Source organism: Papaver somniferum, chromosome 3 (assembly GCF_003573695.1).
Source record: "Papaver somniferum cultivar HN1 chromosome 3, ASM357369v1, whole genome shotgun sequence".
Lineage (NCBI taxonomy): Eukaryota > Viridiplantae > Streptophyta > Magnoliopsida > Ranunculales > Papaveraceae > Papaver > Papaver somniferum.
Window position 1 is genome coordinate 13,449,163 of NC_039360.1, and position 72,089 is coordinate 13,521,251.

The following is a 72,089-nucleotide window of genomic DNA, read 5'->3' on the forward strand; positions in this document are numbered from 1 at the left end:
ATTGGATCCTTTTTTACCGAAACAAGTATTGTGCACACTAAAGATTATAAACCCAAATAAGATCTTCAATATCTTATTTTTCTTCAAATCTTCTTAAATCTTCAATAAAAACCTGCACACAATCACTTGAATCTCTTGTGATCAATCACGCACAGAACGGAGTCTGTTAACAATGGATTATCACAAGATCGTCTTTAGAACTAACAACAGTCTAAAGATCCATATCGAAACTCTGAACTAGTTTGAGTGAATCTCATATCAGAAGAGAAGATTCTCAAGCATAAACAAACTAGGTGCAAACAGATTTCAACCACCGTTAGTCAATTAAATCAATCTAAAACAAAAGATAAACCGCAATTATCTAGTTTCCCACCAACGGTACACGCTAGAGCTTCTAAATCCCAAAGAACACTTTAAACTGAGCGGCCGTAAGAGATTTCGCCTAATTAGGTTACTCTCCTCTCCGAACAGGCGGCTACACCAGTAACAACAACAAAAGAGGAAGTCTGTTGTTACGAAGGATTGGTTTGCTAGAAAGGAAAACTTCAAGTATTTATAGACAAGGAAGTTTGGACACCAACGAATTTCCAAAATCGAAAATATTCTCAAGATACTCATTAGAGCACAAATTCGGTTTCCATAATTCCTGGAAATGCTCTGTCCAAAAATAATGATCGAAATCTCTCGGAAAATCTAATTAGTGAATGCACATTACTAATTCTTATATTTCCCTACAAAATGAAATTAATAACCTTAATTAAAATATACTTAACTTACTTATGTTTCGATCCTGGGATTCTCTTCCCTTAGCTATTGATGCAGCGGATATTAGAGAAACTAGAGAAAAGAGAAGTGTTGTTCAGACTTCAAATATTCCTAGGAATATCGACTATGAACGTTGATTAATATCTAGACTTCGGTTTAGATAAAAATCGATTAAACTTGAACAAAGTTTGATAAAGAAGATATATATTCCATAAAAAAAGTTGCCCTAAACAATTTATGATGGACTCTTTTATAGACTTGGGGAAAAACCCTAACTTGCTAGTCAAGAAAGGATGAAAAAAAACCCCTAAACCGACTCAGACCCTAATTTGCTATTTTTGGCAAATTTTGGTCGACCTAAAATAATGAAAGTACTCATAAAATAAAACAATTCTCCTCAAACGGCGGCCCAAACAGACTCCTAACGAAAGAGTTATTAACAAAATAAAAACTTTCCTAAAATAGCAAAAACGTATGTTTGATGCCCTAAACGATGGAATTTGGCTAAATTCTGAAGACCAAGGCAATCGAAGATTCCTTGTCCTGTTCTTTGGCTTGTTTCCCATCCAAATGGACCCCTAAGGATCTAAATTACGACACTTGGATTTTTAGCCTCCAAATAGGCTATAGCCTGCTCATCTGCATCAGCTATTAAGGAATAACTTTGAATAATTAAAGAAATAAACATTCATAGCACGTGTTTGAAGTATGTCGACATCCTTACTTTGTAAGTTCTATTTCACACTTACAACCTTGAAACCGATTTTCCACACTTCCAAACAAGTTTAGAATTGGTTCATCTGACTTTCAAGAACTATGTGATTGATCAAACAAAAATTCAATCACAATCATGGGTTTAACGGTTCTACCAAAATAAGTTTCGGTTTTACCTTCCATGTGAGTACTGTGCATAGTCACACTAGCTCTCGAAAATTTGATAGACTAGGTACTAGGATCGGTTCCCCACATATATATGGTATCTAACTTATATATGTTGCACATGTCCATAGGATCGGTTCCCCTTTGCTTAAAAACGTGTTGCACATGTCCATAGGATCGGTTCCCCTTTCTGCTATAAACCTTGTTGCACCCCATACAAGGATCGGTTCCCCTTTGTGATGTACTGCACCTCTTACTAGGATCGGTTCCCCTTTCCCATATTTGGTCAGACATAAAATCACAAACCCAATCATAACATCTCAGGTGATTACTTAAGATCGGTTTCACTAATAAAAGTCATACCAATACATAAGTCGGGCCTTTGTGAATTGTTCTACCAAGAACCTAAACAAGTTGTGAGAGGTTATACTCAATCACACATATTGGTTGTTCATAAGATGTGCAATGAATAACAAAACCAATAACACCTGCAATTTCCTTTTCGGTTCACAAACAAGTTTATGAACTTACTTCCTTAGAACACATGTAAAACATTGTTCCCTAGGATGAAATCCTCACCTCATACCCATACATAATCACAATAACATTCAAATGATTATGGTGATGTCTTATCTACAAAGTTTAATGGTTAAGCAATAAACCTCGTATTGTATTCCTTAATACTATGTCTATCTAGAGTTAAAATATGCTTCGCAGTTTTGTTTTCAATATGCACGACTTGAAAGATACGTTAGGGAATGAAACAGTTCAAGTCAAATGTAATTAGCCTCAAGTGGAAGGATGATTATTATCGTTGTAGCTCCTTGCTTCTTCACATCTTCTAGAATTCACAATATTTGTAATGTCTCATATCCTAATACTTTCAAGCTAACCTATACGAAGTTGACTCTAGTACATAATCAAGTGACTCTTCACATCAGTTTTGATTCACTAAAATATGACAACCAAACTTGACATACCAATGCTTGGTGGGTTCAACCGAGTCATGCTCTAAAAATCTCCCCCTTTGTCAATTTTAGTGACAAAACTCTTACATCATATGGATAAACAAATTACAAGAATTCATTACACATACGCTTGATTCCCAAATTCAACAGCACAGTAAACTGCTTACATTCAATCCTTAAAAATGCCGTTGTTGACATTATAATAACAAAGCTAATACTACCCCTAAGAAAGATATGTAGATATTCAATCCGCACGTCTTTGTTATACCAATTTATATGACATGTTACTCCCCCTTAGTCTGTGCTTTCACTCTTTCGTTAGATAAACGTTGAAGCACCAATGTTCTTTTCCTTAGCGATACCAATCAAATATAAAATCAATGCCAGTATCACTTGTTTACTCCATATATTTCTCCCCCTTTTTGTCACAAAATGACAAAAAAACAAAAAAATAAAGGACAACACGAAAAGAATCTTACATATCTCAAAATAGACTTGCAACCAGTAGATTAGGCACGAGGGTTCCACACATCATGTTCTGATAACCAATATCAAAACCGAAAGTACAAGTAGTTTTATTTTGATATGTTATCAAGGAAACAATTTTCCGAAACAATTTTTCCAACTTAGTTTAGCAAAACAAAAACAACTAAGCACCTTAGTCCCTTTGCTAAACCGATTGTAAAACAATCGCTTAATTCGATAAGACCAAAATAAAGATAACTCTATTTTTCTCATCAGGTTCTAATTATCCATAAACTTAGACCTTTCAATTTTAAACAAGACAAGTACTAGGTTAGTTAACTAGCATTTTTTGTTAAGGCATTCGATTAGACTTGAATAACCGAAACCTCATTTCGATAAGTCTAACTAAGATCAGAATTAACTTAGTTTCTCTTATCCGGAATCGAATTGGACTAAAAAACTCATCCCGTACTCCTTTTATTTTGTTAAGCCAAAAATAATGCATACAAACCAACATAAATCAACTTGCATAATTATTCACCTCAACCGGAAGCAATTGAAGCAACATAGACATTAAAAGCACCGCAATTTCACCGAAATTTTGTAAGCCTAAACAATTGATACCACACAATAAATAAAGATAACAATAGTTTTTCTTAACTAAAACCAATTGAATCACACACATCCACACACATATCATGGAATAAACATCAATTGAACCGAAATTTTGTTAAGCAAAAGCAATAAATATATATAATATAAACTCAGGCTTTTCTTAAACAGGAAAACAATTAACTAACAAGACTGTTACCTCAAATTTCGCATCCACTTCTCCAATATGTTTGCATCTTCGTCCAGGGAGAATTGATATCGAAATATCATCATGTTTTCATCCTTATGCAAAACAAAAGAATAACAACAACCAACCTTTACCATAGAAAGGTTGAAAATCGATTTTAACAATTGCAAGAAAAAGTTGAAAACCGTCGAAACACATATGCTTTTATGCTAATCCAAAACCGATTCAACATATTGTGACTTTTTCACATATTGTTTCTACCAGAACCCCTCATGATTCTTTGATAAAACCTACCAACATGGGCTAGAACTTAATCCTGCTAAATCAAAAAGTCACCCAAACCACAAGGGTTCACAACATATGAGATCAAAAATTAAGGTCATGAAAATCGAAATCAAACATCCCATAAACTGAATATTCAAAGTAAGAATATAAACATTCATTCATATGAATTTGCTTCTAGGAATCGGTCAAACCACAAAAGCAAGAGCTACACATATATGATCAGTAGATATCAACATCATCAACTCAAAATTACCGTTTCTATCAAAAGCTCAAAAATAGATAGAGAAGGTAAGAGTATAGAAGAAAATAAATCTCCCTAAAGATGTTAATTAGTCATATAATAATCGAGAGATCATGTGCTCAGTTTTTCATGTGCTTCCTCACCTTTAAAGATTGAGCATCTAGGTGAGCATGCACATTATAACACAACTAGGTTGTGTTAAGTTGAGCCTTGTCTTGTTCGTCACACTAAGACAGACTCATCATTCTTGACCTCTTGCTTGGTGTGTTTTCTCTTGTTCCATCTCTTGTTTTTCTTATATGACTTGTGATGAAGAGTGTCATTATCACAACGTCCACTAGTACAAGAGAATTCAAACATGGTGTCTTTCTTTAGTCTTTCAAGAAAACTCTTGTAATTATTGTCTCCACCAATTAACAGCTGAGAGTCATTCTTGTGACTAACTTTTGGTCCCTTCTTGGCCATGGAGGACTTAGGGACCCATTTAGAGTTGGGTTTCGCAGGAGCAGCTTTCTCCTTCATACCATTAGGAACATTGTCCTTTTTAATATTTTGTGAAACACCCTCTCTCCAATTTGGAACATCAGATCTTTTTTTTGCATTTAAAAAGTCATCTCTCTTTCTATAATTGGGTCTTTTATGAAATGACCTTGTCGAGTGATATGTAAAATTTGAACTATCATTATAATAATTCTTTTGCCTAAACTTAGGACAACAACGATCTGAGTTCTTATGAGGAGAAAACTTAGCCAATTCGTTTGATACAATAGAAAGTGCATCTTGAATCTTACGAACTTTGCGTCCCCATTGCAAGTGTCCTTTATTACCACAATAATAACAATGCTTAGTATAATTATACGAAGTATGAGTTTTAATGTACCTTTTTGTGGATCCTCTTGCATTGGAGCTCGACGAGTTTTCTTCTTCTTCTTGTTCAACGTTGTTGCTTTCTTGACATTGGAAAAAAAATGCCTTCTTTGATTACTGTTGGTTGAACATTATTCTTAGGCTTGACAGTTTTCTTCTTTACAAGAAATACTAGCATTTTTTCCAACATTGGAAGCATCTGGTTTAGAAGGATTTTTAGCTTTAACAAATTTTACCTCTTTGTTAATATTTGAAGCATTTATTTATTCCCTTATATCCTAATCCTCGTGTATCACGATGATTTCGACTTGCTTCTAACATTGAGGTTAAATTGTTTGAGCTAACATTGAACTTTTTAAGGTCCAAATTTTCTTCTTCTAACGTCTTGATTTTAACAAGAGCACTAGCTAGATCAGCCTCAAGACGTATTTCTCGTGAGATATATTCTCATTCTTTCTCTTCAAAGTTCTTTTGTTGAGAGTTAATCCTTGCATTAGATTCAACAAGTTTTTCTTCAAGACCCTGTATTTGTTGAGAAGTATCTTCCCTAAACTTCTTGTGATTTTGATACATCCTTTCATATTCAATTTTACTTGCTTTAAAATCATCCTGATTTTTCTCAAATACCTTTTTGTAAATAAGAAATTGTTGTGAGTATTCTTCTTTCAGCAAGTTATGCTCTTCATTGAGATTTTCAAACTTTAAAGTTAAATCTCGATCTCTTTCAAGTGTTGAAAGAAGATCATTAGAACAAATAAGAAATTGTTTGCTCAATTCCTTTAGTTCAGATGTTTTTACACTTGATCTTTCATCAGAAATCTCCAGTATAGAACTCAAGGATATCTTGTTATCAAAAATATATTTTTCGGAGTCTAAATCATTGATTGCGAATACAGGGCTTAACTTAATCTCCTCTAGAGAACCTTCAGACTTATTCTCAGAAGAGCAAGTAGAACTTGATGAAGAAGCTCCTTTTAAGCATTTCTTAAAATCAAAACTTTCAACGTCTTGCAATACGTTAACTGAGTCTTTCTTTAGTTTTCGCTCTCGCTTAACTTTACCTTGACCCATGTCTTATAGGTTGGATCGCATAAACATAGATTGTTAGATCTTTTCGTGTTTGCCTGCTCTGATACCAATTGAAAAGGCGAGGGTACCCAAATATACCTCAAGCTAAAACTTTTCCTACATATAAGTCCTTTCTCCGAAAGTGATTGTCTATGGACTGAGTCGAGACAATACAACTAATCGGTTCACACTTCGTGTGATCGTCTATGGATACGAGATCGAGACAATACAATAACGAAGTATGCTTACTTGATACAAAGGTTCGTACTAAACCAAACACAATATGATTGCTTATCAAGTAAATAAGAATTAACGTCTGTGTAATTTAATTTAATTATAATAAAACAATTATAATGCTGAAATATAAAGTAAATGACACAACAAGATTTTGTTAACGAGGAAACTGCAAATGCAGAAAAACCCCGGGACCTTGTCCAGAATTGAATACTCTCAGGATTAACCCGCTACACAAAATTACACCTAACTTCGTATAGTTGATACCGGGCAACTAAACCTATAGTTCACCTAGTTCCGTCTGTATTCCCACGCCTCCAACTTATAAATAAGTCACGTACTTGGAAAAATTCCTTTGGTTCGTATTCCAAATAGTAAAGGAACAACAAATCTGTTTGGTATCAACTCTCTTCATCCAAGTGATATGAGTCGGACAAAGGCTCTTCCGTTTATCTTAACATAAACTCCTTCGTCAGGTCCTTAGATCTATCTTATGTTCAATTACCGAAGTAATCGTTTAAGATTAAGCCAACAACACTCTTAATCCAAAGAATTGTGTTGATGCAGATCTACTCAATTAATCAATCCAATCTACCACAAGGATAAACCGATTATTAATTGGATCCTCCTTTACCGAAACAAGTATTGTGCACACCAAAGATTATAAACCCAAGTCAGATCTTCAATATCTTCTTTGTCTTCAAATCATCTTAAATCTTCAATAAAAACCTGCACACAGTCACTTGAATCTCTTGTGATCAATCACGCACAGAACGGAGTCTGTTAACAATGGATTATCACAAGATCGTCTTTAGAACTAACAACAGTCTAAAGATCTCTGTCGAAACTATGAACTAGTTCGAGTGAATCTTATATCAGAAGAGAAGATTCGCAAGCATAAACAAACTAGGTGCAATCAGATTTCAACCACCGTTAGTCAATCAAATTAATCGAAAACAAAAGATAAACCGCAATTATCTAGTTTCCCACCAACGTTATATGCTAGAGATTCTCAATCCCAAAGAATACTTGAAACTCAGCGGCCGTAAGAGATTTCGCCTAATTAGGTTACTCTCCTCTCCGAATAAGTGGCTACACCAGTAACAACAATAAAAGAGGAAGTATGTTGTTACGAAGGATTAGTTTGCTAGAAAGGCAAACTTCAAGTATTTATAGACAAGGAAGTTTGGACACCAAGGAATTTCCAAAATCGAAAATATTCTCAAGATATTCATTAAAGCACAAATTCGGTTTTCATAATTCCTGGAAATGCTCTGTCCAAAAATAATGATCGAAATCTCTCGAAAAATCTAATTAGTAAATGCACATTACTAATTTTTATATTTCCCTACAAAATGAAATTAATAACCATAATTAAAAGATTCTTAACTTACTTATGTTTCGATCCTGAGATTCTCTTCCCTTATCTATTAAGGAATAACTTTGAACAATTAAATAAATAAACATTCATAACACGTGCTCAAAGTATGTCGACATCCTTACTTTGTAAGTTCTCTTTCACACTTACAACCTTGAAACCGATGTTCCACACATCCAAACAAGTTTAGAATTGGTTCATCTGACTTTCAAGAACTATGTGATTGATCAAACAAAAATTCAATCACAATCATGGATTTAACGGTTCTACCAAAACAAGTTTCGGTTCCACCTTCCATGTGAGTACTGTGCATAGTCACACTAGCTTTCCAAAATTCGGTTGACTAGGTACTAGGATCATTCCCCACATATATATGCTATCTAACTTATATGTATTGCACATGTCCATAGGATCGGTTCCCCTTTCTGCTATAAACCTTGCTGCACCCCATACAAGGATCGGTTCCCCTTTGTGATGTACTGCACCTCTTACTAGGATCGGTTCCCCTTTATCATATTTGGTCAGACATAAAATCACAAACTCGATCATACCATCTCAGGTGATTAATTAAGATCGGTTTCACTAATAAAAGTCATACCAATACATAAGTCAGGCCTTTGTGAATATTTCTACCAAGAAAACAAACAAGTTGTGAGCGGTTATACTCAATCACACATATTGTTTGTTCATAAGATATGCAAAGAATAACAAAATCAATAACACCTGGCAATTTCCTTTTCGGTTCACAAACAAGTTTATGAACTTACTTCCTTAGAACACATGTAAAACATTGTTCTCTAGAATGAAATCATCACCTCATACCCATACATAATCACAATAGCATTCAAATGATTATGGTGATGTCTTATCTATAAAGTTTAATGGTTAAGCAATAAACCTCGTATTGTATTCCTTAATACTATGTCTATCTATAGTTAAAATATTCTTCGCAGTTTTGTTTTCAATATGCTCTACTTGAAAGATACGTTAGGGAATGAAACAGTTCAAGTCAAATATCACTAACCTCAAGTGGAAGGATGATTGTTGTCGTTGTAGCTCCTTGCTTCTTCACATCTTCAAGACTTCACAATACTTGTAATGTCTCATATCGTAATACTTTCAAGCTAACCTATACAAAGTTGACTCTAGTACATAATCAAGCGACTCTTAACATGAGTTTTGATTCACTAAAATATGACAACCAAACTTGACATACCAACGTTTGGTGGTTAAACCGAGCCATGCTCTAACATGATCCACTTGAGAGTTAATGTGTGAGACATTAACTCCACCTTGAGCGCCAATTCAACCTTGAGCATTGCCATGTCGATCTAGAACCCTTTTCCACCTGAGTTAATGGGTGAGACACTAACTCCACCTTGAGATCCAGTTCAACTATGGCGCTTTCCTGCTCCACCTTGGGTCTGAATCCACTTGCGCCTTAAATTGGGTGACATCCACAACCACTTCTACGTTCGGACAGTCGCCCCAACCATGGGTTCTAATACCAATTGTTAGGATCTTCACGGACCATCAGACACTACTCATGGGCCAACCACATAACCTCGAACCCCACTTGACCACATTGGGATAAGAGGTGTGGGGTTTTTAACTAAAAGGCCTCGGTGATATGTATGGAGATTCCCAAGCTTATTAACCTCCACATGTATTCCTCTTTATTCCATGAGGGACTATCTGTAGCTATACACATTTGGTTTATCGTGCCACATACTCCAACAACCGAGCGGAACCAAAAAATTAAACTATGTAACCTGTAATAAAATTACAACACGTGAACTCATTCGTCTCAAGAATAATTTTGTAGATATTAACAGTCTTCGGATTATTGTTGCCTTTTTTCCCTTTATGAATAGTCTAAAAAGAGTAAATCTCAGAATTGACTCAATAATACATATCGTATTGTGTGTTCTTACTATTTCAACGACATAATGAAAAGATAATTTAATTTTAAAGTATTAATTCATTTCCGATGGAAACCATTTACTCATATACGATGTTGTAAGAGTTCATCGAATGGAATATAGGTAATGACTTGTCCTTTCGTAACATTGTGGCCTTTTCAACATAGTTGGATCCAAAGTTGGTAAAAAACATTGTATTTATGCGTGCTCGAGCGAAAGTAATATAGGGATGGGTTACCTTCCATAAAACTGTTGATTAATGACTGCATTTGTGTTATTTGAAAATCCCACACTGTCGTTCAACCATAGTGACTAAGTGGGGACAGTATTGACGGAGGATTAGGTCCTTACAAATGGTATTAGAGTCGACCACGGGTTACCTGTCAAGGGTGAAAGAGTATGCTGGATGGATTGTGTTGGGAAAGGGTCTCATGAGTGAGGAAAAAATGCCAGAGTCTAGGATTGAACATATTCCGGAGCCGAGGACGGCTCCAAATTAAGTTGATGGTATCATAGTACTCCGACTCGGCAGGTAGGATTCGTCAAATGGAATACATGTAATGGTTTGTTCTTTCCTAATACTGAGACCTTTTCAGCATAATTGGCTTCATAGTTGGCGAAAAATCTTTATAGTTAAGCATGCTTGGTATTGAGTAATCCTTAGATGGGTGACCCCCTGAGAAGCTGCTGCTGGATGACCGCAGCGGTGACCATTGAAAACCCCATACTCTCATATGACCGCAGTGGATAAGTGAGGAAATTATCGGTAGAGGGTCAGGCCATTACATTCAACGACATTACACTTCCAAATGTGAGTTTACTCGTTACATAAAAATAATAAAACCATGATTAGTTAGTAAGTCAGACCGTTATGTACTTAACCTAATAAAAATACGCTCTATTAACAATAAACTTTGTTATTCATCATCATTGAATAAAAATAACGTTAACAATTTATCAAGAAACACGTGAGACGGTGCGAAATTACTCACTGGGTTCCAATACTTGCCACCTTCACTATGGTCCACTTACATAATTGTTAGCCAATCTAACTAAGTTTGGTACTGCTTTTTTACTTTCAAAAAAAAAATACTTTGAAAACATATTTATATCAATATTTTTTCATCCTAGTGTTTGGTAAAGATTTCATAAAGTTTTTTTTTATGCAACACACTTATAAAATTTATCAATTTAAAAAGTGGGGGAGAGGAGCTTTTAAAAGCTTCAAAAGCAAATGCCACAGTTCACCCAAATTTCATATTTTATTTTCCAATTATATCCCATCTTTTTTGTAACTGACAAAAATTATCCTTGAATCTATACATCACCAATTTTTATTCGTTATATTTTATTCATTGAAGATAATTATCTTATATTTTCAAACTACATTTTGATGTAAGTTTTTCACAGTTATGCAACCCGATATTTTGATCTTTCGGGTCGCATAACTTTCATTTGTCAACAATAAATATTAAGCAATTATTGATTTTTGAAAAGTGGTTAATAAAAATATTACTTTTTAGTAATAATACTAATTAGTAAATTTAATATTACATATATATGTACTTTAATAGTTGACAATAAAATAGAATAAACAATTTTCACAGATATTTCTGCTTTTGTCATTTTCTCACTAACTATTGCAGAACCTGATATTTTCCCAGACACAATTTGTTCGCTTTTGTAGTTGCAGGAAATCCTACAACACACCCCTTGTACTATCATGACTATAATTTATACATCTAAACTTATTTGATATGAAAATAAAGATAAAGATAATGAAAATAGAAAATAAGACACAAGATTTACCTGGTTCGATCAATTTGATCCACATCCACGGGGTTAGGTTTCACTATGATCATTGAATTACATATGAATTACATTGAGACTCCATGAATGAGTATTTGGAGCTCTCTCTCTCTCTCTGGTTTTTGGGGAAGAATGAGAAGATAATAATAATACCAGTTACTTTTGTCTCTCCTACCTTTCTCTTTATATAGGATACTACCTAGTGGATGACAGCTCATATACAGTTAAGATTTCCCCTAATTTTGGATCTGGCTTGCGATGATATCGCAAGCTTACAAATGTTAATTTCGCAGATCTTCTAATCTTCGCAAAGTTATTAAATTTTTCTTATGTTTAAGCTAATATCACCTATTGTGTCGTTTCTCAAAGTGCTCTACGACATTTTTGTAATGCGTTGTTAAGAATTTCGCTAGCGTATTGTTGTCGCGAAATTCTGATCCTACATCTTGCCTCTTTTTTCTTGAATATTGCTTGAAGAGCGATCTTCAGGAAAAAATCCATTGTTGTAGTTGTCGGAGAGAGATACGTGCTGTTGGAGTAGTCTTTGATATTTGTTGATGAAGGAACGAGCGAAAGAATACTGGACTTGAAAAGTACGTACTTGCCTCTATTCTTTTGTGAAGTTCCGGAGCGTTGCAAAGTAAATAAGAAGTATCATCTCTTGAAGTATACGAAGTATGAAGTATCCTTTGATAAGTATAAGAAGTACTTAATCCTCGAAATATATAAGAAGTATATAAGTATGAAGTATCCTTTGAGAAGTATAAGAAGTATTCAATCCTTGAAATATAAGAAGTATCCGTCCTTGAATGAGAATAATAAGTATTGCCTATATTCATGCGAAATTATTACTCCATTTTTGGGATTCTTGCCGAGAAGATAAAGAACATAAAACGTTTTCTTGGTTATCCATAGTTGCTTCTGTTCTTTATCTATGAGGGTAGAATCCTTTAGAAAATGTTGAATGTGTGAATTGTTTCTTCATTCTTATCTTGCCTCTGTCTCATGTTTTGTGCTCATGCGATAGTATAATCTCTTCAAGTTGCTTATAATTGTGCGAAATAATTGAGCGATATAATCACATCATTCGAAATAATCACATTCTGCGAAATTCTGACACATTCTACGAAATTTCGAATCATTCTGCGAAGTTCTGAATAATCTTGCGAAATTCTGAATAATCCTGTGAAATTCTGAGTAATCCTGAATAATTCTGCTAAATTCTGCAATATTATTGCGAAGTTCTGCAATATTATTCCGTACAGTTTTGTAAAGTACTTGTGCGAATATAATTCTTATGTGATGATTATGTTATGAAATGTGTATGCGATGTTTATGCTATGAAATGTTTATGCAATGCTTTTATGATGCGAGTATGATGCTTGTATGATGAGAATGCTTATCTATTGCAATGTATAGCTAATGTTTGTGTTACTTAGCTCATTTTGCACGCTAAAATTGATGTAGCTTTAAATTGCCTCCATTCTCCATTTCTCTGGCTTTTTCTTTAGTGTATGCATTCCTCTTGGTGTAGTTATTGTTCCTCACAAGTTCTTACTTGTGTTTCATCTTTCCTTTTTCCTGCACTATTAGTATCTCATAACAATATGATCATAGTATCAAGTCTGTGGTATTTTCACTGCCTCAGTTTCATTTCCATATACATATTCGCAAGCTTATTTGCTTACATATAATCATCTTCGCAAGTTTATTTGTGTACCCTCTTCTGGGTCTTATTTTGCCTTCCTAGTTAAAGGTCTTATTATGCCACCTCTTGTCATTGCGACAAAATCGCAGGACGTCTTTGCACTTTCATGCAAAAACCCATTGATTTTGCCTTAACTTCTTCTTTTGTATTATTGCCTCTTCAGGATTGTTGCGACAATATGACAGGCCTAAATATTCTTGCGAAAATAAAGCCTCATGACATTGCCGTCTTGCGACGAAACCGCAGAAGTCCTTACACTTTCATGTACTGACCCATTGATCTCGTCTTATCTTTTTCTCTAGTATTATTGCCTCTTCAGGATTGTCGCACAAATATGACAAGCCTTAATACCCTTGCGAGTAAAAAGCCTCATGACATTTGCGTCTTAAGACACTTATCAACTCCCTAATGGAGGGTGCCGCCCTTATCTTTCCCCTGGTTGCCCCTTCAAGGAGGCGTACTTTTACCATACAAGGTTAGCTCCTCCCATCCGGTCTTAACAACAACCAGTTGTTTTTGCAGCCTCTTGTCCCTTTTACCTATAGGGCTTATGGTTACGAGACTGCACTCTAAGTGGGGTTTTCTTCGGGACGAGTGCAATATAAGCCAAGACTTGTCAAGAATGGCAAGGTACGCTCCAGACGCCCCTGGCACTCTTGACTCAACCGTATACCTCGACGCCTTGATCAGATTCTGCACTCCTTAGAAGAGACCCCTAGTCGTCCAACCTAAAGCAAAAGTTTAGGTTGAAAATCCAAGGTACCTCTTCTGGATGGGCTTTATTGACCCCAAATCTCCATGACTCGGGTTCCAGGGGAGGTGTAACCTTTTCCCTGAGCCATGCAACAGGTACCCCCTTCTATGACGCACTTTAGGTCTTACATTTGCCTCTTGCGAAATTTTATTCGCGAACTAGGGTGTACGCCATAAAGGTTCGCCTCTATCTGCGAAATTTTATTCGCGTTTCTGCGAAATTTTAGCGTCTCTTTGTTTCTGCGAAATGTTCGCGTTTCTTTATTCTCTCATTCATCTTTTCATTTCTGTCATCTCTTTCATCATTCTTTCATTTCTGTTATCTCTTTCATTCATTCTTTCATTTCTGTCATCTCTTTCATTCATTCTTTCATTCTCATAATATCATATCATTTGAATCAAAATAAATATTCAAGAGAAATTCTAATACATGGTAACTCTGAAATCTTTGTAGTTGTGAAATCTTTGTAATTCTGTGATTCTATTGCGTTTTGTAAATCAAATCAAAAATCTTTTTATTCTCTGTAAAAGAAATTTTCTAGAGAAACATATAAATTTAATTTTCTCAGTTTTCTGTAATTTTGAAATCTTGAAATCTCTGTAATTTTGAAGTCTTTGTAATCTTGAAATCTTAGTAATCTTTATAACTTTGAAATCTTTGTAATCGTGCGATTGAATCGATTTTTGTAAATCAAATCAAAAACCTTTTTATCTGTTCCTAGTATAAAGTAAAATTTTCAAGGAGGTGGTACTTCTCTTTCATGTGAGTCGCTATTGTTGTCAGAGAAGTGAATAAATGCCTTGAAATGTATGAATTTCGCGCAGCAAAAGAAGTGTGAGAAGTGAGACTTGAACCCTCGACCTTCTTCTTGGATTTTCTTGCATCATACCAAATGTGATAAGCCTCTCTTGCAAAATAATCAAACTTCTTGCGAAGTAATCAAATTCCAACTGTGTGAGAGGCAATTCTGTATAAATTTCGCGTAACAAAAATAATCATGCGAGAAGCAAGAATTGATCTCGCGACCTGCTACTTGCATTCATGCCTCATGACCAATTGTGCAAGCTTATTCTTTACGAAATATCTCTGCGGAATTATCATCAACTCTCTTCTGTGCGAAATAATCAAAGAAATATATGTGCGAAAAAATACGCCTGTGTTGGGACTTGATCACACGACCATGAACTCATTAACTTCGCAGATGACTAATTGTGTTGCCTCTTGTTTGAGAAATAATGAAACAATATTGCGAAATTATTCATTTCTTCGCTCTCTGTAAAAAAGAAGAAAACCATGTTCGCAGGCGAATTCGAACTTGCGACCACGAACGCACATACTGCTCTCTGGACCAATTTTGCAAGAACCTCTCTGCGAAATTAACGCATAACTTTTTTCCTTATTTTTTTATTCTCCCATGCAAATGAGAAGAAAATTAAAAATATGTGTCTCTGCGAATTCGAACCCGTGACCTATTTGTTGTTCGCTCAACCTTGAACCATCTGTGCAAATTTCTGTTTGTGATAGAAATTGCAGCATCTGCCTCTTATCTTTTCTTCGTCCTTCCTTAACTTCTTTCACATTTACCTTCATCTCCTGAACATGAAAATCTTCCACTGAAACTTCCATTTTTTCCTTAAATTTCACCACAACAACTAATTTTTTTCTCTCACTCTTTTCATGTCTTTGAATTGTTGATGATATTTACTCCCTGAAAGTGTGATTTCTTCCATAAAATTTCCATTTTTGAACTTAAACTTTGTAGATATAGAAAAATATGAACAATAGCTAATCTTCATGGAAAATTTTTGAACCAACAAGCTACAGGAGGGATAAATCCTTTACTCCTCCCTGTTTCTAGCGCCAAAAATGTAGTTGCAGGAAATCCTACAACACACCCCTTGTACTATAATGACTATAATTTCTAGATCTAAACTTATTTGATATGAAAATAAAGATAAATATAATGAAAATAAAAAATAAGACACAAGATTTACGTGGTTCGATCAATTTGATCTACATCCACGGGGTTAGGTTTCACTATGATCATTGAATTACATATGAATTACATTGAGACTCCATTAATGAGTATTTGGAGCTCTCTCTCTCTGGTTTTTGAGGAAGAATGAGAAGATAATAATAATACAAGTTACTTTTCTCTCTCCTACCTTTCTCTTTATATAGGATGCTACCTAGTGGATGACAGCTCATATACAGCTAAGATTTCCCCTAATTTCGGATCTGGCTTGCGATGATATTGCAAGCTTACAAATGTTAATTTCGCAGATCTTCTAATCTTCGCAAAGTTATTACATTTTTCTTATGTTTAAGCTAATATCACCTATTGTGTCGTTTCTCAAAGTGCTCTGTGAAATTTTTGTAATGCGTTGTTAAGAATTTCGCGAGCATATCGTTGTCGCGAAATTCTGATACTACAACTTTTTTAAATATTTTTAGATTTAGTTTGTAATTTTTACAGAACTCGGCACAGTAATGTACATCGGAAAAGCACTTTTGTAAAGCTCGCAGCAATGCCAAACTAATCCTAAGTATTATCTAATAACAAATATACTATTTATTATCATGATTAGTATAATAATTTATATATTATCATTTTTAATTTGACATTTAATAAAATATTATCATGAAAAATTAATAGAGTATTTATTATGAAGAATTATGGAACCTTAATGACATGATAAATTTTGTCCTTTAGATGCATGTTTAATATCAATCACAACCATCACTTATACAAACGATTACATCCCTAGATTTATCTCTTGTGAGGACAAATCTGAACCGTCACTTACATAGGCAAAGTTATCCAAATTGTGCTTTATATTCTTGAAATCTTTTATTTGGCCTGGAATAAAATGGATTATAGAAGAAATGCAGCAAAATACAAGGTGGTTGGTGGGTAATGGTGTTGATATCTCAGTCTGGAATGACAAATATGGATTGGATAAGACTTTGAAAGAGCTATATCCAGATAATGCTTTTATTCTTCAGTTCCCACAAATGAAAGTATCTGATTTAATACTTGAAGGTGGGAAAAGACGAGGGTACCCAAACACACCACAATCTTTTTGTTTCAACCTATATGTATGATACCAAGTGTGATCGTCTATGGACAGAATCGAGACAATACAACAACTGGTTATTCACTTGATAATAGTTACGGTCAGAAACCGATTTATTATAGGATCAATATCAAGTGATTAGGATTAACACACAAGTGTATTTACTTTATTATAATATAAAACAAAATAATGCGGAAGTAAAGTAAATAACACAACACAGGATTTTGTTAACGAGGAAACTACAAATGCGCAAAAACCCCGAGACCTAATCCAGTTTTGAATGCTCTCAGAATTAAGCTGTTATACAAAATCTAATACCAACTTCGTATAGTTGAGACCAATCAGACTACCCCTAGATACTTAGTTCCCTCAGTATCCCTGCGCCTTCGACTTCTAGAGTCATGCACGTGAATAAAAAGTCTTTTGGGTCGTATTCCAAACAACAAAGGAAGAATTTGTTTGGTAACCACTCTGATAAATCTTACTACAAGATATAGATGAGTCGTTGACAAAGGCTCTTATGTTTAATCCAATAAACTCCTTTGTATGGTTAGATCAATCTAACTTTAACTACCGAAATAGTCAAGCATAGATTCACACTCAATCAATATAGATCTCAAAGAGAAATATAGAAAATTTCGATCTCACGCAACTAATCAATCAGATCTATCAAAGATAAATTGATTCTAGTTGGATCCCAGCCGATCAAGGTTTGTGCACTAAATCCATAAGATACGAAAACTAATAAGAATTCTTCTTCGTCTTCAAATCTTTTTTTATCTTCAAAAACCTGCACAACACCACTTGAATCTCTTGTGATCAATCACGCACAGAACGGAGTCTGTTAACAATGGATTATCACAAGATGTCTTTAGATCTAACAACAGTTATAAAGATCCTGTCGATACTTTGATCTAGTCTGAGTGAATCTTATATCAGAAGAGAAGATTCTCAAGAATAAACAAACTAAGTGCAATCAAAGTTTCAACAACTGTTAGTCAATCAAATCAAATCGAAAACTAATAACATTGTAGTTATCTAGTTTCCCACCAACAGGACTCATAGAGCTTCTTGATCCCACAGAAGCCTTTAAACGAGCGGTCGTAAGAGATTTCACCTAAATAGGATACTTTCCTCTTCGAATAAACGAATCCACCAGAAACAACAAGAAATGAAGTTTGCATGGCTCTTAGGATAGTTTGCTAGAAATGCAAACTTAGGTATTTATAGACCAAGGATATTTGGGCACCAAGGAATTTCCGAAACCGAAAATATTCTCAAGATATGCAATGAATAAAAAAATTCAGTTTTCATAATTCCAATAAATGTTGGTCCAATATTTCTGAAATCTCTCAATAGAAAATCCCCAAATAGTAAATGCACATTACAAATTTTTATTCTCTAGAGCTATGCATCAATATTGCTGCTAATTAAAGCATATAAAATCAAAAACCTTAATTAAAAGATTCTTAATTTATTTCGGCAGAGGTGAGCTTGGTGAAGATACTTTATGTTTTTTTAAGCGTCTGAAGAACTGTCTTGTTAATAATGACGCTAGTAACGGTTTTGGTAGTTTTATTTTTCATAGATTATATAGCGCCCCCTAAGCTAGCAGTTGACTAATCCAAAAGATTAACTAAATAAGAGGCACTAGAAATCTAAATCATTTAATTAAACATTTAATTAAGAAATCTGTTATAAAACTTAACCCAAAACTAGCCCCATTCTGAAATATATATATACAAACGCTTCTCTCAAATGATACATAAATAATAGTCATATGGTTTACAAATATAATATACAACATAACAAACATAGCAGAAGTTAACCAACTAATAAAATCAACACTTGAAGCTTTCGCTGCGCAACTCTGATCTGTCTCTGAAACTGAAAGTGAGAATAATTAACATTTAACTTCTAAGTAATCATAGGCAAGATTTGGAAAACAATAATGTTTTCCCAAGCATTAAAAAGTGACCAAGTCACTGAAATATACAAACATGTATATGGACAAACTCCTTCTTCAAACAATGTATAATATGGTTGTGAATTCTGAACTCGCAAATCCACACCTAATAGTTTGTATGGATGTCGACAATTCCGAACTCGCAAACTGCCGACCTATATATCATAAAAGCTCTAGGTATAAATGTGAAGGAACGTATCCTATATACCACAAGTGGAAATTCTTATTTCCCATAACAATTCATAATGACATACATTACAAGTCCTTTCCAATTCACGGAAAGATTTAAAGAATCAACAGAATAATCATAACACAAACTAAACAATGCATGAAATACACAGACAGAAAATACATGAATTTGTAAAACATAAACTTTTGTAAAAGAAACGACAATGATTACCAAAGAGTCAAATATATTCCCACCTCTTTTAATGACAAGTCACGCCAACCTCGAGATCCACTGGTTTATCCTTCGAATCGATCGTTGTTAATATAGACTAACAGTTAATCACATAAGAAGTCTAAGAAACTAGCCAAAATGGCTCACACAAGAATCATACAATTTTAACTAATGGTTCTAAGCCCATTTATGGTTCTACACCTTTTATTTATCGATCTTTAGCATAGCTAAGGTTTACTAATTGAATTGGGTTGGTTCTATAGTATACTAGATAAGTCTTGTGAATATCTACAACTTTGTAGAAGAAGCCAAAGGTTAATTCGGACCACAAGAGGCCAAAACATCTAATTAAGAAAACTGCCCTAAGCCCAGGCCCACCAAAGTCAAATAACAATCACTAACGGTCGAACTAATGGTGAACGTCAGTCAAAGGTCAATGTCCAAGGTCAAATGGTCAAACTCTGGTCAAGGTCAACGATCTGGTCACCTGAGACAACTCAGTGAGTTGAGTTTGGTTCAGACTGAGTTAACTCAGTCAGATGATCTAAGTCAGACAATAATACAACTAAGTCAGACTGAATAAGTTCAGTCAGACTGGCACAAGGTTCAGGCCTGAGCCACAAGCGCAGGCCAAAGATTCTACCACACCTGCAACTCTATTCCTAGTTCAATTTCACCAACCTTATTCTAACATTGATATCACTATACAAATAAATTCATTATAACAGAATTCTGCAATTCACAACTGGAACTAAGTTTACCTGTAAAAACAGTAACCAGCTTTCACAGCAAAAACAATCTACAACTCTGAATTCACCGTTCTTCATGGACTGAAACTTCAGGAACCATTAATTCTATAAACTACTACAATACAACTCTCATGACCACACCAAAACAACATCAGCATATCCATCTTAACCACTCCAGCACCACCATTTCAATATCGCCTGCAATCTCACATCACAATCAATCATCCAAAACAGCTTCATTCTATACAAACTTCAATTCACAATACACACAACTATCAGCTTCTTCATGTTCATCACCTGAGGCTCCGTTTCCAGACAACACCAACATCTCCTCTAACTTCACACTCTATTCTCCTTGCACAGTTCACCCCATGGCTGTAGTGTCCAATCATCATTCGCCATTTCCTAATCCATTCATCCAACTCCCCTGCATGTCTGAGAAACACTCGACTGCAATTCAATAACAGACCTCCAACATCTCAATTACAGCCACCTGCAGAATCATCTCATGACTCAACAACATCTCAACTTGCACATCAACTCAATTAACTACCAACATACACATTCATTTTACTTGCACCTGCAATCATGACAACTCCCCAGTTACATACTCAGTGATACAATTCATTTTCACCCTTCTAAAACTAGTACATTTTTGATAATCATTCACCCCAAATCTTAGCTTCATTAACATATACTTCAACAAACCAAAATACACAACTTGAATAAAATTAAATTGGAATAACAATTACCTGATAACAACTTCTCAAGTAATTGAAATCATTCTCTTATTTATCACATGATTCAACTAACCATCTCGACTATCCTCATCAGCAGCATCAGTTCATAATAAACCCTAATTCAACTACATCAGACCCTACTTCCATTCCCAAACAAGACTTCTCTAATTCGAACCCAAAACAGCAACATAAGTCTTCATATCAACAAACCCATCTCAAATCCCCTTCATAGGATATCGACTTCATCTTTTATTTCTTCTTATCCATTATTCAAACCTCCAGTGAGTACTTATAAACCCTAACTGTAAGTCTTCAAGTATTCTTCAACCTATACTCGAATCCACGTCAAACCCACCTTTAATCAACCTTTCAAAGCTTCAATTTCATCTCTTAAATATTCATATCCTAAATCAACTATGTGCCCCTAATTTGATTTTCTTCTGATTCACAATAACATCTTCTTCTCTGCAATCAACACATGAAACCCATCTCCATATAATTGATTTCATAATCAATATCCCGTAAATCCTCAGTCGATTCCTTTTCTCAGAAACCCTAACTCACTCCCAATCTTTCTTCCAGAACTTGAACAACTCCAACAACACCACCTTCTTTGATTCATCTAGTTATATAGATTCTTATGTGTCAATCATACCACTTAAATCCTCAATTTCATCTCTCGAACATCAACAGAGAAGGAGAGAAGAAGAAAATAGAAGAACAGAGAAGTAGAACGAAGAAGAACAAGAAAGAGAAAGAATATAAGAGAATGAGCTTCTCTTAAATCTGTAAGAGGATAAGGCCAACGAAAACTTACAAAGGCACCCAACAAATTGATACGGGCAGCCAGGGTCGGTCCAAAGCAAAAAAACTATTTTTCCTTTCATAATTATCCAATGATATCTTCTTCGTCCGGTATCCGATTCACACGTCCGAGTAGTCCATTTCGCACAACTTTTCGAGATCTAATCGATGGTACTAGTTTTGTATCTAGATCGTTGTTAGATTAATTTCTAATAACTGACGTTCGTGTTAAACTAATCGAGTTATTATCGATTAAATCGTCTCTTGACTAGTCTAATAGCGTTGACGAGCTTGAGGGTCTTTACATTCTCCCCACCTTATATTATTTTCGTCCTCGAAAATCAACCCCTCCTTCTAGTCTTCAAAACTCCTCACCTTATAGAATGATTCTACCATTTGTCTAAGCGTAAACAACATAAACAAGCACAAACCTAAACAGCTTTCTACAACTAAAATTTGTGGCTCTAAGCTCAACTATGCTGATTTAAATTCTACCAAATAGGGAAGTCCAAGTTTCTTACACTAATTTCTATCATATAAAATACTTGTCTCTAATTACCAGGGAGATTTCTACGAATCTTTCTATTTGACTTTATAATTATCGGTTTTCTAAAAGATCTAAATCATCCTAAACGTCTATGATTGGTCACCTCTGAATACAGTTGCCCTGTCAAGGTTGGCCAGTCCCAACAATGCCTTCCTACGAACAGAGAGAACACAACCTTCACTATTCTCCAGTGCTAGATTAATCTATTAAGATTAATTAACCTCTAAATTCTATTGTAACTGTGTAGTTTAAAATTTTACTTCCTAAAATATATAAATAGTTCGCATCCTTTTTAAGCAATTTAATCATCCTTTTTAAGCAATTTAATCATCCAAATTTATTTTTCTTTTATTTTTATTATTTGTATTATTATTATTTATTTGTTTTATCAATATAAATAATCCAAATTCTATTTCACGTCAATTTACAATATCTGATGTTTAAATTTTAGTGTAATACCCATTTATAAATTAGATTTTCCGAATACTATTTACTCTGAATTTGCTACTAGCTTAATTACTCAAATAGTATTATCAACTGTGGTATTATTCTCATTATTCTCAAGTTGCTAGTCCAGTTGGTACACTAAGCCTTAATCTTCTAAATATAATTCTACGTTCACGTAAAGATTGATACAATAGATTTTATTTATTCAAACTGAATCCGTATACTATATCTTGTTAAGTATTGGCGTTGGTAATTTAATATAATTTAAATTGTAGTTTTCTTAAAATATATCCTAATAGTCTTTAGATTTTGCTATCAATGTAACATATCCTATTAACATACAAATTTATTTTCTTTTAATTCTAATATTACACTAAGTATCCGAATACTACTATTACTATTTCATGTATATTTATTTCATTTTAGAGACTTACTGAATCATTTGTTAGACTCAGATAATTTAGGTACAAGGTTACTAACAAGTTGAGTCTTTTTAATTTTGTACATCATGTCCTCGCTTTCTTAAATCTAACACCTAATAATTATTATATTAACTATCTAGTTTAAACGCAAACGTATATTTCTAATTTGTAATTAGTTTTATTTACAAAATTTAACTGTACGTAGATAAGCGTTAATAATTTCCCATAACCATTTAATCATTATTATTATTTTTATCGTTATATATCTTTAATAAAATTTTAGTTTAATTAAGTTCAATATGATACTAATTGATAAATGCTAGCATTATTTTATTAAAAATTACTATTACTATTGTTATCATCTTTAATTACTAATATAATATTTTATTATTGACATTGATGGTTGAACTATTATTCTAACTACTCTTACAAAAATTATTAAGTCCCAAAAATATTATTAACATTTATGTAATTATAAATTGTTTACTCTGAATATAAGTCAAGATATCCAATAAGTTTAAGTTTCTATGTGACCCTCAAGATTCATCAATAATACTAATCTCACTGTTTTTAGTATTGAATAATTTACGTGTTTACACTTTTTAGGCTAATTATTCTCTAATCCTTATTAGCTAAAGTTACTGGTATATCCTACAATTTTTACTTCATTAAACAACCAACCAAACAAACAATCAATCAATAAAATAATTATTTTAATTATTGATAGCTTTTAGTGATTAAGATTTATCTCACAACCCAACTCAATTCCAAAACTAATCTAGTTCACTAACTGGCACTGACTATTCTTATCTTTTCCCATATAAGATCTAATAGTGAGCTCTGATACCAATATTGTAGCGCCCCCTAAACTAGCAGCTGACTAATCCAAGAGATTAACTAAATAAGAGGCACTAAAAATCTAAATCATTTACTTAAACATTCAATTAAGAAATCTGTTATAAAACTTAACCCAAAACTAGCCGCATTCTGAAATGTATATATACAAACGCTTCTCTCAAATGATACATAAATAATAGTCATATGGTTTACAAATAGAATATACAACATAACAAACATAGCAGAAGCTAACCAACTAATAAAATCAACACTTGAAGCTTTCGCAGCGCAACTCTGATCTGTCTCTGAAACTGAAAGTGGGAATAATTAACATTTAACTTCTAAGCAATCATAGGCAAGATTTGGAAAACAATAATGTTTTCCCAAGCATTAAAAAGTGACCATGTCACTGAAATATACAAACATGTATATGGACAAACTCCTTCTTCAAACAATGTATAACATGGCTGTGAATTCTGAACTCGCAAATCCACACCTAATAGTTTGTATGGATGTCGACAATTCCGAACTTGCAAACTGCCGACCTATATATCATAAAAGCTCTAGATATAAATGTGAAGGAACGTATTCTATATACCACAAGTGGAAATTCTTATTTCCCATAACAATTCATAATGACATACATTACAAGTCCTTTCCAATTCACGAAAAGATTCAAAGAATCGACAGAATAATCATAACACAAACTAAACAATGCATTAAATGCACAGACAGAAAATACATGAATTTGTAAAACATAAACTTTTGTAAAAGAAATGACAATGATTACCAAAGAGTCAAATGTATTCCCACCCCTTTTGATGACAAGCCACGCCTACCTCGGGATCCACGATCCACTGGTTTATCCTTCGAATCGATTGTTGTTAATATAGACTAACTGTTAATCACACAAGAAGTCTAAGAAACTAGCCAAAATGGCTCACACAAGAATCATACAATTCTAACTAATGGTTCTAAGCCCATTTATGGTTCCACACCTTTTATTTATATATCTTTAGCATAGTTAAGGTTTACTAATTGAATTGGGTTGGTTCTATAGTCTACTAGATAAGTCTTGTGAATATCTACAACTTTGTAGAAGAAGCCAAAGGTTAATTCGGACCACAAGAGGTCCAAAACATCTAATTAAGAAAACTGCCCTAAGCCCAGGCCCAGCAAAGTCAAATAACAATCACTAACGGTCGAACTAATGGTGAACGTCAGTCAAAGGTCAATGTCCAAGGTCAAATGGTCAAACCCTGGTCAAGGTCAACGATCTGGTCACCTGAGTCAACTCAGTGAGTTGAGTCTGGTTCAGACTGAGTTAACTCAGTCAGATGATCTAAGTCAGACAATAATACAACTAAGTCAGACTGAATAAGTTCAGTCAGACTGGCACAAGGTTCAGGCCTGAGCCACAAGCGCAGGCCAAAGATTCTACCACACCTGCAACTCTATTCCTAGTTCAATTTCACCAACCTTATTCTAACATTGATATCATTATACAAATAAATTCATTATAACAGAATTCTGCAATTCACAACTGGAACCAAGTTTACCTGAAAAAGCAGTAACCAGCTTTCACAGCAAAAACAATCTACAACTCTGAATTCACCATTCTTCATGGACTGAAACTTCAGGAACCATTCATTCTATAAACTACTACAATACAACTCCCATGACCACACCAAAACATATCCATCTTAACCACTCCAGCACCACCAGTTCAATATCGCCTGCAATCTCACATCACAATCAATCATCCAAAACAGCTTCATTCTATACAAACTTCAATTCACAATACACACAGCGCTATCAGTTTCTTCATGTTCATCACAATCAATCATCCAACTCCCCTGCATGTCTGAGCAAGATTCGACTGCAATTCAATAACAGACCTCCAACGTACTCAATTACATCCACCTGCAGAATCATCTCATGACTCAACAACATCTCAACTTGCACATCAACTCAATTAACTACCAACATACACATTCATTTTACTTGCACCTGCAATCATGACAACTCCCCAGTTACATACTTAGTGATACAATTCATTTTCACCCTTCTACAGCTAGTACATTTTTGATAATCATTCACCCCAAATCTTAGCTTCATTAACATATACTTCAACAAACCAAAATACACAACTTGAATAAAATTAAATTGGAATAACAATTACCTGATAACAGCTTCTCAAGTAATTGAAATCATTCTCCTATTTATCACCTAATTCAACTAACCATCTCGACTATCCTCATCAGCAGCATCAGTTCATAATAAACCCTAATTCAACTACATCAGACCCTACTTCCATTCCCAAACAAGACTTCTCTAATTCGAACCCAAAACAGCAACATAAGTCTTCATATCAACAAACCCATCTCAAATCTCCTTCATAGGATATCGAATTCATCTTTTATTTCTTCTTATCCATTATTCAAACCTCCAGTGAGTACTTATAAACCCTAACTGTAAGTCTTCAAGTATTCTTCAACCTATACTCGAATTCACGTCAAACCCACCTTTAATCAACCTTTTAAAGCTTCAATTTCATCTCTTAAATCTTTATAACCTAAATCAACTATGTGCCCCTAATTTGATTTTCTTCTGATTCACAATAACATCTTCTTCTCTGCAATCAACACATGAAACCCATCTCCATATAATTGATTTCCTAATCAATATCCCGTAAATCCTTAGTCGATTCCTTTTCTCAGAAACCCCAACTCACTCCCAATCTTTCTTCTAGAACTTGAACAACTCCAACAACAACACCTTCTTTGATTCATCTATTTATCTGGATTCTTATCTATCAATCATACAACTTAAATCCTCAATTTCATCTCTCGAACAGCAACAGATAAGGAGAGAAGAAGAAAATAGAAGAACAGAGAAGTAGAACGAAGAAGAAGAAGAAAGAGAAAGAATATAAGAGAATGAGCTTCTCTTAGATCCGTAAGAAGATAAGGCCGACGAAAACTTACAAAGGCACCCAGCAAATTGATACGGGCAGCCAGGGTCGGTCCAAAGCAAAAAGACTATTTTTCCTTTCTTAATTATCCAATGATATCTTCTTCATCCGGTACCCGATTCACACGTTCGAGTAGTCCATTTCGCACAACTTTTCGAGATCTAATCGATGGTACTAGTTTTGTATCTAGATTTTTGTTAGATTAATTTCTAATAAATAACGTTCGTGTTAAACTAATCGAGTTATTATCGACTAAATCGTCTCTTGACTAATCTAATAGCGTTGACGAGCTTGAGGGTCTTTACAGATTAGGCATTGTTATTCATAGGGGGTTGGTGCCCTGCTTGTTTCCAGGTTTCCAACCAGTAGCTTTGTATGGTTTTCTATTTTAATTCTTGATCCATTTCATTTCTTGTCTCTTTACCTATTATCATGGACTATTTCTCAAGCATGCATAAATACACGAAGTTGGGGAGAAATGACAAAAACAGAAATCATGACAAAGAGAGTGGAATAAAGAGAGATGTGAGAAACTGAATCAATTACAATTAATTCACGCATAGCTTTGCATAATCCCATGAATTACGGGAGAAATAATGACAGAAACATAAACCATGACAAAAAAAGAAAAATAAAGAGAGATGTGAGAAACTGAACCGATTACAATTAATTCGCGTGTAGCCTTGTGTTTGGTCAACTTTTTTATAGGTCTCATATTTTCTTCCTGCCCCCTACTCGGCAAATCTTAAAATCATAACATCTTCAATTTTGGAAAAATCTGGCCTTTAAAAATTGTTTTAATTTTAAAAAAATAATAAAAAATAATTTGAAAACTAAAATCAAATTAAAACAAAACAAAGAAAAATTAACTAAGGGTGACCAAATAATTTACCTATCTTAGGACACCTTTCTCACCCTACTACTACTACTTCTTCCACACCACTTTATCGTCACCACTCCGCCAGTCTCACCAATACTTACCACCATTATCCCCACCGCCGATCCACCATCAAAACCACCATTAATGCTTAATTTACCTATCTTAGGACCCCTTTTCTCACCCTACTACCTCTACTTATTCCACCACCACATTATCGTCACCACTCCACCAGTCTCACCAATACCCACCACCATTATCCCCACCAATGCCACCATCACAACCACCATTAATGCTTACTGATATGGTTAATATCAAATGAATTTATTATGTATCAACAAAAATATATTCATTTGATTAATTAAAGAAACATTTATTATGAAATATCAATTGAACATTTATTATTAAATTTTAATTAAACGTGGTCATTTATAGCGGTAGATTTATGTTCCACAAGTATAAATTGATTGTTCTTTATCTAGCACAACTTGTCCAAACTTTGTTATGTATTCTGGAAATGTAATCAACTTTATTTTAATACTAAAAACCGCGATTTATTCGATCGGGTACTATAAGTGATCCAACAGTCATGATCATATTGTCTTATATGATTTGGTATCCTCCTAAAAATATTTGTGTTTTGTCCTTACCAGTTGTGCTAAAAACAGCCAATTACATCTATCACAATAAAATGTTGCCTATTTTAAAAAGACACAAACTATTATTATCCACTACTATTCACTAACATCCACCATCTTACGTAAAACCCAGCCACGCCCACTATTTTTTCCACCACCAGTATTGTTACCACCTCCACCACTCATAAATACCCGCCACTGTTTCCACCACCCACTGCTTCTTTCACTACCACCATTAAAAATTATTAATATAATATAATTTTTAACCGGGATCACTGTAGTACAGTGGTAAAGTTATTGGGTGATGATACCAGTTACCTAAGTTCGAAACTCGCCAGCACCAAATTCTTTACCGATCAATATATATGTAGTTTTTAATAAACTTATTTATTCATAAAAATATGTATTTATTAGATTCATTAAATGAACATTTATCATCAAAAATTATTTAATCATTCATCATGGCAATTAATAGGACACTCTAATTAATAAAGTATTTATAATGGTTAGGTGAAAAAACGACGGCCGTAGATTTATCCCTCCTAGACAAATCTCGGCCGCTCTTTATCTAGCTTAACTTAGCCTAGCTTTGTTTTGTATTCTAGATTAAATTTCGAAAAAAAAAGTTGGCCAGTTGGGTTGGGTTGTCCTTCGTATTATACTCCCTCCGTCCCTAATTAGATGACCTAGTTAAAATTTACTAGTAAATTTAGAAAAGATTTATCTCTCAAACAATACAACGGATTTTCGTAAACTTTGTATCACTGAAAAGCATTTTAAAACACCTACCTAATTAATACTCCCTCCGTCCTAGTTTACTTGCCTAAATTGGATTTTGTGAAAACTTTAAAGAAATACAAATTACTTCCACACACACCATCGATCTTCCAAATTGTTTGTTTAATGTACTAGTTTTCATATCCTAATTTTTGTTTCTTTCTTGATAATTAGAAAATTTTAATGGGAAATACACTAATTTTTTGGTACAATTTTGCTACAAAAAACACAATTTAAGCAAGTAAAGTAGGACGGAGGGAATATAAATATGGCTATCAAATTTTACATATTTCTTATAATAAAACTAATATATTACTCCACTTATTTATGGTATAGGTCATCTAATTAGGGACGGAGATAATATTACTTAGATGGAGTGGGGTTAGCAGATCCACTCGCCCTTAAACACGTCCACCACTGTCTACACCTAATTCTTGACGTGATCCCAACACCTAAACTGCTGCTTCAAAAAAAAAAAACACCTAAACTGCTAAAGAATAAGGGCCAATTGGTACCTAAACAGGGAGATTATCCCTTAATTAATTGGTCCAGAACCCTTAATTAAACTTTTTATAATCGTAGCCCACGTGTATTTCTATTATAGAAATTGAAACTTGTTTTGATTCCGTTTTTCTCCTTAGCTAAACTAGACGTGATGCAATATGACCAAAAGAGGAAATAGTGTAGACAAATTCTGGGATTTAGATGTCCTTGGTTTATGCATTTTTTTTTTAATCTCATAAAATTTCATTTATGATAAGATAGAGATTACATGGACTTCAAATACATCAAGATTAAAGTGTAATTTGTGAAGAGAAGTAACAAACTACCAACAAGAGTACCAAGCAATTCTAAGATTGAGAGAATGGTTTTGGAATTATAATCTAACCATTTTGAAAGGATTTCTTCTTCTTTAAAAAGACATCTACTCATAAATGAAATTAAAATCCAAAGAGTAATATGTCCCAAAGTCTTGGATCTTGATCACCAGACTTGAACTTCCACCTAAAATCTCTATTGAGATCACAAAGAAATTCCATGAGAGAGCATAAAGAATCTCCATAAAGGAGAAGACACAAACTAAGAGAGCAAACCACCCATAAGAACCTCATAAAAATATCCTAGAAACAGTGGAGATTGAAACAAAAACTTAAATAAATCTAATCTAGACTACTAATTATCTAAGAAAACAAGAAAAAGAAAAGAAACCTGCTCAGATCTGGCCCAAAAACTTAAATGGACTAGATCTGAGCAGCAAATTTTAATGGTGGTGGAGAATTTTGTTTTGTTTTGGGAAGAACCTAGAGAAGAGAGAGAAAAGAATGGGTAAAATGGGCCTTAACCACTTGTTTTTGACGGAATTTTTCATGTCAAAATCCCTCGGCAAATTAGCATTTTTGTAATTGCAATTTGTGTAACCACGAAAGCGCGGCGTTTGGTGTAGTGTCTGCAAATTGGTCGGAGTTTGAGGATAGCTAATCTCCAATCTTAGAAGAAATTTGTTTGGGCTTTTATTAACTTAAAATTAATATTTAACGAAAGTTTTTCTACAAATTGGTCATACTCCCGTTGATATGAATGGAAAAAGACCGCCCAAATTTGAATGGTTGTTCTAATAACAACATTTTAATTCCTATTCATGATGTTTAAAATTTCTCCTTTTTCATTCGTACCACAAAGTGTTCAGTAACTTTCGGTGTACTTGGTACTATATATTTTCATTCAATTCGGCTACAACTCATTAATTATATTATACATAACAAAAATTCTTTATGAACTACGAATAAAACCGCCCAAAAACCGCCAGAGAAACCAATTCAATGACGGGATCCCCTGCTGTACTCTTCGGGATCTACTGGGACCCGCCCAAAAAGTTGTGAGATAAAAGGTAGACACGGTTTAACCTTTAAATTTGTCAAAGATACGGAGAATCTGTTTTTCTAATGGAAAAATCTTAAATCGAATTTGAAATGAAGTATAAAAGGTGGAGTTGATTAGGTGACTCAAACTAATCAAAAGATACGAATAATAAAAATCCAAAGATCAAATTAAGATTTCCATTTCAAAAATAGATACATGATTGATAATTTCTAATTCAAGATATCCACGGGCTAGAAATAGATTTGTGTCCTCGGATTTTTGTATGAGGTAGGATTCATGGACACTCTTACATGGACAAGATCAGACAATATTTGTGTCATTTTTTTCGCAAAATCCAAACGACAATGAATTTAAGCGTGATAATTTGATGATATGTTCTTCTTATAAGACTCTATATTCCTACAAAAAAATGAACACAATTCGAGATATATAAAATGACCATCTACCCCTTTGAATATCAACCCTTTAAATTTAACGGTTGAAATTAAGATCGGTAGATGGTGAGGTTTGCTATCTCGAATTGTGTTCATTTTTTCGTAGGAATGTAGAGTCTTATAAGAGGAACATATCATCAAAATATTACACTTAAATTCATTGTCGTTTGGGTTTTGCGAAGAAAATGACGCAAATCGTGTCTGACCTTGTCCATCTAAGAGCGTGCATGAATCTTCCCTCTTTTTGTATTTATGAACTCATTTGTAAATGGGTGTGATTTTTGTGTTCTATTAGCTTGAACCTAAATGTTTCCACAAGGCTGCTATATGGGTTCCTATAAGTTTCATAAAAATTACTAAACAACCATTTGGTACTTGCGCACAAATATCCAAAAAAAAATCATGGAAAGAGATCCAAAAATGAATAGAGCAATAATTCTATCATTAGGATAGGAATAGCTTAAAGAGGGACCTACATGGACGGGGGATTTCCTTCTTGTATCCGCTATACTGTAATCCTAGGGGTGGAAGCAAAGGTGTGCACTTGCGACCCTGTCCAGTTGGTTTTCAAGTCTGAATTTTACAAAATAATTTGGGCTTCCGGTCCTTTTTTTTTTGCTATGTTCCCCTTATATCATGTTTGTGTTGTTTTTTTGGATCCGATTTATCTAAATCTGACTAGTTCGGATCTGACTGAAACCACCTAATTTATCTGGACCTGACTAGTTCGGATCCGACTGAAGCCATCTAATTTATCTGGACCTGACGTAATCTAGTTTCTCGCTCCACCCCTCAGTAACCCCTCGGGAAAATTTGAATAACCTTCGGTGTAATTTTAACGAATGTGATATTTGTTTGTCGAACATGGTTTGAGTTCCTGGTTCACCTAAAAGCCTACCTACTATACGTTTTCAATGCAATTTATTTCAGGTAAATTAAACTTACAAAATAATGGAGTAATGATTAACAATTCAGGTGAATATATCAAGTTGTATATACTAGTTGGTGATAATCCCTGGGTCCAGGCTTTTGCCAGTTTTCGATGGAATCACGACCAAGTCGGAGAGCGACACAAAATAGATAAAAACGATAAACTCTACAGGAAAAAAAAAAAAACCCGTCTATTCTCTGATCGTGATTCCAGTTTGATACATCTGAATGATGGAGGATGAGGAGGATTTCATGGATGATGAATCACTGAACAGTTTCTTCGCCGATATCTTTAACGATGCTCTAGCCTGCACACATACACACTTTTGCAACCCACCTGCTGGACCAGATTTATCGCATTCACATTCTTGTTTCCATCTCCACACCAAAATCCTCCCTGATGAGCCTAAAACCACAACTGAGGTCAAAAGACCGGGCAACCGGGATGCCGTCCGTAAGTACCGCCAGAAAAAGAAAGCTCGGGCAGAGTCATTGGAAGATGAAGTTAAGAAATTGAGAATTATAAATCAGCAGTTGATAAACAAGTTGCAGGGTAAAGCTGCTCTTGAGCAAGAGGTAGCTAGGTTGAGGTCTGTGCTGACGAACATCAAGGGAAGGATTAAAGACGAAATCGGATCATTCCCTTACCCAAAATCCATTGACTGTAATAATGGGGTTTCGCAGAACACGTTAAGTTCGAACTCAGACGAAGCTTATGATGTCAGCCAGTGCAAGCGTGACCTTCAATGCGGTGATCAAGTTCAGTGTTTGTATCCTGAATTGGATGATAACTGTGTTGGGGAAGCTTATGGGAATGGATTGCATATTGAAGGATTTAGGCCTTGTGATCTGGGTTACGTACCGTGTGCTGGGATTAAGGACGGGTCGACTCCTCCTGCCAAGAAGCGAAAGGAAAGACTACAAACAAATGCTCGGGATAACTGACTTGGAGTTGGATTTGTAATTTGAGCAAATGTACTTGTAACAATGTTTATGTTACTTCTTTGTCGTTATTAATTGTGTAAGTTTCTCTGGAAATGAATTTACCCACATTGGGTCAACCTGTTTGCCCCATTTCCTGAACCTACTGATAGTCAAGAGCCTGTAATGTGCAGCTAATCATACAGAGAAGTTTATCAAAGTGGTGGCTCGGATTAAGTTTTTGAAAGCAAGAAATATACACAGGTCTCTGGTGCAGTGCTATTCTGTCTGGGGAACGAGGCACCAGACCAGGCGCCTAACGAATTGGCGAAAAGATAACGATAATTATCTTCCAGAACACGAATGGATTACAAATGTCTCTGCTTTGCATACAAGTCCGTGAAATTACAAGGAAATCAATTATTTATGGTGATTTAGTATTAGCACATAATAATTTGCGTATACTCTGTTCCTGTCTCCACACCTCAATGGACAATTTCCTGGTTGATTATATCACCATCCAAGGCTCTGAATATGGCGTCTGTGTGCTCTTGAACCACCTTCCAAGCCCCATTCACGTGTCGTTCCTCTGTCAGTGTTGCCCCGACAGCAAACCGAATCATGTACACCCCTCCTACAACAGCATGAGTCATATATATCTTACCGGATGCATTGACTGATTCCAGCAGCTTCGTATTGATATCATTTGCTTCAGATTCCATGTCATCGTTTTCAATTTTCTTTTGCTTCAGAATGGCAGTTGGTTTAAGGCGAAAACATACCATGGCAAATGTCCTAGGAACCACAATCTCAAACCTGTTATCCATACCAACTAGTCCTTGAAAATGCTTAGCCATCTTAACATGACCCCTGAGGAAAGTTTTTAAGTTAGCAACTCCGTAGCTGCGAAGTACTAACCAGAGTTTCATGGATCGGAATCTTCTGCTGAGTGCTATTTGCCAATCTTTGTAGTCAATAACTTGTTTCGATTCAGTTGCCTTGTTCTTCAAATATTCTGGATTTGTTGATAATGCATTGACAAGGGAAAAAGAGTCTTTGACCCATAAACAACAACAATCCAAAGTAGTGAGAAACCACTTGTGTGCATTTAGACTGAATGAGTCTGCATCCTCTACACCATCAATGAAGTGCCTGAATTCTGGACAGATGCAAGCACTTCCGGCATAAGCCGCATCCACATGAACCCAAATTCCATAAGTTTTGGCGACCTCGCAAAGTGGGCCAATAGGATCGACGGCTGTTGATGAAGTTGTACCAACAGTAGTACATAAAAACATCGGAACTAACCCGGATTCGATATCAGCTAAGATGGTCGATTGGAGTGAAATTGGCGAGAGGCTGAAATTTGTAGCCTTTGAAGTAGCAATAGCACGGACGTTCTTCGGGTTTATACCAGCAATTTGAGCAGCTTTTTGTAGTGCGCAATGGGTTTGATCAGAAGCATAAACAACTAACTTATTGATATTTTCTCTACCGATTCTGTTCAACATTTTATCTCTTGCTGCAGTCAGTATACACAAAATGGCTTCACAAGTAGTTCCCTGTAAAACTCCTCCTCCTCCTGAACTTCCATCTGATGAGAAGAGAAATGATTTGGGAAGTGTAAGCATTTGGCCAAGCCAATTCATAACAATACTCTCTAACTCAGTTGCAGCTGGGGATGACATCCAATTGAATCCGACGACATTGAATCCAGTACTGAGCATTTCCCCAAGGAAACCTGCAACGGAACCACTTGAAGGAAAATAAGCGAAGTAGTTTGGACTTTGCCAGTGAGTAAGACCAGGAATGATATCATTGGTGACATCTTCAAGAATGGTTTCTATAGCCTCAGAATTCTTGGGAGCGGCCTCAGGTAATCGTTTCTGCAAGTAACCAGGTTCGACTTGGCTTCTAACTGGATATTTCTCAACATTCTTGTAGTAATCAGCAAGGAAGTCAATAATCATGTGACCTTGCCTTCTAAATTCATCTGGGTCTAGTGGGTTTTGAGAGCATACTGACATGCTTTCAATGATATCAGTTGGAAGACTTCCCATGGTTACAACTTTGCTGGAGAGTGAAATAAGAAAGAATTCCAAGTGTTGAGAATTATGAAGAAGAAGGAAAGGAGAATGACATATTTATACATACTATTTGCTAAAGATAAAATATGCAACTAAGACACGTTTAGGGTGGCTTCAAGTTGCTCACAGTACATCATGAGTCGACATATTTCAATAAGGGTCAGTCAAGGAAGGATGGTATTTGCTGAACATGAAGATTGAAGTGGAAGTTCAAGTTATTCAATAAGAATTTTATTGGTAGGAAAGTTAGTTAAAATCATTGAGATTTGGACTTGGATATTTTTGTAAAAGCAAACATTTATATAAGACAAGGAGGCTGCTGTGCATGATGTGACCCATGGGAATTCCGAATTTAGAGGCTACACGTAGTGCTTATTGCTTAATATCATATGAGTTAATCTTGGTAATAACGAAAGATTTGAAGTAAGTGCAGAAATAATGTAAGCGAATACAGATAGAGTAGGCCCTCTAACTCTAACACTAACCTTTATTCTTCGATGCTTATGGTTCACAGATGAAGATTTTTTGTGTTTCAGGGGATTGAATCACTGTATCAGCAAGATTGATCGAGGTCAGGTAGAATCATGAGCCTCAAACTGTCAAACACATTGTGGCGGGAAAAAAGTATGTTACAGCAATGACAGACATGAAGGAGCTTAGGAAAATTAACAGCCTTCTCAAACTGAAAACACGAAGTTGGACCTTTAGTTCAATGAGACCCATCTTACTAAAGGGTCTTGTTGCATCCATTTTATGGGAAGTCCCCGTGATTATGAACCCATTTATGGCGGGCATCAGGCCGTGATATATGGCCGCCCAACTTTTTGGTTAAAGGAAAAGTAACCAATCATCTAACGCCAGCAGACTCATCCGTACATTTCCAAATTCTAAAGGAACATTTATAGGATAGTATAATTTAAAGTAACGATATCCTGGATAAAATTTCATGCCCAATTTCTGTTGTAAGAAATATGTTACATCGACTGCGATCCTACTGTCATACCGAAGTCATTATATTCTATAAGGTTCAGATATAGGGAGTTTAATCTGTGCCTTTCTAACATATTTCGAAAGATGAGGATAACTGAGACTAACCTGCTTGATAGAGCATATGACAGCAAGAACACCCCAAGACATCACGCATAGTTTGCAGCTTGCAATCTTCATATCGAAGTCATTTCCAATTTTGAGGATATAGATCCATTACCTGCAAAATAAGATGTTAATTAACACTGAATGCTATAGATGTGTGGCACACTGAAAAGGTATTCGAAGCTAAATTCATATGATGAGATAAAATTTGATGTTAGTGCTGCTCATCAAGACTCTGATGGTCCGAACTAATAATGATATGCTATCTGGGACAGCGAGTCAGCAGCTCCCTTGCAATAATACTAAACACAATTATTATTCAGGGAGAAACGTACAGTAACAACGAAGGGACGGTGGGTCATGTAAAACAAACAGATGGTGAAACAACATTACGGTAGAAGGCGATACTGGATCAATATGCAAAACCAAAAGGGCACCAGGCTTCAAGCATGCCTATAAAGATGGTATTATATATTGGAGCATTCGATTACCTTGTAAACTAGTATATTCTCAGCTGTAAAGACTGGACCATCCACTACTCGGTTGTAAAGTAGAATAAGCTGAAGTGGCGCATCAAACTAAAATGCACCAGCCTTAAATGCTGCATACGATGTGAATAACTTTGCCTGCTGTCGCAGGTGGTCTTGAACAAATGTACACATATACTTGCAGCATATTTTACTTCATGGAATAATCAAAAGCAACCACGACTGATCCCTTGACACTAGTCATACTGAACCATCTTTAAGGTCTCTTCTTTAACGAACGAAGGATTTCAAGTAAAAGCAGATATACCCATTTTGGTAAACAGTGATACAAAGCCAATGATACATGTCACCGGTCTAGCTAACTTGATAAATTCTGAATTTTTCGAGAGTGAAAATATCCTTGGTTGGAACATTTTGTCGAACATGTAAACAACATTCTTTTAATCTCCAATGTTTTGACTATGGTGGTATAAACTGCTCTTTATTAGCTGCATAATCTTATCTACTTGTAGGGTTTGGGAATGTTATAGGAAGAAATCATACCAAATATCTGATCCAGATTTGGTCATTTTTGCTTCATCCCTTTCTTGGCGGACTTTGATATGAAGATTCACAAAACTAAAAGACCCCTAGACCAGCAAGTAAGACTTCTGGTATGGACATTTTGGTCATTTGACTTCTAGTAATAATTAAGTAGACAACTAGTATTAATTAATTTATAGCAATCTTTTTTTTTTTTGATGTAAAGATGAAATATATTGACTAGCAAATATAGTATAGGAGATTTACAACTTCGTTTCTATCAAAAATATTAGATATAATGCTAGAAATCTTAATTCTTTATTGTAACTTCGTGGATAAATGTTGGAGGCTTTTTATCCTTGCTTCATTGGCAATTATGTTCGCTGCTGAATTGTATTTTCGATTTGTGAAGTTTACCTGAGCCTGAGGGAGTTCTTTTAAGATTTTCTTTACTGCTTGAACGGTATCTTCGGCTGTCCAAAAGGGGCTTGAGTTATCCTTGTTGTGTTGTCGGCCAAGACTTTACAGTCTGTTATTATTGTAACGCTGGAAAGGACATTTTCTTTCAGCCATGTGACCGCTTTTTGTAAGGCTTTCGCTTCAGCATGGAAGGCTGAAGTGGCTATCTCTGAACCCGCTGAGATGTGCATAAATGACTGGAGATCTATTGAATATACGATGTGAGCATATCCCATTGAAAAGTCTTCTTCCTTGAAAGAAACATCTATAAAAATTATCCAATCAGAGTTTATATTTGACCATTTAGAATTGATCATCATTAGCTGGTTATTATCCGTTCCCTTTGTTATATTGTTTTGAGGGATGGTCTGCAAAAATTTGTTGATCTGATCAATTAGTTGTCTTGGATTTGGGATTATCTTTTGGAAAACCACCGAGCATCTGTATTTCCAGATGAACCATAATATGGTTTCTATTTATGGTTCAAACTATCTAAATCTGGATTTAGGAGCCACCCTTTAACCCATGTTGTGATTGAAACCGTAGTATCTGGAGAAATTAAATGTCCTAGCGAAAAACTGAACCAAATGGCTCTGGCGAAAGGGCAAGATCCAAATAGGTGCTTCTCAGTTTCCTGAACATGAGCGTTGCACAATTAGCAGTTTGGGTCAATTTCTGGGTTATGGGCACCTAGTCTCGAAGATGTGGGCAAAGCTTTTTGTCACATTGTGACAACTAAGGGCTATCCTTGTGGGCTGCTATTAGTAATACTGTGGATGTATTTAGTCATTTCTGTTGTTAGTTAATTAGAGACTGTTAACCTCTTGATTGTGCCCACGTGTTTCTCATCCGTTGGGCAGAGTTAGGTTTAGTGATTGGTCATTAAATGTGTAAGAGAGGGGGCTTATTTTCCACATCTGAGATTGATGAACTAAACCTAGTGTTGGCTGTGTTCTTATGAACCAGATTTGGCTCATTTCTTCACTGATTTGAGATTTTGTTATTCATTTCTTTCACTACTTCATCTATTGATTGTTAATTTGTTGTATAATCACAACATTTTTCCAGTTAGCTTCCACACAAAAAGCTTGATTCTTGGAATTGCTTGTATTTTCCAAATACTTCTCTATGAAAAATCTATTAACGAACTATCCTCTTCTTGAGCTTGGTTAGCTAAGAAATTATAAATGATTTTAGCCGAGAAGAGTCCTGAATGATGGTGTAACCACTGGATTTTGTCTTCCTCTTCTTTTATTGGAGATATGGCTTGAATTTTTTTCTCACTTCCGGGCTAAAGTAAATGTCCAATTTTCCTTGGTCCCACTTATTTTCTTCAGTAATAAGTTCTTGAACTTTTGTCGGAATTGTGCCCTAAGAATCTTGAGGTTGTGGTATTATTTCCGAATTTGGAATCCATCTGTCTTCCCAAATTTGCAGCAATTACTACAAATACATTAAAAGAAGATTTTCATTTTTCAAACTTAAACTTAGGTACTTGCTGAAAAAGTTAATGATTTCCACGGTGAAATCAATAAAAATATTTATTTTGATCACATGAAGATTAACTTTTATCAAGAGACATTTACATGGCCCGGGTATGGTAATTAACAATAGCTGGAAGAGAAGGCACGCGTGTATTTCACTGACATTATTCCTCATCTAACATGACGAAATTTCAAAACTACGTTCGTCGTAGCTATATGTCGCCGGAGCAGTTCACAAGACCTTGGACAACAACCAAATGATCGGTTGACCCACTATCCAAACCAACCTTTAAGAGTGCAAGTAAATACCGAATGATGGACAATAATGGCCACGCCAAATTGCCAGCTCCATTTTAGCTACATACAAAACGATGGTAAGTCTACAGACAAAGAGATTTAAGAACTTTAAAATTTGTAGAGGATTCTTTCAGATTTCATGCACGACTTATTTTGTTGCAATCTTGTTTGCTCGTGTCCCCTATTTAAGACATACCCCGCACGAGTTAATGTAATATATGATTTGTTTTTATTGCAGTATAAGCATGCATCCGTATGAATGAAATATCATGGTTGGGTGCTCATTTTCACATCTATAAATTGAGGTCTAAAATTGTAGCAATAGCACTCCATTCCAACAATGGCTGCCGATGAGAATGTTTTGGAGGAAAATGAAGAGCATGGTGATGGTTCATTTGCTGAAATACTGGTTCAATACTTGGGAATAGGTTGTATGGGAAAAGAAAGCATTAGGCGTGTAAGTAATGACCTTCCCTTACCACCTTCATGACGCATTCCAGGGTATTGGGTACCCTTATAATTCCAAGCAATACGGGCGACATGAGGACAGTGGGCTCCACATTGCCTCAAATTTATCATAAAATTGGTTAAAAAGACCAAAATCAACAATTCCTGGGTGAAATTGACAGTTAGATTTTGATACTGTTTAAATTGACAAAAATGTAAAAATAGGCAGGATGTAACCAGTTTCATCATGCCCATTTTCAAATATTTTTTCTTATTTTTAATTTACACAGGATGTATCCAGTTTCATTCTTGCTATTTTTTAAATTTAAGCTAAGATGAATCCATTTTCATCCTTGCTATTTCTTTTTTGGCCATTTCACCCAAACTATTTTTTACTCGTCCATTTGAACCGTGATTTAAAAATATTTGGACAAATGACCCATTTTCCGCCACCTAGGCACAGTTCAAACTATAGTTACATTACACGAACACCAACATAGTTAACTGTGCAGTTAGGAAAAGAACCATTTGGAGAGAATTCAACTTACATATGCGTAACCAGAGATGCAGTAATCAGGATGCCGAAGCACAGCTAATGCGGATTCTGCAATCAGAAGGGAAGGAAGTATATATTGGAACTGACAAAATTAACGTCAAAACATATCGGTTTTTTGCACTGGTCAATCATGTAAATTAACATTTTTGGATTCGATCTTCCAGAAAATCTTTCTGAAAAGCTCTACATGAAACTAACCACTCCCTTATCTACGTATATGCATGCACAAATCTTAATTCCAACATATGCTATGTAAAAGAAAACCGTATGGCTCCCTGGTGATTTTCCTCCCTAATGTTGCAATTCATACGCGTCCAAGACATGGAAAGCTTACTAAACAACACTGATTTTCCAGAACAGACTAGTGTACATGATAAACTGATCAGTGTCATGTTAGAAACCGTAAATAAGAAAAAGCATATCGTGTTGGAGCTTCACCTTGTAAAATATAACTCAAACCCGAACGAGTCGATGCGTCTGCAACTTGAGCAATCTTATCAAGATCCTTTTGAAGTGACCTTGCCGAACCCAATAATCCAACCTAATTAAGAAGCCAATTGATTCAAGAACACCACTCACTCATCAACATAACTATCTATCTGTAACATAGCAAATAGAAGACTCTATAATTACCTGAAGCATGGTTACAGTGGTTTTTTGACTTTCTCTTGCCTTTCTAAACTCACGTTCAAACGCCTGGTATTTATCATCCACAGGGATGGGATAACTTTGTGTTGACTTTCTTGACTCACGATGACGAGACTGGAACTTATCAACCAAAAAGAAGGGAACACCTATAATCACTGGACCAACGTTGAATCCATCACCAGCGCCGCCCCCAAATCCAAAACCAGTACTCAACTGTACTTTCTTTTCGTCAAAATGAAATTATCTAGATGTGAATTTGCTTACCTGTTAGAATTGTAGCCCATGCGTTAACGGACGAACATGGCGTGTGTGATGTTGTATAGCTATATGGAGTAGACGTAGAAGATGAATAAAACTAAGACGAGAAAACTACGTACAAGTAAACTACGTACGTTTATAAACCCTAAAAAATAAAACTAAGACGAGAAAATATTTCGAGTTGAGACGACAGTATCAAAAGTCTAACACCCGCTGAGAGCAACCACACTCATGAACGGGACTAAATACTGAAAAGCAGACTAAATATTAAAATATTTTGGCCTTTTTTAAGGCGAAGCGCAGCTGTTGAAGACTACTCCCTCCGTGACTTTTTAATAGGCAAGTTTCTTTTTTTTTTGAGAAAATTAAGGAAATTAAGAGAACTAATTATTGAAAGTGGTCCTCTAGACACTTGTCAATAAAAGAAGTGAAGTGAAATGGTCCCTATGACAGTTGTCAGCCAAAGAAATAAGTGAAATGGTCCACATAACACTTGTCATCAAAAGAAGTTCAAAGAAAAGTGGTCCCAAAAAATTAAAGTAACATTTGACTTTCCCAATTAGGAAACTGACCTATTTTTTCGAAATATTTATTTATAGAAACTGGCATATTAAAAAATAACGGAGGAAATATAATTTAGTCTGGCGTTGTTATAATGAATGTTTGACAGTGAGCGGAGTTATAATGAACGTACGGAGGTCAGGCGTCGTTATTGTGAACGCATGAATGGGGCCTAAGTATTATCCACGCTTCATGTAGGGCGTAAGTATTATTATCGCCAGACGTGGGGCGTTCACAAAATCACCAACCTAGTGTTAATTCCAAATGTGAGACGGGAGTATTAAGTGAGTTTGATGGAAAAAAAACATGAGGCGGCAATAATATCAACGCATGATATCATGCATACATTTTGTGAACGTTTGGTTTGGTGTAGTTTATATTAACGCCCCACTGACGTTTTTTGAATTAGCGCTCCACTCTCAAACGCACACAATACTTACGCCCAATGTTATACGCTCATTATATTCACGCCTAACCTACAACGCTCACGATACCTACGCCCCATTAAATTCAGTTATAGTCTCGGTCGGCGATTACATATAGTCTCAAACCCTAAAAAATCATACCAAATTTAGCTTTAATCCATCCCATTGTGCTTCACTTCCGGAACAAATTTAATTATAGTCTTCAAATTTGGTCGTGATTGTGGTTGCTCCAAGTCCACCAAAAGGATCGGATAGTAGGACTATTAGCCAAAATGCGGGTTATGTTGGATCCGATGTATCAGGAATTACATATGAAATAGCCCAAATACTAAATGTCGCCTTTATAGGTCACAGATTAATTGTCGCAAACATATAAATTCTCTTTGCTTTCCGGTCTCTCCTAAGTTGTAAGTTGTACCATCCAGTCGAGAGAGAAGAGAAGAAACGAGATGAGTCTGACACAAATAAATTCGGAGTTCTCTTGTGTATGTCAGTGTTATTATGATTCATGCAAGTCATTTTACTTAAAGGAATTTTTGTCTTTTTTTTTTCTTTTTTCCTTTTCTTTTTGGAAGTTGCTGCGCAGTTTTTATATCAAGAATTAATGGTGGGTTTGGATGTAGAATTTTAAAGATGGGATTTATGGGTAGAATTATGTTTCCCCCGGTTTGTTTGGTTTCCCAAATTCCTGGAATCACGTTTCCCACGGGAATCAGTTTTCCAACAAATCCTCCCTATGGAGTCCGACCCTCCCTAAGATTTGCCGGTGTTTTCTCTGTTATCCAACTAGGTCGAGATAGTTAACCTGGCACTCCTTGGAACTGAAACAATTGATATGACAGTCGTATTTCAAGACTACGAGCGCCATGTGCTTGAAATTCGCTGGATTCCCTTGATATTTCTCACCGGCATAAAACATCGTCTGAGCAATTCTTTCGTGAAGTATTATGTTAACAGTTTAAGCCCAAACTGGAGTAACTTTGAGGATAGTCTTACTTTAGCCTACTATCCACATGCAGAATCATATCCAGAGGTCCCAAAATACGACGAATTCATTGAAATGTGGTGAGGAAGTGAAAGTAAAGCAGGGAGCTGAGAACTACAAAATTATATACTCCTTCCGTCCTTAATAAGATGGCCTACTTGGTTTTAAACTTTGTCCCATAAATAGATGACCTATTTCACTAATCAAGGGATATTTTCTAAAACTATCCTTTTAATTGATTATTTTTTCCAAATGAAATATGTATAATTTGATAGTCATGTTTATATTCGTTGCGCAGGTGTTTTAGAATTCTTTTCAACGGTATAAAGTTTATAAAAAACCGTGGTATAGTTTGAGAGATAAATCGTTTCTAAATTTTACTAATTATTGCCCATAAGGGTATAATTGTAAAAATAGTTAAATATACTCCACTTTCCTCCTTGCCTTAAAATTTGTGAAAACTACAACTAGGTCATCTTATTAGGGACGGAGGGAGTATCTATTATGTTCAAGTTCTTTAGTTTTAATATAATTTTGCTATTGTAAATGACAGATTTGCTTCAAAAAAAAAAATTGCTAGCTTGTCCATCATCATCTTCTAGATTACAAGAAGTAGATAACTAAAAATAGAAAGCTGTTATTGGGGCGTCACATTCCTTTAGAAGGGCGTCACCTAATAAGACAAAAACGGGTCACCCATAAGTAATATCAAAAACCCCTTATCTTAAATAATTTTGTGATGACCAAACAACCCTTGTCTGGCTAATTTTAATTCAGTTTAATTAATATATAATCTAATTAGATTAAGAAGATGAATTTTGTTATGTACTTGTGAATTCTGGGACAGTTTTTGTGGGAAGAAAAATTAGAGAGAAGAGAAAAGAAAATTTTTGGAGATTTATTTCAAAACCTAGATTTTTTTGATTCACTCAACCAAAATGGATGAAACAAGTTACCAATTCGAGGTGGGTGAATCTTTATATGATAGAGAAAACAAGTTTTACATTCCTCATGTTGGAGATCAAGAGATGGATGATTTGGTAAATGGTAGAGAGGGTTTAACATAAAGTGATGATGAATCTCCACCAATTGAAGAAATAAATCAACAAAGTGAAGAACCAATGGTTGAAAATCAACAAGTACACCTCTAAACTATCTCTTATGGATTCAATTTCGCTCAAAACCAGCTAAGTACGTAAAAAATTTCAGATTTTTAGACTTTCATGGAAGATTACGTTTGGGTTGTGCTTGGTTTCCAAACCGTAAGTTAATTTTACGCCTGGGTTTGGAAGAGGGTTTGGTCCTCGTTACCAACCGCAAGTCGGTTTTACGCCTAGGTTTGGGATAAATCCGAGCGTAACTGGTTTCCAATAGGACAAAACTTGAGAATTACGCCTAGGTTATATTCATCCAAAACCCAGACGTAAATAATTTTTGCATGGGTATTTATTACTTAGTTTACGTCTTGGTTAGGGTTTTTGATTTCCAAGCGTAAGTGAAAGAAAGTGAAAACGTCTAGGTCATATTTTCTACGTTTCCAACCGTAATTGAAAACGTCTAGGTTAGAGGTTGAATTTTTCAACCGTAACCTTTCCTATGCTTAAAACGTCTGGGTCCATGTACCTTAAAACCTGGACGTAATTATGGTTTTCCTTCTTTTTTTGACTAATGTTGTGATATTTTGATTCATAGATCGTGCTTCCACCTAGACCAATGCCTTCACAACCTAATGCAAACGAAATTCTAACTGAAGATTCTTCCCATCACTGTTTGACTGACTTGGTAAGTGTTTTTTTATTTTTTGAAACTAATGGAAAGATATGTTATGTTTTTGTTTTTGTTTTTCTACTAACTTTGAGTTTTTGGAACATGTAGACATGGAAAGATAAAGAAGATGCAAATAAATGGGCTAGAGAACGTGGCAAGTTAATTATGTGTGTTATAGTTTGTAATTGATCAACCAATGATCGCCACTTTCAAATGGTTTCCGAGTGTAGTGGAACTAGCACAAGTCATGTGAAAAAGGGTACCGAATATAAATGAAAGACGGAGAGAAAGAATACTACTTTCACCAAGAAGACTAAGTGCCCGTTCAAGCTTCAATTCAAGCACAACAAGGATAAGAATAATGAAAATGATTATTGGTATTTGGAGAAAGTTGTATGCGGTCGTCATAACCACCTAATACCGAAGACCTTGCTAAGCCATCCTTATGCGGCGCGGCTTAATGATGAAGAAAAAATGATTGTAAGTTCCATGACCGAAATCCGTATGAAATCCATCGATATACTCGGTCATATAAAGCTTTTAAACCCATCGAATGTTTCTACTTTGGCAACCATATACAACGCCAGAACATTGAAAAATCAACAATGGGAAAATAGAAATCAAATGCAACAATTAAGGCATTTGGGAGAGAAGTATAATTACTCGGTTTTTCATAATGAAGATGGGGATGAACAAATAAAGAATCTCATATTGGCTCATCCCGAGTTTATACGGTTGGCGCGGTGCTCCAATCAAGTTCTTTTAATGGATTGCACGTACAAGACCAACAAGTATGAGATGCCGGTGTTCAACATTGTTGGGCAAACTTCCACCAACTCTCCGTTTAGTGTCGCGTTTTGCTTCTTGGAAAATGAGCTTGAAGAGAGTTATGTGTGGGCACTAGAACAAGTGAAGCTATTCTACGTGGAAGGATATACTCCAAAAGTCATTGTCAGCGACAAGGAACAAGCATTGTTGAATGCAATAGCGAGGGTTTTCCCGGATGCTCATCACCTTCTTTGCACATTCCACCTATGGAATAACATTGAAACTAAATGCAAGACAATAATTCGTCCAACAAAGAAAAGTGAAATGACGAGAATAAAGAAACTACCGGTAGATAAACAAGAAGAAACCAAAGAAAAATTCAAGAAGGATGACAAGTTGGCAGAACTAAGATGGGCTAGTTTCCAAGAGGATTGGGATGCCATGACACACTCTCTCACCATAGAAGATTATGAAGAACGATCTCGTTTGTTATTGGATAGTTTGAGAAGTTATCCTAGTATGGTGAAGTATTTGGTGGTCAATTGGTTGGATCCACACAAAGAGAAATTTGTATCCGCATTCACGAACCAATATAGACACTTCGACAACCAAGCTACAAGTACGGTGGAATCGTCTCACAACCGGTTGAAGAAAAAGCTTCATAGTGGTGATGGTGGATTTGTTATGGTATTCCAAGCAATGCACAACTATTTCCTCCGTGATTTAGATAGAGTTATGGAGCATTTTGAAAAAAGCCGATCTAGTAAACACAAAAAATGGAAAGACAATCATTGGCTTGAGGATATTTATTAAAGAGTGTCGCATCGTGCAATTGATATGATCATGAAAGAAGTGATACAATTTGAGTTGGGTAACTTTTTCGAAGGAGAGTGTGTTTGTCCTAATATGACAAGTTTGGGCCTCCCATGTCGGCATGTCATAGCCAATTACGATGAAAGAGTTATTCCGCTACAAGATGTTGATCCCTTTTGGCAACAAATAACATTCGATGAAATAATAGTCGACCAAGATTTTGGAGGAACGTTTGCCGATACCGACATTGGAAAAGCGCTAGCCGCGAAATATAATACATTAACACGGGGCAAAGACAAATATGGTTGAGTAACTTGCGTAAATTCGTATTCCCACAAACTAGGTACGATATGAAGGAACCATCTAAGAAGAAGGGAAAGGGGAGGCCTCCTACCAAACAAAAGAGGAGTGTAGGTAGAAAATCGGCAAGGGAATTGTTGGAAGAATCAAAGAAAATAGATCCTTCGGGTATTGAGTTGTTGCGAAAAGCCTATGAAGCGGAGGATGAATTGGAGGAGGAGGATGTTCAAGGTAGAAACAAACGAAGAAGATGTCAAATGGAAAAAGGAGAACCAAGTCATCTAAATGTACAAGAAATTGAGCCTCCCAATCAAGAAAGTTTAACAAGCAAGGTTGATTTTAAAGGAAAAGGTCCGGTCTTTCGTTTCAAACAACTAGCAAAAAGTGAAGTTGTTAAAGGAAAAGGTTCCAAAGATGGGGGAGTTAAAGGAAAGAGTTCCAAAGAATGCGAAACAAAAATTGGGGAAGTTAAAGGAAAAGGTTCCAAAGATGGGGGAGTTAAAGGAAAGATTTCCAAAGAATGCGGAACAAAAATTGGAGAAGTTAAAGGAAAAGGTTCCAAAGGAAAAGGTTGCGAAGTTAAAGGAAAAGGTTGTGAAGTTCCCTCCCAAGGAAGCACAAGAAAAAGACTTGGCAATGTTAAACAATTAGCAAGAAATATAGGAAAAAGTCCAATGGTTAGAATATTTCTGTCAAGTGAAAGGAAGGGAACGGTTCGTATTCCAAACGCAACTTACAAACCACCCCCTAGAGATGAGGAGGGTCGATATTCTCAGAATTATTATATCATCTATGAAAATTACCTTCTTTTTTTCCCCGACTTTGTTCGTGAGTATATTAGGGCCACGGATGAGGTAGATGGAGATGGAAATTGTGGTTACCACGTCTTCGTGGATCAACTTGGACCCTTTGAAGACGCGAAAGATTGGGGTTGTGAAGAAGTTGACCATGTAAGGCAAAAATGTTTAATTGAACTACGTGGGCATCGAGATTATTACATATCAATGATGAGATTTGAAAAAGACGAGTCGGAGACGGTGTTAGACGAAAGGTTTGTCGCATGGGAAAAGCGGTTACACGGCAATAAATGTTTGACAAGTGAGTATTGGATGTCAATGCCAATAAACGGCCAACTACTCGCCAATGCTTCAATTGCGTTGTCCATTATATCTCAAATTCATTGAGCTTCACATTTGCACCAACAAGAATACCATATGATGAAGAATTGCAAACAAGAAGAGTGGTGATTGGTTACGTGCACGGGAATCATTTAATCGGCCTCCAAATGAGTGAAGGATGCCCATTATCTCCACTATTCAATTGTAACGAAATGTCCAAGTCATGGTGTAATAGATTCGAGGAAAGTTTTGAATTTTGGAAGACACTACAAATGTCGAGGAGTAATATCTCATTTACACTTATGAGCGATGATGAGGATGACTAAATATTCGTGAAGGGTGGTGAAGATATTTTGAATGACTCACTAGGAATAAAACATTTTGTCTAGAAGTGATAGTAGGGACATGTATTTTGAAGAACTCGCTTAAGTATTTTTTTTATTGATAAATTATGGAACACAATACAAATTTGCTTCTTGTTTCATTACTAAACCCATATTGCAATCCATTAAACTCACAGAGCAAAATGAAGCCCATCTAAAGGAGTGTGACGCCCCAATAACAACCTTCTAAAAATAACCAAAAACTCCGTACGAAACAGATAAAGTTCATGCGTACTTGGCTTTGAAAATTCAGAAGTAGTACAAGTATCGTTGGTGCAATTGATCCACACAACCTTGGTGTCACATAACATCATAACGGTATCATTCGACCACATTCCTACAGGCCATGGATGATAACGACTATTTTCAAAGATCCGTCTAACATCTCTGCGAAACTTCCTCTTCCAAATAGGATTGGTGGTAGAATAACCCTCTAGTATCCAAATTTCCATCCACTCTTTTGTAGTATAAAGAACCCCGAGTTTCCCGTCGCAGTAGATTGCAATGCAAAGTGCTTCCTGGATATAGTTTTCCATCTCCTGTGTAACTTTGATAATCGCCCACTTCTCCTGATCCACATGGTATACAAATATTTCACCCAAATTAGTTAACCAATGAAATCCCCCATTAAGAAAAATTCCGTTTCTTTTTCGTAGCATAGTGCCCTCAATATTAAACTTAATGTATGCCAATCTCTTCCAAGCCCAGCTGGTCGAATCAAACACCTCACAATGATGTCCAAATCCCGTCTTTGTATAGGATAAACGAAGCATCTTGAATTGCAGATTTGGGTATGTCTGTGTAACTGCTACACCGGTGTGAAGAGCGGTAAGACGGGTTTTTGGGTTCGGCATCTTTCTCCATTCTCTTGTTGCTGGTTTACAGATATAGTAAGTTGGAATCTTGATAGTGCTGGATTTAGTGATACAACATAGTAATGAACTATAATTAGATGAACTTTCGATGACAATGTTGGGTGATTCTGGTAAGAAATCGAGAGAAGGAAAAGTAATCTGAGATGACTTGTGCTCACTATGATGGGCCGCGCTGGGAATAAAAGACAGAGAGTGCTCACTGTCGTTCCTGTCCGACTGAACAAAGTAACCTGAAGCAATACTTGGCGTTTTTTTGTGAATATTATTTCTGTTGAAACTGAGCATCGCAGATGATGAGCTTCAGCCAATCTTTGCAAACCCATCGACATTGACGCAGCAGAGTATTCAATTCTACTCTAGCTAAAATCTCATAAACTGCATCAGATGGCAATTTCTGCAGCTCCCGTGCAACTTGACATTTGTCTTCATCTTTTCTCACAATACTCTTGCATATCCCCATGGTTCTTAAACAATCCATGGCTAATGAAAACAAGAACGACATCTGAACACAAAAACAAAAAGAAATGTCAATTTGAGTATCTTCTATGTGCTGACAGATGTTTAAAGCTTTTAGTTTTTGGTAACCCAAAAAACTGTGTAGAACTATGTTCCTAACGCTTGTGACCTCCACCAGCATCTCTTTTCTCAAAGGAAACTTATATATTTATAGATGTAAACTATCTGACTTCGACTAGAACTTGGAAATATAAAGGATGCAAAGATTTTTTTTTTTTTTTCTTTCAGAAATTCATTACTTTCATAGTTACGGTCTAACTTCCTTTTCTTTGGCTGTTGCTCTTGCAAGTTCACATTTTTCATAAACCCGTTGTTCTTCAACAAGCTAATGAAAACAAGAACGATATCTAAACACAAAAACGAAAGGAAATGTTAATCAAAAGCAACAACGACTGATCCCTTGACACTAACCATAGCCTACCATCTTTTCAGTGTCCTCTTAAACTACAATGAAAACATTTCTAGTAACCCATTTTTGTAAATATTTATACAAAGCCAATGATCTAGCTAACTTGATAAACACTAAATTTTTTCGAGAGTGAAAATATCTTTTGGCTGGAACATTTTGTCGAACATGTAAACAACATTATTTTAATATGCAACGTATGGCTTATGTCTGTATAATTTGTTCTTTAGCTGCATTATCTAATCTAGTTGTAGGACTTGGATATGTTATAGGGAAGAAAAAATTACCAGATCATCGCGACGAGACTCAGACTCCATCTCGATTCATTGGGATGTTTTTTTTTCCGGTGAAAGGTTTTAATTCATCCTCAGTATCTCATTTTCCATTATGATCATTAAGATAGTTCCCGTGGATTATGATGCCAGGTCCGGGTTTCCAGCCTCCCCGGTAACGTTTTTTTGGTGGTGCCCTCTTTTTTCTTGGAAAGGCATCCTAATAGCATCTCCAAAAGAGGGTGGGAGTCTTATTTTTCTTTGACACATAGGATTTTAAACCCCCATTTAGATTACATTCATCTCCAACAGTATGTTCTATAAAGTTGAAAGGGTGTCAAAATAAATATGAAGGGCTTAGAGAAACTCTTATTTAGACATTGGGAATGACTTCCATGTCATCTTATCTTTATCCAAAAACCAAATTCTAAAACTAACACCCCACGCTATTGGAAATGGTTCATGAAAAAACATAACTCTTTTTGCTACACGTAAATAACCCCAAAATAAGGATCTAAATAAAAACGCCACATAGGATTAGTAGCACCAACTGTTGGAGATGCTCTAAGGGGCCAAGGCCTATTCCTATGCACATCCAAAAAAAAAACGACCGAGTTTCTAGCGAGCGTTATTGACAACAACGCTGACGATATTATGAGTATCGCCGGCGTCATACATTCCATCGATTGATATAAATAGTATCGTTGGCGATATTAACAAAATCGACTAGTAGATATTACAATGATATTTTGCAACGGTTATTTCCCCCTACTGGTTCTTATATATACGCCCTTGTATTTCTCCAAGTTACTCACACCTATTTCTACATATATTTCACCAATTTCCCTATCTCTATTCTCATTTTAAATTTCATAATCATCAATGGCGAGATCCAATGAAGAGAAGAATATTATTATGAATCAGTTTACATTACAGCAAAAAAAATGATATTAATGTTTAAGTCGCCTTTGTTTGAAGATATGAAGCATGAAATTTTTCCCCAAGTCTGTTTCATGATTAACGGCTACCAATACACTCACGGTCGTTAATTCAGGAAACCCGTCGTGATTCGGAATAAACAAACTATGAAGATGAAGATTTGAAGACGGAGATTCAACCAGAAAGAGGCGTCCCTGCAAGGAATTATGCTCAAATGACTAATTACATTCAGAACCGAAATTTGTATGACAGTTTAAGAGATGATCTGAGATTGAATCTTTGGGTGAGGCATGTAAGACAATAATTAAGTTATGTAGTTTATTAAGTTATATATTTTATTAAGTTGTGTATTTTATTTTAAGTTAATGAGCAACAACATTTCACATTAATCAACTTCTCATTTCAAATTAATACTCCCTCCGTTCCTTTTTAATAGGATGGTTTTGTTTTTAAAGAAAATTAAGGAAATTAAGAGAACTAATCATTGAAAGTGGTCCTCATGACACTTGTCAATAAAAGAATTGAAGTGAAATGGTCCCCATGACACTTGTCAGCAAAAGAAGTAAAGTGAAATGGTCCACATGACACTTGTCATTAAAAGAAGTTAAGAGAAAAGTTGTCCCAGAAAACTAAAGTAATATTTGACTTTCCCAATTAGGAAACCAACCTATTTTTTTGAAACATTTATTTTAGGAAACCAGCCTATTAAAAAGGAACGGAGGGAATATTAAGTAGAATGCAACAACAACATGTCAAATTAAAATGCAGTACTTCAAATTAAAACTTAAATTAATACATCAAACTCATCATCAGTTCCATCCTCATCATCATCACCATTGGGTTGGTTGTTAGTAAATCCAGCTTGTTCTTTAATCTATGGTTGACTCCTCTCAAATTCGATTTGTCACACATGTATTTGCTGGGCGTTCATAATTGAAGTGTTAGCTTGAAGAATGTTTTGCTTGTCATAGTCAAACCCAATTTTTTTTTTGAGAAAGACGACTTTTTTTACTCTCCCTGTTTTGAAATTTCCTATCAACTGCTCTTTGTTTCTCAGCGGTCTTTTGATGTTCCATAAACTCTGCCATGTTAAATCCACCGAAACTCCCTCCTTCTTGAGATAATTTTCTAGTCAGTCTTGCATTGTTCCTCCCTGGAAGTTTTCTCTTACCATCATCATAATTATTAAAAGCTAAGTTACCGTTTGAGTTTCTTGCATTATCTGGTGCAGAATTTGATGGATCTGGTGAAAATGGTGAAGAATTTGATGTTGAGGAAGAAGCAAGTACTTGTTGATTACTTGTTAAGAAATCTGGATTATATTTGTTCAACACCTTCAAAATATGATAACAACTTTCGTAAGCGAACTGTTTACCATGTTTTGCTGCTAATCTGTGCGAACTTGGCTTTCAAAATCAATATCCACTTGACCACTCTCCTTGCCTGCTCTCTTGGCTTGCATTATCGATGCAACATAAGCGGCTACTTCCCTGTTGATTACAATGAAGTGTTCTGCCAATCCTTTTGCATCACGACCATTGATGTTCATGATTTGTTCTTCATATTTATAAAATAAGATATTTTCCCACATGGTGTTACCATGTTGTTGTGCACCATCGATACAATCTTGTATTATAAAAACATAATTATGACAAATACATTCATCTTCCATCATGTTGTATTTTGCACCACGGATTTTGGTTTTGGTTTTTTTACCTTTGCCTTGACTTTGATATTGTGAATCCGTATTGTGATTGTTTTAGATTTGAAGAAGAAGAAGATTGAGAGATTGAGAAATTCTAAAGAGATTTAGAGATTCTGGTGTGAGTTGAAATGAGTTTGAAATTTGGTATTTTGTAGAGGAAAAAAATGGCAGCCGTTGGATGAAGATTTGATAACCGATGATCAGGCCAGCGAGCGATATCTTGATTAGCGTTGGCGCTGTAATGACCACCGAGTGTGATTATGACCATCGAGCGATGGACTCTCTATCGCTTGCTGGAAACTCAATCTTGTATGCCTATATGTTATTTCAGTCATATTGGCATATAGGTTTGGCGGTTTGGCATACCCATAAAAAATGCATATATGCCAAATATCAGATTTTGGCATTGCATAGGAATAGGTCTAAAGGGCATGTGATTCAGTAAAAATACAATAATGCAAATTTTGAAATGTAAATATTTCATATACATTGGAAAGGTGAGTAATTTGCAGGAGACTATGTGAGCTTAAGATAGAGGCCTCAAGTTTGGGTCTTTTGTAGCATCTGGCGTTCCGTCAGCGTGTCATTTTCTACTTGAGGAGTCCATAACACCTCAACCGCCTGCATATAATTATAAAGAAAGGGAGATTTCATTTGGCAAATGCCACTAAATAAAAAAAATAGGATACAAAACAAGGAAATTAAAGCAACAATAAAATATATTGTACCAAAATTTTGCTGATGGGCATGGAACCAAGCTTCTGCCGTGCTTCCTTCAAATTTGCACTGCTATTGATGGCAGTGGCACATGGTTCATGAACACCCTTAGCAGCAACCAAGACGGTCATCTGAATATTGCAAAATGTATTATCAAAAACCTTGGACAGAGATAAAGAGAAAACCAGTCTATTCCTCGTCACGTTTTTGTTTCACATGTATAATAATGAAATGAAGCTGTTCTGCGAGATTTTTACCACTATGTACTCGTTGCCTGAGCCAGCTCTCTTGCTTGTGGTGCTTCGCCTCTTGATACCATCCACATTCATCAATTTTTGTTCGCTCTTCTATGGAAAGCTGATTGAAGCGTTTCTCTCCATCCTCCTTATTATGCTTGACATCCACCTATAAAGAATGTCAAACTTAAGTCACATGAATCTTGATGATATTAGTGACTACGTTTGGCGGGGTCATCATTCATGAAGAAATATTTAAACATATATAGTGTATATGTTCGGAGGAAGTATATTATCAAAGATTACATGTGGAATATCAGCTAATTACCAAAATGGTAAAGCATGAAGTTTAGAGTGAAACTGTTTTCTTCTTCAATTATGCAGTTTAATTAAGCAATTTGGAAAAAGAATTTAACTTACGATTGAGTAACTAGAGACCCAACAATTGGGATTTCGGAGCACGGCCACTGTGGCCGCAACCAAAAGATAAGAAGCAGAAAAATGCGTTTAGCAAGGTTTATTGGAGTATTTACGTGTGAAATGTATTTAGAAGATTTAGTCAGCTAGTAATTCCAGAATTGTAGCTAGATAAGTCTAGTCAAAGATATATTGTTACATATCTTCTAGGTTTATTGTTTATCTTATTATCCTAATTCCTACAAATAGGAATAACTATTGTAAATGTAACTTACCCAATCATCTCCAGTATTGAGCATTAATCTAAATCACCCTACGAGGTTTCTCCGTGGACGTAGGCCATTAGGTCGAACAATGTTAATATTGTTGTCTCTTCAATTCTGATTTTGGTATGTATATTGTTCAATCTTATTTATCTTTATTTTAATTATTTTATCATTGATGTTTAATATTATTGCTCTCAGTTGTTTTGTTATCATCAGTGATATCCATTTTAGTTTTGATCTACATATCAAAATCTAAGAAGGTTTGCAGACAAGCATAATAACTAACCCTGCGATTTTGCATAACGAGATTTAAATGATTAAATGTCATGAACTACATAATGTACTGTCAAATAACAGAAAACATTGGATTGAAACTTCACCTTGCAAAATATGACGCAAACCCGAAGGAGTGGACGTATCTGCAACTTCAGCAAGCTTATCAATATCCTTTTGAAGTGACCTTGCAGTACCCAACAACGCAACCTAATTAAGAAGACAAATGATGCATTACCCAAAAAAAAATTGGGAGACAATTAATAAAAAGCATAATTCACTAATTAAGCCCTTATTTGGCATTAATTGGAAGACCCATTGTACCTGAAGCATAATTACAGTGGTTTCCTGCGCGTTAAAACTGTGATTGGTATTTTTACTAAAGTCTTCAGTAGCCTTTTTCAACGCAACAAGTAAAATTAGTGGAAAACATCAATCTGGGATTCATTAAGATTGAAGATGAATTACAGTTGCAGAATAAATTACAGACACACACAGAAAGTAAACTTTGAAGACAATTTATCAAAAGAAAGAAAACCAGGTGGTTTTTATTACAGACCGACTCAATGACCAATAGGCAACTAAAGAAGAGACCAATGAGAGCAGGACAGGTGGTGACGAGTGACAGGCTGTCTCCAGGGTGTACTGATGTAACTGAGGTGTTGATATAACACAGATACTAACCGTTATTATCCCCCCTCAAGCTGGCAAGGGCATATTTTTCAGCTTGTTGCGCAGTAAGGCAAACCGTGGACCATTTAAACCCTTTGTAAAGATATCTTCAACCTGATGAACTGTGGAGATATAAGAAACCTGTAAATCTTTGGTTTGAACAAGCTCTCTTACAAAATTGTAATCAATGGACAAATGCTTCATCATGGAATGAAATACAGGATTTGAAGTATAAGATATAGTACTTTGATTATCACACAATAAAGTAGGAGAAGCTGGAAGAAGGATATGAAGTTCATGAAGAAGTTCGCATAGCCACAGAACCTCAGCTGCAGAGTTAGCCAGACTTCTACATTCTGCTTCAGTTGAAGATCTAGCAACAGAATATTGTTTCTTGCTAGACCAGGATATAGGATTAGATCCAAAAAACAAGAAATAACCACCAGTTATTCTTCTGGTATCTGAGGTCACCAGCCCAATCTACATCAGTAAACCCATGAACTGCAGATAACCCTTTACTAAACAGAATGCCATAATCCAAAGTACCCTTAATGTACCTTAGGATTCTCTTAGCTGCAATGAGATGGTCAGATGTGGGATGTTGCATATGCTGACATACCTGATTGACGACAAAGATGATTTCAGGTCTGGTCCAGTTCAAATATTGCAAGGCACCAACCAATGATCTGTAAGCAGTAGGATCAGATAGAAGAGACCCAGAAGAAGCCACAAGTTTTCCATGAGCAGGAAGAGGAGAAGTACAAGGCTTATCTCCACCCATATCAAACTTATCCAATAAATCCAATGCATACATAGTCTGAGTCATAAACAAGCAATTGGCATTTTTTTTAATTTCCAGACCTAAAAAGTAATGAACATCACCCAAATTTTTATTAGGGAAGTGCTACTGAAGTTGTTGAATCAACCTATAACAATATTATTGAGGGCTACCAGTGACAAGAATGTCATCCACATATATCAAAACTAGAGTGAGTCTAAATCCATGCTTCTGAATAAAGAGATAAGCATCTGCAGTTGAAGTAATGAACCCAAAGGAAACAAGCACATTAAGCAAATTTTCGTACCAAGCTCTTGGAGCTTGCTTCAACCCATAGGGAGCTTTATGAAGCTTACATACATAATCTGGATGTTATGGATCCACAAATCCAGGTGGTTGAAGCATGTAGACATCCTCAGTTAAGTCACCATGCAAAAATGCATTACTCACATCAAATTGAGTAATGGTCCAATTAAAATTAACAACAAGAGACAAGATGACTCTAATGGTGGCAGGTTTAGCAACTGGACTAAGTGTCTCTGTATAATCTAAACCCTCTTGTTGATGAAAGCCCTTAGCAACTAATCTGGCTTTGAACTTGTCTATAGTACCATCTGGTTTTTATTTGATCATAAAAACCCATTTGCATCCTACCACATTTTGATAAGGATGAGGAGGGACAATTGAGAAATTACCTGCATCTTGAAGAGCATCATGTTCTTCATGTAAAGCAACTTTCCAATCTGGATGCTTAATTGCTTGACTGAAACATGTTGGAAGAGAAGGAGATTTCCTTTCATGTAAAGAAGCAGATAAAGAATGCAAAGTAGAATGAACCTTGGGTTTGAATACCAGCTTTTCCTCTATTGAGCATAGAGTGATTATTGGTCAAAGAAGTAACAATAGTAGAAGAATTTAGTGAATCAGGTGCACAAGGTAAAATTTCATATGGAGAGAGACTGATATCACTAGTTGGTTGAACTTCAGCTGACAAAGTAGCAGATTGTGGTGTTGCAGTAGATATATCAGTGACAGGCTGAGCTGCAGAAGAAGCATGTGGTGTCGGTGTATCAGTGACAGGCTAAGCTGCAGAAGAAGAATTAGTTGTTGATGGACTAGAACTAGTAAATGAGGCAGATACTGGTGTAACTTTTAGTGAAACACAGATTCATTAAAGATTACATGTCTTGATATGTAAACTTTGCCAGTAGCTATTTCAAGACATCTATACCCCTTGTGATGTTGACTATAACCAATAAAGATGCAAGATGCACTTCTAGGAGCTAGTTTGTGAGGAACATATGGCTTTGTCCAAGGAAAACAAAGACAACCAAATGTTCTGAGAAACTTATAGTCAGGAGACTGATGAAATAAGACCTCAAATGGTGATTTGTTTCCAATAGACCTTGTAGGAAGCCTATTAATAGTATAATTTGTTGTTGTGAATGCCTCAACCCAATAAGACTCAGAAATACCAGATTGTATAAGAAAAGTCCTTCCAACATCAACTAAGTCCCTGTGTTTAGATTCAGTAACACCATTTTGCTCAGGTGTATGTGGACAAGAAATTTCATGAGTAATGCCACTAGAAGATAAGAATGAGGCTAATTATGTGTTAATGAACTCTCCACCTCCATCAGTTCTAATAGTAATAATATGATATGGCAAAGAATTCTCAACTTGAGCTTTGTATTGAAAAAATACTTTCTTGAATTCAGACTTATCAGACAAAGGATATATCCAACAAAATTTTGAGTAATCATCAATAATATTGACATAATATTTGTATCCAGAGATGGATTGTACAGGACTAGGACCCTACAAGTCAAGATAAAGTAATTCTAAAGGATTAGAACTACAATGAGTTGAAAGAGTAAAGGGAAGTTTGTGACCTCTACCTAGCTGACAATCACTACAAAATAATGGATATTTGAGTACACTGGATAAGTCTAAAGAACTACAGACATGTTTCATTGTTTGAAATGAAGGATGGGCTAATCTCTTGTGCTAAACATCAGCAGAAATTGGTGTTGATGCTGCAGAGAGAGCCTTTTTATGAGATTGATGAATGAAGTTAAGTGGATAGAGACCATTATGGTGAGGGCCTTGTAAAAGTGTCTTCCCAGTTGACAAATCCTTCACACAAAATCCAGAAGCATCAAAATTTATGGAACAATGATTGTCTGAGGTAAATTTATGCACTGAAAGTAAGTTCTGAGATACTTGAGGAACTAACAACACATTGTTTAAGTTGAAAGTATGATTAGGAGAAGATTTGAGAGAAAAATCAGAATGTGTAATTAGCATACCTTCTCCATTTGCTGCTTGAATTTGTTCTGCACCCTCATAAGAAGTAGAAGCTTGTAATTTAGTTGCATCAGGAGTAACATGATGATTTTCACCAGTATCAGCATACCATGGATTTTCTCCCATGATGTTAGCACAAACAAGCATTGCACTCAAGTGATGAGGAGTATGGTCATTATGATATGAAAAATTCAGCCTGTTGTGACATTCTAAAGCACCATGTACAACTTTGCGAAAAATTTGACATTCAATAGCAGGAACATTAGAAGAATAATATGGTGGCAAACCTTGTGATGGTCTCACAGTTGAAGTAGATACTGAAGAAGAAGTACTTGGACCTTTATTGGTAGGATATGTAGTAGCAATTCCTCTGTCATAAGAGTAAGTGGATCTACCAGCAGTTGAGCGACCAAAGTTTGATTTGTAACCATTAGATCGACCTCCATAACCTCTACCAGATGATCGATATGCATTTGATTGAGCAACAAACGCTCTATTTGCAGATTCAGAAAGTGAAGCTTGATGTCGATCAGTAATGACAATTTCTTCACTAAGAAGATGATTATGCAATTCGATACAAGAAATTGGAGGATTTCTATGCCTCATAGCTGTAGCAAATGGAATATAATCGGAGTTGATAGCAGCTAAAGTAACAACCACAAGTTCTTGATCAGAAACAATCTCACCAGCCGCTGCAAGTTGATCGGAGATAGCCTTGATTTCATTGATCAGTGTAGAAATGGAATTGTCACCTTGCTTGAGAGATAAAAGCTTTGTTCGTAGTTGAATCGAATGAGTTGATGAAGCTCTCGAGAAACGCTCTTCAATATTACGCCAGAGATCATGAGAAGTTTCAGCTCTGGAAAAGTAGGCAAGAACAGATTCTGAAATTGTGGAATGTATCCACAAAATAATAGATGTGTCATCATCAATCCAATCAAGATAGGGAGGATTTTCGATTCCATTCGTCTGATTACTGATAGGTGTTGTAAAACACCTGATTTTATATCAATGTTTATGCTTTCTTTGTTATTTTTCTTGTGAAAAACGTATCTTATGTTTACTTATGAGTTATTAGGTGCAATGAACTCATTTGGAGCAAAAAGAAAGAAGAAAACACTCTTTTGTAGCATAAGGGCAGAACCGTCAATTCACATGAGAGTGGCAGCTGGACCAAGCTAAGGTTTTGAGCGAAAGAAGGACAAAATTATCGTTTCCTGGGCGAACACTATCTGGAGCCTGGCTGAGGTTAAGGGGCTATCGGTGGGTGTCCGCATCCATTAGCACTATGGGTGTAAATAGCCATCCCCACGTAAAACCTAATTGGGATCGACTGTGTAAGACACATTCATTTCATTCTTCCCATTTGATGAAGTTGAGAAAGAAAAGCAGCCACTGCTGCTGTGTGTCTGAGAGAACCAGAGATCGATGAATCGATTGAGAAGATTGATGCCATGAAGATCGATTAATGATTCTACAGAAAGGGTTTGTGGTGGAGCTTGATTCTGAAACAGCTAAGAGATGTTGTTATTGAGAAGAACGAGAAGATTTATATGGGGTTTCGATCGAATCTACTGGGGGTTACAATGGATTTTGGCGAGATGATGGTGGTGTTGTTGAATCTATGGTTCTTGAGTTGCTGTGATGAGTGAGACTCAGATGCAAGGTTGGAAGAAATTGGGCAGAGTTTGAGTCACAGTTGGTGAATTTCCCACAAATTGAATTTAGTTTTGCTGTTGAACTGAACGGTGAAGATGAATTTGAGCTGTAAGTAATTATGTTGGTGATTAAACATGGAAGGTTAGGGTTTACTGAAGGCGGAGGAATTCATGACTGTTGATGGTCAATTAACGATGGGTTGAGTTGATTTCAGAGATAGAGGTGGAGGAATCTTAAATGAAGAAGATGTATCTACTGGGTTGAGAGATTGAAGCAGCTAGAAATTGAGATGGGTTTTTGGTCATGAATTAGAAGAGGGGCTTTGGTTTGAATCTGTGAATGATTTTGTGGTGGTGGTTTGAACTGTTGATTAGGGGCAGTACAGGCTTGAGGTTATGTATGCTAATGCTGGGATTGAACTTGGATGGCTCAATGTAGTGATGTTGATTGCAGGTCTGATGCTCTGCAGTTTCAAATGGAGAAGAAATTGGTTCTTGCTGGTGCTTGTTGAGCCTTCATGTGTATTGATTTAAGTGACAGTGAAGATGGAGATAGGCAGTTCAGGTGTTGACAGTGATGATAATGGAGATGGTTGTGAGTATTGTGGGTGATGAATCTCAGAAGGTTGAATGAGTTGTTTTTACAGCAAGAGCAGCTGCAGTTGGAAATTGAAGCTGTAGGTGCAATGCAACTGCAGGTGATGCTTCCATTGAGAATTATTGTTGGTGCTGCAATGAGATTGCAGCAGTGATGTTGGTCATGGTGTTGGTGGTCATTACAGCTTAAATACAGCTGAACTGAAATGCAGAAAGTAGTTCAGCTGCCACAGGAATGTGTTGTGTGTGATATGGCAGCTGAGAAGAGAAAGCTAGAGGAGAAGCTTATGGTGAAGTTGAGGCATTCAGTCTGACAGTGAAGACATGGAGTTGCTACTGTGCAATTGCAGGTGGTTATGAAGCTGCAGTTAGGAGGTTATGAAGTAGGAATGGACTTAAACGTGTATTGCAGGTTCTATGTGAAACAAGTAAAGCTGCAGTTTCTGGTGATTAAGCTAGCCGTATTACAGGTGATTGTGGCCAAGAAAATAGGCAGTGTGTTTTGCTTTTTGCAGCTGGAGTTTTGTGTTTTTGCAGTTGGATTTGGCAGTGTGGCAAGAAGCAGTGAAGCACAATCATTGTGCAACACTGTCATGGCCTGTGTAAGATGGCTGAGTAGCAGGAAGCAGCCATGCGTAATGCTGTAGCACAATGATTGTGCACCACAAGATGGTTGGATTAGCAGTGGTAATGCACAATCATTGTGCATCAGCAAAGCTTTGGCCTGCAAAATGGTTGTGGCTTAACAAGTCAGCTGAGTTAGACTTAACTCAGACCTGACTCATCTGACTGGTACCAACTGACTGACTCGGTGTCACTCACTGAGTTTGACCGAGCTAACTCAGTTGACCCGACCGAGTTGACCGGTGACCGGGCGGACATTGCCGGTTACCTGAGATGTTTTCCGGTAACTTTTCCGGCAAATTTCCGGCGATATTTTTGGACATATTTTCTACATGGGTATTTTCACACATGGGCTTTGTGGACTTCTTGATGATGGGCTTTTGAAGACTTGACCTAGTTTTGGAAGGGAGAAAAGCTACAAAAAGAAAAGTTTTCTACTTTCATAAATCACGTATTATTCTTGGAGTTTTGGAGATAGCTACAACTAGGGTTTGCTTTCGCATATTTTTCATCTTCTTCAATTATTTTATGATTATGATTATGATGAACTCCATTATTATGAGTAGCTAAACTCAATTATTGGTTATGGGATAAAAGTATTTCTCAAGCATGTTATGTGATTTAATGAATTAGTTTTGTCTCAATACTTTATTGTTTATGATTCATGGTTAATATTATTTTATGATTTGAATGCTAGTTTGGTTGAGTCCGGAATCAATTAGATTGATTTTCATCTTTATTGCTAGATTAGGGTTATTATACGAGAAAGTGATAATCCCTGATTTTAAGTAGCATAGTGCCATTATTACTTGTAGTGATATATCTTTTTAATTGCATATGAATCATAACCTTTGCTAAAACGAATTAGTGCTTTTACACGTTTGTTTGCATTGATTAGTCTTATTTCATAGAACTTATTGCTCTTAGGGAGTTAAACTTAATTGTGCTTTTACACTTTAGGTTGCTTTCTAGGTAGATTTCACGATAGCATCTTTTAATGTTGTTTGTGATAAAATCGGGAAATAAACAGGATCTTGCGATCAAGATATCCTAGGACTTTTAGTAAATGAGAGATTAAATTTCAATGCTAGTCATTGATGAAAATACATGTTTGTGAATGATACTATCCCATGACCAATATCTTTTCCTTATTGATTATTCAAATTATTTTATTTGCTTTCAATTTACTTTCATTGCTTTGTTTATTTAGATAAAACAACCCCCCCCCCTTTTTGGTTACTAAGAAACTGAAAATTGATAACAAGGAAAGCCTCCCTCTGGGAACGAACTCTTTCTTATCACATACTATATTTATATCTAGTTGAGTAAGAAAGTGAAATTATATTTGCACGGCTGACAATCGGTCAAATTTTGGCGCCGCTGCCGGGGAGGCATACGGCTTGTTATTCAGTTTTTAGTTTGTTGTCATCATTTCTGCTTTCATATTTGCTTTCTGTTTCTTGTCTTGTTTCTAACTTGTTTGTGAGAATTGTTTTCAGGTACCTAATCCCTGGCTTTTAAGGATTGGAACTATCCAAGGTGCGGGATATCTACTCGAAGAGGCACAATACTCCAACCAAGTCAAGAAACGGCGGGAGAACAAGAGCTAGAAGTGGAAGAAGAGTTACAACTAGGATAAGAACAAGAGGTTCCATATGTAGAAGAACCAATAGTTGAACAAGAAGAAGAAGAAGCAATGGGTGATGCAAATCGTACACTCAAGGACTTGGCTTCTCAATGGCTTGATGCACAGCGGTGGTGTATTGAGACAAACTCAACCTTCGAGATCAAGCCAGGATTGCTTAGAGAGTTGCCAAAGTTTCATGGCATGGTGAATTAAGATCCAAACAAGCATCTTATGGAATTCATTACCATTGTCAAGGCTATGCTACCATCGGAGACGGAGACCGAGGCCGATGGTGCAATGTTGAAGGTTTTTCCATTTTCTATGATGGATAGCGCTAAGGATTGGTTGTACTCTTTGCCATCCGGAAGCGTCACTACATGGAACGGGTTGAAGAAACTTTTTCTTGAGAGGTATTTTCCTACGTCAAAGGATACTCAAATTCTCAAAGAGATATGTGGGATAAGGCAAAACGTGGGAGAATCTTTGTATGAATGTTGGGAGCGATACAAGCGATTGGTGGCAAGCTGTCCACATCATCAATTCAGTAAAGCTATGATAATCCAATACTTCTACAAAGGTCTCCAATCAAGTGATAGATATCTTCTTGATGCAGCGGGTGGTGGTGCACTAGTGAACAAGACGGTGGCCCAAGCTACCGAGTTGATTGAAAGCATGGCTGCAAACTCGCAACAATTCTACATAAGAGGTGAACCAATTAGTCGAGTGCATGAAGTTACAGAGTCGTCATCACACCATGATCAGAGAATGGATAACATGGAGCAAATGATGCAAAAGATGGCTGCGGTTATTTTACCTTCATATGGTGAAGAGTTGGAGCAAGCTAGTGCGGTTTTTCCAAATCAACAAAGACGCTATGATCCCTACTCCAACACTTACAATCCGGGATGGAGATATCACCCCAAATTTAGCTATGCAAACAAGCAAGGTGCGGTTCAACAACCAACTTTCAACCGTTCGGATGGATTTCAACCTCAACAACAACAATTCTAGCCGCAACATCAACAATTTCAGCAACCTCAACCACAACAATCGATGCAAAATCAAGGTTCCGATATCGATACAAAGCTTTAAACTTTTATGCAAGGCATTTCTACCATGTTTAAGGAAAGTCAACAAGAAACAAAAAGTGCTATCAAGGAGTTGCAGACACAAATGGGCTCCATGGCAATTGATATTAACAAGTTGAAGGCACAAAATAGTGGGAAACTCCCTTCTCTACCTATCAACCCAAAAGAGGGTGTCAATGCTATTACGTTGAGAAGTGGTACACAACTTGTGCAACCCGAAATTACTGATTCGGGCAAGGTGGAAACACCAAAGGAACCTGTTTTGGAGGAGAAGAGTGATGATTCTCCCCAAACTTCTGAGGTACCTATTCCTAACTCTAAAACTCCGGTTTCTACTTATGTTCCTCCTTTACCTTTTCCTCGCAGATTTGCAAGTTCTAAGAAGGCGGAACTAGAAAAGGAGATTTTAGACGTTCTAAAGAAGATTCATGTGAACATACCACTCATTGATGCTATCAAGCAAGTTCCCAAGTATGCGAAAGTGTTGAAGGATTTGTGTACCAATAAGCCAAGGCTCAAAGATAATGAAGTTCTAAGTGAGGGGGAGAATGCTTCGGCAATCTTACAACACAAACTCCCACTGAAGTGTAAGGATCCTGGTAGCTTTGACATTCCAGTCACAATTGGTAACAGCACTTTTGATAAAGCTATGTTGGATTTAGGTGCATCCGTAAATGTTATGCTTGCATCTATGTACAATTCACTTGAGTTAGGTCCTCTTAAAAAGGCTGGAATTGTATTGCATTTAGCCGATCGTTCTAATGTTTACCCAATGGGTATTGTTGAGAATGTTCTTGTGAAGGTTAATCAACTTGTATTTCCAGCTGAATTTTGTGTGTTAGAGATGGAGGAAGGTTCACCGGACTCGTCTCTTCCATTGCTACTTGGGCGTCCCTTCATGAAAACGGCGAAAACCATTATTGATGTGGATAAGGGAACGCTAACTATGGAGTTTGATGGATAAATAATACGTTTCAACATTTTCGAGACGATGAGATATCCTAGCGATGTCCATTCTTGTTTCTCCATTGATGTTATGGATACATTGGCACAACAAGTATTTGAATTGAATGGTGATGATGCTTTGGAAACCGTTTTGATTACATCCATGGATAATGGTGTAGAGTGTGGTAATGAAGTCAAGGAGGCCCTTGGTGATCTTAATTCACTACAAGGATGCCCGGAAACTCATAATATCTCTTTTATTTCTTTACCATGCAGTGATGAAAAGATTGTACCTTCAATTGTTAAATCTCCAAAGTTAGAATTGAAACCTCTTCCCGATCACCTAAAGTACTTGTACTTGGGTGACAAGGAAGAGTTACCTGTGATTGTTTCTAACAAGCTTAGTGAATTACATGACCAAAAACTTCTAAGGGTGCTAAGGAAGTACAAGACGGCCATAGGATGGACAATTGCCGATATCAAGGGTATAAACCCTGTCGTTTGTATGCACAAGATCCGTTTGGAGGACGATGCAAAGCCTACAAGGGAAGCGCAACGTCGTTTGAACCCTCCCATGATGGAAGTTGTGAAAAAGGAGATAATAAAGCTGTTGGACGTGGGTGTTATCTACCCCATATCCGATAGTAAGTGGGTGAGTCCGGTACAAGTAGTACCAAAGAAATCAGGTGTGACGGTGGTGGAGAATGATAAGAACGAACTTGTCCCAACTCGCGTGCAAACCGGTTGGAGGGTTTGTATTGATTATAGAAAATTGAATACTACCACTATGAAAGATCATTTTCCATTACCTTTTATTGATCAAATGCTTGAACGTTTAGCTGGACACTCTTATTATTGCTTTCTTGATGGCTATTCAGGTTATAATCAGATTATGATAGCGCCGGAGGATCAAGAGAAAACCACTTTCACTTGTCCTTTTGGTACTTTTGCTTATAGAAGGATTCCTTTTGGCTTGTGCAATGCTCCAGCTACCTTTCAAAGGTGTAAGGTAAGTATTTTCTCAGAATATGTTGAAAACATAATCGAAGTGTTTATGGATGACTTTAGTGTCTTTGGTGATTCATTTGACCTTTGCTTACACAACTTGTCACTAATTCTTGAACGATGTGTTGAAACAAATCTTGTGCTAAATTGGGAGAAGTGTCATTTCATGGTAACTCATGGCATAGTTTTAGGACATATAATATCTTCTAAAGGCTTGGAAGTAGATAAATCTAAAATAGACCTTATTCGTGCTTTAACCCCTCCCACTACGGTGAGGGAGATACGTTCTTTTCTTAGTCATGCAGGTTTTTATCGTAGGTTTATCAAGGACTTTTCCAAGATAGCATCACCACTTTGCAACTTATTACAAAAAAATGTGGTTTTTAACTTTGATGACAAGTGTATGGCGGCATTCAACCGTTTGAAAGAACTTTTGATTTCAGCCCCTATCATTGAACCACCGTATTGGAGCAAGCCTTTTGAGCTCATGTGTGATGCAAGTGACTTTGCGGTTGGTGCAATGCTTGGGAAACGTGTGGGGAAGATACCTCATGCTATTTACTATGCTTCTAGAACGTTAAATGAGGCCCAACAAAACTACACAACCACTGAAAAAGAGTTTTTAGCTATTGTTTTTGCTTTGGAAAAGTTTCGCTCTTATCTAATTGGTACAAAATTTGTTGTCTTTTCTGATCGTGCAACACTTAGGTATTTCCTAATGAAGAAAGAAGCGAAACCGAGGCTTATACGATGGATCTTACTCTTGCAAGAGTTTGATATTAAAATCAAAAACAAGAAAGGATTGAGAACACCGTTGCGGATCACTTGAGTCGTCTTGCTGTGGACAAGGAAGCTATCCCATTGCGTGAAAGTTTCCCGGATGAGCAACTATTCTCAATTGCCTTTGGAGAACCATGGTATGCTGACATTGTGAACTACTTGGTGTCTAAACAAATCCCAAAGAACTTGTCTCGTGCTGAGAGGGACAAACTTAAGAGGTTAGGGAACCAATACATATGGGATGATCCATACTTATGGAAACAAGGTAGTGACCAAGTGTTACGAAGGTGCGTTCCCGAATCCGAGTTTAATTCTATCTTGTGTTTTTGTCATTCCTATGCTTGTGTAGGAAATTTTGGGAGTAAGAGAACCGCTTACAAGGTACTTGAAAGCGGTTTCTATTGGCCAACCTTGTTTAAAGATGCATATATATTTTGTACAACTTGTGATAGGTGCCAAAGAACAGGAAATCTAGGTGCCCGAAATCAAATGCCACAAACTTTTATCCAATTTATTGAAGTTTTCGATGTATGGGGTATTGGTTTTATGGGTCCTTTTTTCAACCCTCATGGAAATTTTTATATCTTACTTGATGTTGATTATGTCTCCAAATGGGTGTAAGCTAAGGCCACCTCGACTAATGATTCTAAAGTGGTTTCAGATTTTGTGCAAGCTAATATCTTTGCAAGGTTTGGAATTCACCAAGAGCAATAATTAGTGATGGGGGTTCTCACTTCAAAAATAGGATCTTACAAACCTTGTTGAAGAACTACAATGTGTCGCACAAGATTGCAACACCTTATCATCCCCAAACAAATGGACAAGCCGAGGTTTCTAACCGGGAGGTGAAATCCTTTCTAGAGAAGACGGTGAACCCAATAATGAAAGATTGGAGCATGCGACTTGATGATGCTTTGTGGGCTTATAGAACCGCATACAAGACATCTATCGGGATGTCTCCCTTTAGGCTTGTGTATGGTAAACCTTGTCATTTACCCGTTGAAATTGAGCATAATGCATTTAGGGATATCAAGCAATGCAATATGGAGATGGATGGGGCTGGAACGCAAAGGAAGTTACAACTCCAAGAGCTAGAGGAGCTTCGCAATGATGCGTTTGAAAGCTCACGCATTTACAAGGAGAAAACGAAGGCTTTTCATGATAACATGATTTCTAGAAAACAATTTCGCATTGGGCAGAAAGTGCTTTTGTTTAATTCTCGCTTGCATTTATTTCCAGGTAAATTAAGGTCACGATGGATCAGACCTTTTGTTGTCACTAATGTGTTTTCTCATTGTGCAGTGGAAATTCGTAGCATAGCTACAGAAAAGGAACTTAAAGTTAATGGGCACCGGTTGAAACCATATTATGAGAATTTCACTTCCGAAGTGGTGGAAGGAGCTAACTTTGTGGATGCACTCCCTCTGGAGGAGGAATAGAAAGCAAGGAGATAATCGAGCTGACGACTTTAAACCAAGCGCTAAATGGGAGGCAACCCATAGGATGAGTATTTCTTGTCTTGTATTTATTTCTTGTTTTCGTTTTTAGCTTTGTCTTGTTTTGCATTTACTTTTTATGATTTGTTGTCATCATCATGTTAAGATTTCCCACCTTGACTTTCTTTGGACGATTCAATTTACATTGAGGACAATGTAAAGTTTAAGTGTGGGGGAGTGGTTAAGCATTTGCATTGTTGCATTGTAAAATTTTCAAAATTTTCAATTTTTTTGTAAAATAGTGAATAAGAAACCTCCAACTTGTGGTTAGTTTAGAGTCACATAGTATACATGACGCTAAGATTACATCGAAATTCTCATAAGAGTCACTGAACTTAGAGTCACATAGTATAAGCAAAAGTACCAATAGGACAAGTGAAAGTGGTTTTCTCTTGATCCTCCGGCACTATCATAACCTGATTATAACCTGAATAGCCATTAAGAAAGCAATAATAAGAGTGTCCGGCTAAACGTTCAAGCATTTGATCAATAAAAGGTAATGGAAAATGATTTTTCCTAGTGGTAGCATTCAATTTTCTATAATCAATACAAACCCTCCAACAGGTTTGACACGAGTTGGGACAAGTTCGTTCTTATCATTCTCCACCACCGTCACACCTGATTTCTTTGGTTCTACTTGTACCGGGCTCACCCACTTACTATCGGATATGGGATAGATAACACCCACGTCCAACAGCTTTATTATCTCCTTTTTCACAACTTCCATCATGGGAGGGTTCAAACGACGTTGCGCTTCCCTTGTAGGCTTTGCATCGTCCTACAAACGGATCTTGTGCATACAAACGGCAGGGCTTATACCCTTGATATCAACAATTGTCCATCCTATGTCCGTCTTGTACTTCCTTAGCACCCTTAGAAGTTTTTGGTCATGTAATTCACTAAGCTTGTTAGAAACAATCACAGGTAACTCTTCCTTGTCACCCAAGTACAAGTACTTTAGGTGATCGGGAAGAGGTTTCAATTCTAACTTTGGAGATTTAACAATTGAAGGTACAATCTTTTCACCACTGCATGGTAGAGAAATAAAAGAGATATTATGAGTTTTCGGGCATCCTTGTAGTGAATTAAGATCACCAAGGGCTTCCTTGACTTCATTACCACTTTATCTCTCTCCACACCAACAGGTCCATAGAAACACCATCATCATCAACAAGAGGAGCATCACAAATTCGAAGGAAAGTTGAAGACGTTTAAGGTTTACAAGCAACATCATAGAAATGAGAAGATTTCAGATTTGAGTATAGAAACAAGACAATGAGTAGAATTTTTACAAGTTGAAGACTATTGTACGAGAGCGAATATTATCAAGATGGGAGTCAAGAAGTTTATGATATCGAGACATACAAGTTGTGAAGAATCGAGCGGTAAAGTACTTACACCATGTCCTTTGTACTTGCATTTTTATTTTTATCTTTATTTTGTATTTGTATCATTTTCTCTTGTCAAAAAAAAAAAAAAAACAAAGTAAAGAAAAGAAAAGAAAATAAAAAGACAGGAGAAAATTCTTATTAGGTTCATCATTAGTTTTCATTTTTTTGTTTATTTTTCATATTTTATTTATCTTGCATCACAAAAAAAAAAGTGAAAAATAAAAAAGAAAAAAAAAAGAAAAAACAAATGAAAAAACAAAAAAAAAATCATTGCATCATATTTTGGTTTGTTTAGTTCGTTTTTGGTTTTGTATTTATTAAATAAAGCCAATGGAAGAAGAAATATCCGTAATGAAGTTTCAAGCAACAAGGAATTAGAGGAAAGAATCACATTGTCAAGATTCTACGAAGTTCAAGATTTCATCATCAAGAGTTGAAGACCGAAGACGAAGATGAAGACACCGTTTGAAGACCGAAGACGTTTCTATGGATGCTGTGAGAGTGGTGCCAGCTGCCCATCGAACGGATAACGAGGTAAGTAAGTATATTCCCACCTTTATTAAGTGGTTGATTTCTTTTCTTAGAGATCGTCATAAAAAGGGTTTTCAAAAATGAATAAAAGATGTGGGTTTTCAAAACAATTCGGAGGGTTTTTGCCTTCCTACCATTCAACGTGTCGCAGAATTCTCTCTTCATTCCTATCTCGACACATGTGTGACCCATAAAGAGTTATTTATTATTGAAAGCAACTTCATAAAACTCTTTCTTGTGAGACAGAGTCGAGGCTTTTGATCACTCTGAACCCGAATTTCTTTCGAGAAGGGATGGTTATTTCTCTCTCAACTTTTAAGGATGAGATTGTGTTCATTTATGTGTCTAACTTCTTATGACTAGTGTGCAGAATCTCTATGTCTTCTTAGCGCGTTGGATGCTATCATTACGGAGAACTAGTAAGTTGGAAAAGTAGGTTTTGTGGGTATATCTCTAGTAAACCCTCATGAGAGTTGTATGCATATTTTGGAATTCTTTTGTTTGATTTGCTCGAGGACTAGCAAAGTCTAAGTGTAGGGGAATTTGATAGGTGTTGTAAAACACCTAATTTTATATCAATGTTTATGCTTTCTTTGCTATTTTTTTTTGTGAAATACGTATCTTATGTTTGCTTATGAGTTATTAGGTGCAATGAACTCATTTGGAGCAAAAACAAGGAAGAAAGAACTCTTTTGGAGAATAAGGGCATAACCGTTAATTCACATGAGAGTGGCAGCTGGACCAAGCTAAGGTTTTGAGCGAAAGAAGGACAAAATTGTCATTTCCTGGGCAAACACTATCTAGAGCCTGGCTGAGGTTAAGGGGCTATCGGTGGGTGTCCACATCCATTAGCACTATGGGTGTAAATAGCCATCCCCACATAAAACCTAATTGGGATCGACTGTGTAAGACACATTCATTTCATTCTTCCTATTTCATGAAGTTGA

General features: G+C 36.1%; 3 protein-coding genes and 1 long non-coding RNA gene across 6 annotated transcripts; 1 reads left to right on the forward strand and 3 right to left on the reverse strand.

Moving 5' to 3' along the window:
* Positions 1-24,209: 24,209 nt before the first annotated feature.
* Positions 24,210-27,050, reverse strand: LOC113355339. Its single transcript, XR_003362368.1, has 2 exons — positions 25,691-27,050; positions 24,210-24,442 (listed from the first exon to the last, which is right to left on the reverse strand). It is a non-coding gene; the product is annotated as an uncharacterized LOC113355339 (long non-coding RNA).
* Positions 27,051-32,844: 5,794 nt separating this feature from the next.
* On the forward strand, positions 32,845-33,587 carry LOC113359027 (basic leucine zipper 23-like). Its single transcript, XM_026602725.1, has one exon. It carries the CDS (start codon positions 32,871-32,873, stop codon positions 33,585-33,587), a length of 717 nt encoding a protein of 238 aa, XP_026458510.1. The 5' UTR covers positions 32,845-32,870.
* A 300-nt stretch (positions 33,588-33,887) lies between these two features.
* On the reverse strand, positions 33,888-37,827 carry LOC113355340 (tyrosine/DOPA decarboxylase 1-like). Of its 3 annotated transcripts, XM_026598170.1 has the most exons (4): positions 37,234-37,827; positions 36,746-36,857; positions 36,136-36,198; positions 33,888-35,636 (listed from the first exon to the last, which is right to left on the reverse strand). In XM_026598170.1, the coding sequence occupies exon 4, from the start codon at positions 35,621-35,623 to the stop codon at positions 34,049-34,051; it is 1,575 nt and encodes a 524-aa protein (XP_026453955.1). In that variant the 5' UTR covers positions 35,624-35,636; positions 36,136-36,198; positions 36,746-36,857; positions 37,234-37,827; the 3' UTR covers positions 33,888-34,048. The 3 variants fall into 3 exon arrangements, with proteins under 3 accessions (XP_026453955.1, XP_026453956.1, XP_026453957.1); XM_026598171.1 differs by lacking the exon at positions 36,136-36,198; XM_026598172.1 differs by lacking the exon at positions 37,234-37,827 and having other exon boundaries at positions 36,746-36,873.
* An 11,325-nt stretch (positions 37,828-49,152) lies between these two features.
* On the reverse strand, positions 49,153-51,289 carry LOC113359028 (F-box protein At5g49610-like). Its single transcript, XM_026602726.1, has 2 exons — positions 51,106-51,289; positions 49,153-50,398 (listed from the first exon to the last, which is right to left on the reverse strand). Exon 2 carries the CDS (start codon positions 50,179-50,181, stop codon positions 49,153-49,155), a length of 1,029 nt encoding a protein of 342 aa, XP_026458511.1. The 5' UTR covers positions 50,182-50,398; positions 51,106-51,289.
* Positions 51,290-72,089: the final 20,800 nt, after the last annotated feature.

Coding starts and splice junctions, on each gene's coding strand:
- LOC113355340 (XM_026598171.1), bottom strand. CDS start 35,623: ATGGGAAGTCTTCCAACTGATATCATTGAAAGCATGTCAGTATGCTCT.
- LOC113359028 (XM_026602726.1), bottom strand. CDS start 50,181: ATGCTCAGTTTCAACAGAAATAATATTCACAAAAAAACGCCAAGTATT.
- LOC113359027 (XM_026602725.1), top strand. CDS start 32,871: ATGATGGAGGATGAGGAGGATTTCATGGATGATGAATCACTGAACAGT.